Source organism: Phyllobates terribilis, unplaced genomic scaffold, assembly GCF_046119375.1.
Source record: "Phyllobates terribilis strain yellow unplaced genomic scaffold, ASM4611937v1 Scaffold_13__5_contigs__length_258822181, whole genome shotgun sequence".
Classification (NCBI taxonomy): domain Eukaryota; kingdom Metazoa; phylum Chordata; class Amphibia; order Anura; family Dendrobatidae; genus Phyllobates; species Phyllobates terribilis.
Genome location: NW_027362773.1, coordinates 105885395 through 105957483, shown reverse-complemented (window position 1 = coordinate 105957483; position 72089 = coordinate 105885395).

The following is a 72089-nucleotide window of genomic DNA, read 5'->3' as shown; positions in this document are numbered from 1 at the left end:
TTGATGGACACCCCACGCAAACACGGCTACAGCGCCAACAAGGAGGAGGTGAAGTAATGTTTTGGGCTGGAATCATGGGTAGTGTTGAGCCACCCCCGTAGTGTTCGAGTTCGGTTCGGTTCGTCGAACACCCGTGTGTTCGCCGAACTGTTCGTCGAACTGTTCGTCGAACACCTTTGAACACCGTTAAAACCAATGGCAGGCAAACAAAAACACATAGAAACACATAGAAAACACCTTCAAAGGTGTCCAAAAGCTGACAAACTGCTCAGAAGACATAACTAACACATGGAAAAGTGACAAGTACATATAGTCATGCGAAAATAAAAGAGGTGGAGGAGTAAAAGGAGGGGGAGACACAGATATAGGCATGTCATGCCCTTCTAAAATCCAAAAAGTGAGAAGCCGACACGGCCAGTCCGCTCCTGCCCGTGCCACCTCCGTGTCGCCGGGTTTGTGCCAGAGCCGTGGTGAACCCTGATGGCCAGCCCCCCTCTCCCAATACTGGTGCCTGTCCGCTGGTGGGTCGAGCGAGCCCCCCTGTGGTGGAGGCAGCTCTAAGCTTTTTAATTTAAATTGTCTCTCTAATTTGAATGAATACACTTTAAATCCATTTACAAGGATCTATTGGAGGGCAAGTCTCATGCCAGCAGCCGCGTAATTCCAGCTCCAGTAGCGTCCACTAAAGCTGCTGCAGTTAAAAAGCTTTTATAAGGATCGAGCTCGGCTGTCCACCGCAAGGCATCCTACTGCCAGTCCCAGCCCCTATGCCTTGGGGTGCCTCCTGATGCTCTTCACTGAGTATCCCGTGGTCCCGAAGCATTTCCTTTGAAAAAATGAAGTGTCCAAACTACAGGTGGTGTAGCTTGCTTAACAGCCGGGATAATCCGCTGACTAGCAGACCCTGCTACTAGGCACAAAGTATTTCCTGGGCTAGATGCAGTTAAAAATTTGTAATTAGATACTCTCGTTGGATGCTGAGAAAGCATTCCATAGAGTCTCCTGGCACGCCATATATGATTCTCTTAAAAAGCTTGGGGTAGGGGTCTAGGGGACCCTTTTATAGCCAAAATCACGGCCCTGTATCGCAATACGTCACCTAGGCTGAAGATAAATGGAACTGTAGCACCCTGAGGGCTCGGTTGCTACAGAGGTATTGCACCTCACCCAGAGGTGTGATATCTCACTCTCAGGTAAGGATGTAGTGTGGATCAGGACCCGACACCTGCATGCATTACACCACATTGCCGTGGGGCAGGGCGACCAATATGCCCCTGAGATGGGCACGACAGTCCCTGTCCCTGGCTGGAGTGGGGGGAGGGAACACTGAGGAAGGGGAACCCTGTAGTGCAGGAGCAGGGAGGAAGCAGTTCCTGGGTGCATTGAGAAGGGAGTATAAAAGGTGGGCACCATCTTAGTTCAGTGCAGAGAAGTCTGAGCAGAAGTGGCAGGGAGCAGGGGCTCTGCATGAGCTCTGCTCCGGAGGCGGGCCTAGTAACAGAGGCCCAGGCCTGGAAGAGGGAGAAGGAAGGAAGAGGAGCGGAGAAGGCTCCAGGAACGAGGAACGAAGGGATCTCAGGGGTGCGGACGGGCGAGTCGCCACCGCACACCAGAATCCACCTGCGTGGAGGGGTCAGGCCAAAGGGGGAGACCGGTCCCCGAAACTAGTGGAGGCAGGAAACGACCCTCAGCTAGAAACAGGAGGCTGTGACATTTTATGTGGCGCAGCCCCTCGCTACACCCGCTAGGAAGGTACCACATAGGGACAGGGAAACTGGCACCAAGTTTACCAAGAGGAGGCCCGAGGCAGCCGGACAGAAGGGTTGGTAAGAAAGGCCAGACAAAGGACACACAAAGGGGGTCCTGTGAAGCGCTCCAAAGTTATCTGGGAGTTGTCTGAGCCCCTCACCTGGTGAGCACAGTAAGACGTGGGCAGCCGTTACCTGCAGACGTGGTCTGGATAATAAGAACTGTGAGTAAAGGCCCTGGACTGCATCACTGACTCCGTGTCATTACTGCTGCTGCCCTGCACCATCACCCCCATCCTCCGCATACACTGCCCTGAGGCTATACTCCTCCCGTGGGGAGTTATGCTACGCTCTGCTGCACCCACAACACCAGCCTCAGCGGTCTGCCCTGGAGCGGCGGTTCACTCTGACCGCAATCCACGGGTGGCGTAGTCGGACATTTAAACATCAAAACCACATAAATAGTTCCACCACTGGTTTGACCGCCCTGAGCCACGGAACCGGGTTGCCGCCACGGAGACTACAACCACCAGCATCCACCAAAAAGGGTCCGGCTCCGGGTGTCCCAAGGCCCAGGGGGCGCGTCAGAACATTTTCATCACCTTTCACAATCACCAATGGGACAAGGCAGGGATGTTCTCTGTCCCCTCTCTTATACATCCTAGTGACGGAGCACCTGCTCTCATCAATTCGCCATAACCCCAATATTAGGTGGATTGAGGTGGGGGGCACCGAGTACAAGTGCTCTCTATTTGCTGATGATGTCCTAGTATATATCACTCAATCACATATATCCATCCATGCTGTTATGGCTGAAATAGATCACTTTGTTACATGGTCAAATTTTAAAATCAATGCAGCGAAGTCGGAGGCCCTCGATGTCTCCCTCCCCAAATCCATATAGGATTCCATCCAGTCCAACTTTCCCTTTGCCTGGCCCTCACAGGGTATCAAATACTTAGGAATTCCTATTCATAGAGACCTCTCCCATCTATGTTATCTTAATTTTGGGCCCTTTATTGAACAACTCCATACAGACCACGGTTGGCAAGTTAGAACTGTAAGATTCACTACGTGAACCACTGGTGTTTTGTGGAAAAGCACATGTACACTGTGTTCCAAATTATTATGCAAAAAGTGTTTAGGAGTGATAAGGGAAGAATTTGTTTGTTTGTCAGTTAAACTCATTGATGGTGATGTGTGTCAGGGCTCTTTATATCACTGTAAGCAATTGCAGACACCAGTGCTAATTAGTTTGGCAGGTGTGTCCAATGAAAGGCAAGACTACTTAAGAAGGCTCTCTCACATTATTCAGCAGCCTACATTTTCTGCCAAAATGGGAAAGAAAAAGGATGTGTCGGCTGCTGAGAAGCAACAAATTGTGGAGTGTTTAGGTCAAGGCATGACTACAATCAACATTGTGCGATGATCAGGATGAAGTGTCTTGGCAATCAAGAAGTATGTAGCTGATTCACAGTACACACGTGTGCGTGCTGATAAGGGCAAATTGAGGACTCTTTCCTACAGGCAATTACGTCAGGTTGAAAGAGCAGCGGCAAAAAAGCCTTGTCATAGCAGCAGACAAGTTTTTGAAGCTGCTTGTGCCTCCAACGTCCCCCGAACAACAAGATGCAGGGTCCTTCAGAGGTTTGCAGCTGTGCATACGCCATCCTGTCGACCTCCTCTATCCACTTCACACAAGCAGAAACGGCTCCAGTGGGCCAAACATTACATGAAGACTGATTTCAAAACTGTTTTGTTCACGGATGAGTGCCGTGCAGCGCTCGATGGTCCAGATGGATGGAGTGGAGGATGGCTGGTTGATGGACACCCCACGCAAACACGGCTACAGCGCCAACAAGGAGGAGGTGGAGTAATGTTTTGGGCTGGAATCATGGGGAGAGAGATTGTCGCCCCTTTAGGATCCCTGAAGGCGCTAAAGATGAACTCCATAATGTATGTGGATTTTCTCAAACAGCACTTCCTGCCATGGTTCAAGAAGAAGAACCGTGTATTTCACAGCAAGATCATTTTTCTGCATGATAATGCACCATCTCATGCTGCACATAAAACATCTGCATCTCTGGCTGATATGGGCATAAAAGGGGACAAACTTATGGTGTGACCCCCATGCTCCCCTGACCTCTACCCCATTCAGAACCTTTGGAGCATCATTAAAAGGAGTGTCTATGATGGCGGGAGGCAGTTCACATCTAAGCAACAGCTCTGGGAGGGTATTCTGTCCTCATGCAAAACAATTGAAGCAGAAACCATCCAAAACCTGACAAATTCAATGGACGAGAGAGTTCAGAAGCTCCTTTCGAACAAGGGGTCCTATGTGAAAATGTAACATCACCTAGAATAAAGTTTTGAGTTGAAAACTGTTTGATTTCAGTTTCTAACAACCTGCTAATGCTTATAATTTCAAAAATGACCATTTTTTTGGTCTTTATTAAAATGAAAAGGTTGATCGAAAAGTTTGGGGGATCTAAGAGTGTGGCAACCCAGTAGTCATGATTACTTCGAATTCTGACAATATGAGGGTCATGCTGCAGGTAGTGCAGCAAGAAGGCACTTATGTGTCTTGCGCATCTCGGAGCCCCAAAATTATTTTCCGGGCTAGATGCAGCTAAAAATTATTTTTAATTTTAAATCTGGTGGAGCTTATTATAGATGGCCTAATAGGATCAGTGCTGCACACTGCTACAAAGCCCAAATTATTTTCCAGTCAAGATACAGATAAACATGATTAGTAATTTGAAAGCTTAAAACGGTTGGTAGGGTGATTTTAAACAATCATCAAGCTTTTACTCTCCCCAGGATGACACAGGGGTAGAAAAGTCCTTTCGGATCCATGATTTGTTCATCTTTATGAACGTGAGTCTGTCTACATTATCAGTGGAGAGCCGCGCGCGCTTATCTGTCAGCACACCACCAGCAGCGCTGAACACACGTTCAGACAGAACGCTGGCTGCGGGGCATGACAAGATCTCCAAGGCGTAAGTGGCTAGCTCCGGCCATTTATCCAGATTGGAAGCCCAAAAAGAGCAAGGGTCCAGTGACACAGTCGTGGCTTCAATGTTTACTTGGAGATACTCCTGTACCATCGTCTCTAGGCGTTGACTATGTGTCAGACTTCTTGTCTCCTGTGGCCTTGCAAAGGATGGGCTAAAAAAGTGGTGAAATGATTCCGCAAAATTGATGTTACCAGCAGATACTGTGGTTCTGTTACGGTTTGAGTGCTGAACACTTGACGGTCCCACGGTTGGCAAGTTGGAACTGTGAGATTCACTACGTGCACCACTGGTATTTTGTGGAAAAGCACATGTAAGATTCTGCAACAGTCTCTGCTGATACTCCTGCATGCGTGCATCCCTTTCTATGGCAGGAATAATTTCTGCAAATTTACTTTTGTACCGGGGATCTAACAGTGTGGCAACCCAGTAGTCAGGATTATTTCTAATTCTCACAATTCGAGGGTCATGTTGCAGGTAGTGCAGCAAGAAGGCACTCATGTGTGTTGCGCATCCAGGAGCACCAAGTCCCTGTTGTGTTGGTGGCGAGGTAACAATCATGCTTCCTTCCTCTGTCCTCTCCCCCCAACCTCGCACAACAGAAATGTGATCAAGGTCTCCCTCATCTGATGAGTCTTCCATCAGTTCGTCCTCCACTTCTTCCTGGGCTCCTGCACCTTCCTCACTAGTTTGGCTGCTACCATGCGCCCTGGTAAAACCATCTCCCCCACCCTCACATGCCTGCCGCCTTGGTGCTGCCGACCGTCTGGACCTTGCAGATGTTAGCCCTTCCGCATACAACTCCTCCTCCTCTACTTCCTCCACCTCCTCTTGTGCCACCACCTGACTCTGAATTCTGTTTAACATGTGCTCCAGCATGTAAATCACCGGAATAGTCATGCTGATAACGGCATCGTCAGCACTAAACATCTTCGTCGCCATTTCAAAACTGTGCAGAAGGGTGCATAGGTCCCTGATCTGAGACCACTCCTCCAGCGTGATTTGCCCCACCTCTGAATCTCGTTGGCCCAGGCTATACGTCAGAACGTATTGCACCAGGGCTTGTCGGTGCTGCCACAGTCGCTGCAACATGTGCAGAGTTGAATTCCACCGGGTAGGCACATCGTATTTTAGCCGGTGAAGTGGCAGGCCCAACGACTTCTGTAGAGATGTAAGTCGCTGAGCTGCGGGATGCGAACGGCGGAAGTGAGCACACAGCGACCGTGCCCTCTGCAGAAGGCCATCTAGTCTGGGATAGTGGGCTAAAAATTGCTGGACAACCAGGTTCAACACGTGAGCCATACAAGGCACGTGTGTGACATTGCCCCGGCAAAGGGCCGCACCCAGGTTTGCAGCATTGTCGCACACGGCCTTCCCTGGTTTCAGGTCCAGTGGAGACAACCATTCATGAAATTGGTTCTCCAGAGCTGACCACAACTCCTCAGCTGTGTGACTCACATTTCCCAGACATTTCAAAGTAAAAACCGCCTGATGACGTTGAGCCCTACTGCCAGCATAGTAAGGAGGTGTGCAGGATCCCTTCTGCGCAGTTAGAAAGCTTTAGGCATGACCAGACAGGCTTTGGGTGCAGGTGGAAGACCGAGAGGAGGTTGAGGAGGCAGAAGCAGTGGAGGAACTTTGACATAAAGAGGATTGACGCACAACTCGTGGGGACGGCAAGACTTGGACAGCAGCCCCGTGTCCTGCTGTCACCATAGTTACCCAGTGCCCAGTCAGCGACATGTAACGCCCCTGTCCATGCCTACTCGTCCAAGTGTCTGTGGTGAAGTGCACCCTGTCACACACAGAGTTTCTCAAAGAAGCGGTGATGTTGTGTGCGACATGCTGGTGGAGCGCAGGCACACCTTTCTTTGAGAAGTAGTGCCGACTGGGCATCTGGTACTGGGGCACTGCGACGGACATAAGGTCTCGAAAATCCTCTGTGTCCACCAGGCGGAAAGGCAGCATTTCTGTAGCCAAGAGCTTGCAGATGGTGAAATTCAACCTCTTAGCTTTCTCATGGCTAGGAGGAAATGGTCTTTTACTTGTCCACATCTGAGGGACCGAGGGCTGGCTATTGTGCTTAGACGGGGTTGATAAGGGTGTCCCTGGCAAACTGCCGGTCTGTGAGGAAGATGCAGGCGGACATGTTAGGTTGCCTTGATCCAAAGGTGGTGCTATCGATGTCGGACAGCGCTCAACACCAGCTGGTGTTACCACCTCCAAAGAAAATGATGACCTGCCAATCACGCTGGCTGTTGCGGGTAAAGAGGTGGCAGGTCTGCGCCCCAAAACAGGTGTGACTGCTGTCCCCCCAGTCACAGAGGATTAAGAGGCCGCGGATGCACAAGATATGGCAGACGGTGGTTGGCCCGGCCGGCTAGGCCGCATTGTAGCACACTGAGCTTCCCACTGCAACTTATGCTTCATGTCCATGTGCCGGTTCATGCATGAAGTACTCAAACTATGTATTTTTTGGCCTCTACTTAGCTTTTGCTGACAAATGTTACAGATAACACGAGTTGGGTCATCTTTATCGATCTGAAAAAATGCCCAGGCTATGCAAGGCTTAGCATCCATGCGACCTGAAGAGCCACCACGACTTGTGGTGAGAGGCAGAGTTGTGTTTGAGGATGCAGTTGTTGACGTGCTTCCAGTACTACGTCTCTGTCCAGGAAGGCGCAACCTGACCTCGTCGTCACTAGCATCTTCCTCCACCTCCTCTGCTGACCTCATCTCTTGGCTGACTGTGGGTTGACAGTAAGTGGGATCTCCAACCTCATCATCATCACCCTGTGCGTTATCACACCCGTCGTCCTCAGAGCCAACCTGTTCCTGCCCTGACAAAAAACTAAAGTTGTCGCTCCAATCAGGTATTTGAGTCTCATCATCGTCTTCCTCATTGTCTCCACCAACAGGAGTTACAGTTTGGGAATGAGGGTCTACATTATGGTCAGAACCTTCTGCGTCTGGTCCTGGATCCGACTCATAAAGATTCTGGGCATCAGTGCAGATCATTTCCTCGTCTGGATTCACAGAAGCGCTGGAGTCGACCTCTGATTCCCAGGCTATAGTATGAGTAAACAGCTCTGCAGACTCAACCATCTGTTCTACCTCATACTCAGACGGGCAGCTGGAGATTTGGGAGCTGTGAGGAAGCAAGTGCGATTGGGGTGACACCTTTGAGGACTGGAGTATTTGTGATGTTGAAGTTGATGTGGAGGAGAGCCCACTTAAAGGAGCACTTGATATCCGTTGAAGCACCTGCTGTTTTTGTGCCTCATCTGGAATTTGTAGCGATTGGCGTGGCCGTAAGAAAGGGATCTTATCACATTGTCCGCTAAAAGAAGTAGACATTTTAGTTTAGCTGGAAGATGGTCTTTCTTCTGCAGATGTTACTGTTGCTTTAACACCTACCCCACGGACACAACCTTTTTTCCCCTTCCCAACACGCCTATTCCCCTTTCCACCAGCAGCAGGCCTTTTTCCACTCATTTTGGTGGTTAACTAATTCACAACTCTGGAGTTGTTTGCACAAAAAAACAATGGATGGGAACCGAGCAGAGCTGAGTGGCCAAACTGTGGTATTAGGCCAAAACTATTGGCTGGGTTAGATGCAGAAAAAAATTATATTCAATTTGCAACCTGATGGAGGTCAGTATAGATGGACTAATAGAACAAGTCCCACACACAGCTAGAAGCCCAAATATTTTTTCAGAGTTAGATGCAGAAAAAAATTGTATTCAGTTTGCAACCTGATGGAGGTCAGTATAGATGGACTAATAGAACAAGTCCTACACACAGCTAGAAGCCCAAATATTTTTTCAGAGGTAGATGCAGAAAAAAAATATATTCAGTTTGCAACCTGATGGAGGTCAGTTTAGATGGACTAATAGAGAAAGTCCCACACACTGCTAGAAGGCCAAATATTTTTTCAGAGCTAGATGCAGACAAAAAATTATTTTTAATTTGCAACCTGATGGAGGTCAGTATAGATGGACTAATAGAGAAAGTCCCACACACTGCTAGAAGGCCAAATATTTTTTCAGAGCTAGATGCAGAAAAAAATTATATTCAGTTTGCAACCTGATGGAGGTCAGTATAGATGGACTAATAGAACAAGTCCCACACACAGCTAGAAGACCAAATATTTTTTCAGAGGTAGATGCAGATAAAAATTATTTTTAATTTGCAGCCTGATGGAGGTCAGTATAGATGGACTAAAAGAGAAAGTCCCACACACTGCTAGAAGGCCAAATATTTTTTTAGAGCTAGATGCAGACAAAAAATTATTTTGAATTTGCAACCTGATGGAGGTCAGTATAGATGGACTAATAGAGAAAGTCCCACACACTGCTAGAAGGCCAAATATTTTTTCAGAGCTAGATGCAGAAAAAAATTATATTCAGTTTGCAACCTGATGGAGGTCAGTATAGATGGACTAATAGAACAAGTCCCACACACAGCTAGAAGCCCAAATATTTTTTCAGAGGTAGATGCAGAAAAAAATTATATTCAGTTTGCAACCTGATGGAGGTCAGTATAGATGGATTAATAGAACAAGTCCCGCACACAGCTAGAAGCCCAAATATTTTTTCAGAGGTAGATGCAGAAAAAAAATATATTCAGTTTGCAACCTGATGGAGGTCAGTATAGATGGACTAATAGAGAAAGTCCCACACACTGCTAGAAGGCCAAATATTTTTTCAGAGCTAGATGCAGACAAAAAATTATTTTTAATTTTCAACCTGGTGGAGGTCAGTATAGATGGACTAATAGAGAAAGTCCCACACACTGCTAGAAGGCCAAATATTTTTTCAGAGTTAGATGCAGAAAAAAATTATATTCAGTTTGCAACCTGATGGAGGTCAGTATAGATGGACTAATAGAACAAGTCCCACACACTGCTAGAAGCCCAAATATTTTTTCAGAGCTAGATGCAGAAAAAAATTATATTCAATTTGCAACCTGATGGAGGTCAGTATAGATGGACTAATAGAATGATGCTATGCCCAAAAGATTTTACTTCACTAGGTGCAGTAAAAAAATTGGTATTCTATACACAGGTGGTATATCTTGCAACACAGATAGGCTACTCCACTGACTAACACACTCTGCAATAGGCCAAAAAGGATTAGCTTTGCTAGATTCAGCCAAATGCTGTGAAAAAAATTTGCACAGCACTGGCACAGACCTGCCTGGCAAAAACTGATAGGAACTGATGTAACCTAGTCCTGAAAAGGACTGCAATTACAATTAGTCTTTACTCCCACAATCTATCTATTTAAGAGCACAGACCTGCCTGATAAAAGTCGTAGGAAATGCTGTAACCTAGTCCTTAAAAGGACTGCAATCACAACTATTCCCTACTCCCAAGCTATCTGTAGATTTGTGCGAAAATTGGCTTGAACTTAACAAGGTATAGCGCACACAGCAACAGCGGTGCCGTCTAACACGCAGCTGCAGCAGTGAGAAAATGGTGGCGACGGGGAAAATGGCTTGGTCTTATAGGGCAAGGACATGTGACATACACTGCCAATGACACATGCCCTTGCTTGTGTGAAAAAAAGCACTTCGCTCCGTGTGTGCCCTGCTGATAGGCTGACAGATTGCACCTCCCCACTGTAAATGCGGGAAAGAGAAAAAAAAATGGAGATCTTCATTATTCCTGCAGAGATCCATCCCCTGCCCCTCCCCCCACCCCGCTGTACACTCAAACTGCGTATTAACATTAATTTTCATCATTACTGAGAAAAAATCCAGTTATGATTTTGGTGCACGAACAGTTATCGAACATAACCTCGAACAGCCGAATTTATCTCAAATCGTTCGTGTTCGCCGACCGGCTCGAACACCGCCCAAAACAGCTCGAATTTGAGATTGGCGAACAGTTAGAGTCGAACAACGCTCATCTCTACATATCACCTGCAGACCACCAAATTGAGCCATATAAGTACCCCCTCCAGAATCATTACTATTATACCCTCAGTGACAACATCCCTGATTGTACAATATGTTTCCCATGAAACTACATCTTTGTCTTTGTACATAGCACCATTGCTTGAATGCAATTGGCAGGACATGATATATAGTAGATTTTTACAGAGCATAAAAATGCTTGGCACTTGCACTTTATACTTTGGGCATCAAACCGCTATAATAATGTTGGGATCTGTAGTACCCTTAATCATATTTTAGAACATTTTTTGCACTAGCACTTTACCATCAGGGAATGGGTGCAATAGAAATGGATACTTGCATGGGTTTTAGTATTTAATTATCATCAACCTAACCCATGAGGAAACCTACAATTATGATATAAGTCTGCAAGCGATAGTTGAACTCTTGATTAGAGATGAGCGGTGTTCGACTAGAACTGTTCGCCAATCTCAAATTCGACCTGTTTTGGGCGGTGTTCGAGTTGTTCGACGAACCCGAACGATTTGCAAAAAATTCGGCTGTTCGAGGTTATGTTCGATAACTGTTCGTGCACCAAAAGCGTGTCCTGCATGTCTGGCGCTATTTAGAGCACCAATCATGCAGGGATTGTCTGCCACTCACTGTAATGCCACAGCCATGGTGGTTGTGGCATTACAGTGATTGCCCAAATCGATGGGAACAGTGCCAACAGTGAAACATGAAAAGCCGGCAATTCATCAGCTGCATACACCGGTACCCGACAATTTAGAACCGAAAGAATAGAGCTTCACACATAGATTAGATAGATAGAAACATGTCAGTCACACATATAAGAAGCACAGTGACAGTGTTGCTTACTGTACTTGTCATTTAGTGTAAAGGATTTATCAAAAAAAATAATAGTGTTTTCATGCACCGTCTCTTTAAAAAAGCCGGCCGGCAATTCAGCATCTGTACCAGACAATTTATAACAGACAGAATAGAGCTTCACACATAGATTAGATAGATAAAAACATGTCAGTCACATATATAAGAAGCACAGTGACAGTGTTGATTACTGTACTTGTCATTTAGTGTAAAGGATTTATTAAAAAAAATAATAGTGTTTTCATGCACCGTCTCTTTAAAAAAGCCAGCCGGCAATTCAGCATCTGTACCCAACAATTTAGAATAGAAGGAATAGAGAATCACACATAGATTAGGTAGATAGAAACATGTCAGTCACATATATATGAAGTACAGTGACAGTGTTGATTACTGTACTTGTCATTTAGTGTAAAGGATTTATTAAAAAAAATAATAGTGTTTTCATGCACCGTCTCTTTAAAAAAGCCAGCCGGCAATTCAGCATCTGTACCCAACAATTTAGAATAGAAGGAATAGAGAATCACACATAGATTAGGTAGATAGAAACATGTCAGTCACATATATATGAAGTACAGTGACAGTGTTGCTTACTGTACTTGTCATTTAGTGTAAAGGATTTATTAAAAAAAATAATAGTGTTTTCATGCACCGTCTCTTTAAAAAAGCCGGCCGGCAATTCAGCATCTGTACCCGACAATTTAGAATAGAAGGAATAGAGCATCACACATAGATTAGATAGATAGAAACATGTCAGTCACATATATATGAAGTACAGTGACAGTGTTGATTACTGTACTTGTCATTTAGTGTTAAAATAAAGGATTTATTTTAAAAAAAATTGGCGTGGGGATCCCCATAATTTTAGGCTCTAGCGGAGGTTAACCAGACGGCTGGGGCAGATGTTTGAAGCCTGGGAAGGGGGTAATACCCACGGAGCTTCCCAGGCTACTAATATCAGCCCCCAGCGGAATACCTAGCCTTTACTAGCTATTAAAATGGGGGACCCCCCAAAAAAATGACGTGGGGTCCCCCCTATTTTAATAGCTAGCAAAGGCTAGGCAGACAGCTGGGGGCTGATATTAATAGCACAGGAAGGGAGCCATGAATATTGGCCCCCTCCCAGGCTAGAAACACTAGCCGTCAGCCGCCCCAGAAATGGCGCATCCTTAGGATGCGCCAATTCTGGCACTTAGCCTCGCTCTTCCACGCTGCCCTGTAGCGGTGGCAGTGGGGTAATAGGGTTGGGGTTGATGTCAGCTTATAATGCCAGCTGACATCAAGCCCAGGTTAGTAATGGAGAGGCGTCTATAAGACACCCCCATTACTAACCCCATAGTCAAAGTTAAAAGAAAACACAAACACCCAGAATAAAGTCCTTTAATTGAAATAAAGACACAATTCTTTATTGTTCTAAATTAAACCATACTTACCATCACGCCCATTCCAGCTGAAGCCAACGATCTCCTGCAATAAAAGAAAAATAATAAAGCAACCTCATCCTTACCTTTCCATGGTTCCCAGGACAGCTTCAGCTCTGCTACATCGAGATAACAGGCTGGACCGCAGTAGAACGCTGCCATCCAGCCTGTCATCCCGCAGACACTGAGAAGCGCAGGCATGCTTGCGCTCCTCAGTGTCTCGCTGTGACGGCATAAAGATGAGACGAGTTCATGTCCAATGAACTCGGCGCACCTCATGCACGTCACTGACAGCGTGGGAGAATTCTCCTGCACTCAGCACTTCAGCGTGAGAATTCTCCCACGCTGTCAGTGACGTACATGAGGTCAGCTGAGTTCATTGGACATGAATGAGCTCACCTCATGCACGTCACTGACAGCGTGGGAGAATTCTCACGCTGTAGCGCTGAGTGCAGGAGAATTTTCCCACGCTGTCAGTGACGTGCATGAGGTGAGCTGAGATCATTGGACATGAATGAGCTCACCTCATGCACGTCACTGACAGCGTGGGAAAATTCTCCTGCACTCAGCGCTTCAGCGTGAGAATTTTCCCACGCTGTCAGTGACGTGCATGAGGTGAGCTCATTCATGTCCAATGAACTCAGCTGACCTCATGTACGTCACTGACAGCGTGGGAGAATTTTCACGCTGAAGTGCTGAGTGCAGGAGAATTCTCCCACGCTGTCAGTGACGTGCATGAGGTGCGCCGAGTTCATTGGACATGAACTTGTCTCATCTTTATGCCGTCACAGCGAGACACTGAGGAGCGCAAGCATGCCTGCACTTCTCAGTGTCCGCGGGATGACAGGCTGGATGGCAGCTTTCTGCTGCGGTCCAGCCTGTCATCTCGATGTAGCAGAGCTGAAGCTGTCGTGGGAACCATGGAAAGGTAAGGATGAGGTTGCTTAATTATTTTACTTTTATTGCAGAAGACATTGGCTTCAGCTGGAATGGGCGTGATGGTAAGTATGGTTTAATTTAGAACAATAAAGAATTGTGTGTTTATTTCAATTAAAGGACTTTATTCTGGGTGTTGTGTTTTTTTAAATACTTTACTAGAAATTCATGGTGGTCATGTCTAATATTGGCGTGACCCCATGAATTTCGGGCTTAGGGCCAGCTGATAATGCCAAGCTGGCCTTAACCCCTTTATTACCCAGTGAGCCACCGCACCAGGGCCCTGGATGAGTTGGGTACAGCGCCAGAAGATGGCGCTTCTATGAACGCGCCATTTTCTGGGGCGGCTGCGGACTGCAATTTGCAGCGGGTGGGGCCCAGAAAGCTTGGGCCTCCCTGCGCTGCGGATTCCAGCTCCCAGCTGCCTAGTTGTACCTGGCTGGGCACAAAAATAGGGCGAAGCCCCACGCATTTTTTTTTTTAATTATTTCATGAAATTCATGGAATAATTAAGAAAAAAAGGGCTTCCCTATATTGTTGTGTCCAACCAGGTACAAATAGGCAGCTGGTGGTTGGGGGCAGCCCGTCCCTGCCTGCTGTACCTGGCTGGACACAAATATAGTGCGAAGCCCCACGTCAATTTTTTTTTAATTATTTCATGAAATATTTTTTTAAAAAAGGGCTTCCCTATATTGTTGTGTCTGGCCAGGTACAAATAGGCAGCTGGTGGTTGGGGGCAGCCCGTTCCTGCCTGCTGTACCTGACTGGACACAAAGATAGGGCGAAGCCCCACGTCAATTTTTTTTAAATTATTTCAGGAAATTCATGAAATAATGAAAAAAAAATTGATGTGGGGCTTCGCCCTATATTTGTGTCCAGTCAGGTACAGCAGGCAGGAACGGGCTGCTCCCAACCACCAGCTGCCTATTTGTACCTAGCCGGACACAACAATATAGGGAAGCCCTTTTTTTCTTAATTATTCCATGAATTTAAAAAAAAAATACGTGGAGCTTCGCTCTATTTTTGTGTCCAGCCAGGTACAACTAGGCAGCTGGGGGCTGGAATCTGCAGCGCAGGGAGGCCCAAGCTTTCTGGGCCCCACCCGCTGCAAATTGCAGTCCGCAGCTGCCCCGGAAAATGGCGCGTTCATAGAAGCGCCATCTTCTGGCGCTGTACCCAACTCATCCAGGGCCCTGGTGCGGTGGCTCACTGGGTAATAAAGGGGTTAAGGCCAGCTTGGCATTATCAGCTGGCCCTAAGCCCGAAATTCATGGGGTCACGCCAATATTAGACATGACCACCATGAATTTCTAGTAAAGTATTTAAAAAAAACACAAACACCCAGAAAAAAGTCCTTTAATTGAAATAAACACACAATTCTTCATTGTTCTAAATTAAACCATACTTACCATCACGCCCATTCCAGCTGAAGCCAATGATCTCCTGCAATAAAAGTAAAATAATAAAGCAACATCATCCTTACCTTTCCATGGCTCCCACGACAGCTTCAGCTCTGCTACATCGAGATGACAGGCTGGACCGCAGCAGAACGCTGCCATCCAGCCTGTCATCCCGCAGACACTGAGAAGCGCAGGCATGCTTGCGCTACTCAGTGTCTGGCTGTGACGGCATCCAGATGAGCCGAGGTCATGTCCAATGAACTCGGCTCACCTCATGCACGTCACTGACAGCGTGGGAAAATTCTCACGCTGAAGCGCTGAGTGCAGGAGAATTTTCCCACGCTGTCAGTGACGTACATGAGGTGAGCTGAGTTCATTGTCGGCTCATCTGGATGCCGTCACAGTCAGACACTGAGGAGCGCAAGCATGCCTGCGCTTCTCAGTGTCTGCGGGATGACAGGCTGGATGGCAGCGTTCTGCAGGTCCAGCCTGTCATCTCGATGTAGCAGAGCTGAAGCTGTCCTGGGAACCATGGAAAGGTAAGGATGATGTTGCTTTATTATTTTTCTTTTATTGCAGGAGATCGTTGGCTTCAGCTGGAATGGGCGTGATGGTAAGTATGGTTTAATTTAGAACAATAAAGAATTGTGTCTTTATTTCAATTAAAGGACTTTATTCTGGGTGTTTGTGTTTTTTTTTTAACTTTGACTATGGGGTTAGTAATGGGGGTGTCTTATAGACACCTCTCCATTACTAACCTGGGCTTGATGTCAGCTGGCATTATAAGCTGACATCAACCCCAACCCTATTACCCCCTGCCACCGCACCAGGGCAGCGTGGAAGAGCGAGGCTAAGTGCCAGAATTGGCGCATCCTATGGATGCGCCATTTCTGGGGCGGCTGACGGCTGGTGTTTCTAGCCTGGGAGGGGGCCAATATTCATGGCTCCCTTCCTGGGCTATTAATATCAGCCCCCAGCTGTCTGCCTAGCCTTTGCTAGCTATTAAATTAGGGGGGACCCCACGTCATTTTTTTTGGGGGGGTCCTCCATTTTAATAGCTAGTAAAGGCTAGGTATTCAGCTGGGGGCTGATATTAGTAGCCTGGGAAGCTCCATGGGTATTACCCCCTTCCCAGGCTTCAAACATCTGCCCCAGCTGTCTGCTTAACCTCCGCTAGAGACTAAAATTACGGGGAACCCCACGCCAATTTTTTTTAATAATAAATCCTTTATTTTAATACTAAATGACAAGTACAGTAACCAACACTATCACTGTACTTATTATATATCTGACTGACATGTTTCTATCTATCTAATCTATGTGTGATGCTCTATTCTTTCTGTTATAAATTGTCGGGTACAGATGCTGAATTGCCGGCCGGCTTTTTTAAAGAGACAGTGCATGAAAACACTATTATTTTTTTTAATAAATCCTTTACACTAAATGACAAGTACAGTAAGCAACACTGTCACTGTACTTCGTATATATGTGGCTGACATGTTTCTATCTATCTAATCTATGTGTGATTCTCTATTCCTTCTATTCTAAATTGTCGGGTACAGATGCTGAATTGCCGGCCGGCTTTTTTAAAGAGACGGTGCATGAAAACACTATTATTTTTTTTAATAAATACTTTGCAGTAAATGACAAGTACAGTAAGCAACACTGTCACAGTACTTCATATATATGTGACTGACATGTTTCTATCTATCTAATCTATGTGTGAAGCTCTATTCTGTCTGTTATAAATTGTCGGGTACCGCTGCTGAATTGCCGGCCGGCTTTTTTAAAGAGACGGTGCACGAAAACACTATTATATTTTTTAATAAATCCTTTACACTAAATGACAAGTACAGTAAGCAACACTGTCACTGTACTTCATATATATGTGACTGACATGTTTCTATCTATCTAATCTATGTGTGATGCTCTATTCCTTCATGTCTAAATTGTCGGGTACCGGTGTATGCCGCTGCTGAATTGCCGGCCGGCTTTTTTAAAGAAATCGTCTTCTGAGCAGTTTGTGAGCTTTTGGACACCTTTGAAGGTGTTTTCTATGTGTTTCTATGTGTTTTTGTTTGCCTGCCATTGGTTTTAACAGTGTTCGACGGTGTTCTAAGGTGTTCGACGAACAGTTCGACGAACAGTTCCTCGAACATCCCGGTGTTCGACGAACCGAACCAAACCCGAACACTACGGGGGTGGCTCAACACTACTCTTGATATTGAAAGTAACCTGAATTTTACCCATTTTGTTTTAATTGGATTGAAATAAAGTTTGTTTATACCTTTAAAAAATTCTTGTAGATATCTTCCGAAAAAACTGGACTTATTTAGCTTTAGTTTTTTGTTGTGATAGTACTTTGACTTGAAAGTTGTGACTTATAATTGACCTTTTTTTAATATATCTATTGTCAATCCGTAAGACTATGGTGCTGATTCATTAAGACTGGTGTTGCACAAACAATTTTTTAGTTTTTCACAATTTTCACAAAAAATTTTCACATCATTTATAGTTTGCTAATTATATGTAAACCTTTTTTCTGCATTTCCTTATGATTATGGGAATATAAAATTTAGATTTTTATTTTACTACTTTAAGCAAAAAAGTTGAAAAAATTTAATTAGTTTCACTATAATTTGGGAATTCTAAATTTTTAAGAGCTTTAGTTTTTATTGCTATTTTTTTCCATTCATTCAGTTTTAACCTTTTATTTTATTTGTTCTGGAAGATGATGTGATATGACCAAAAAAAACAGCATTTCTGGTGTTTTATTATTTTTTTTTACTGTTTGCAATGCAGGTTCAATTACATTATTTGTTCTTTAATTTTTATTTCACAAATAGTATGAGATTACATTTTTTTTTATTGCACCTTGCAGTCAGGAAAAAAATATGGTGAGGGGAGATTCCTCTCTAACTATTTAGATGCAATGTGGTCATTTACGATCACAGCGGTTGCAGGTGGGTAACTTAAAGGGGCTGTCCGGTCTAAAACTATAAGTCTGCAGCCATAATAATAAAAATGACAAAAACCTAAAATCAAAAAAAGTAAAAGTTGTTTAATTATTAAGATGTTATCTACAAAGGGATCTAAAATTCCAGAAAAAAAAATATTTTTTTATTTCACCTTTTCCAATGATGATTCCCAATTTTTAACAGTTAAGCTAGACTAAAAAAATTAAAGCTAAAAAAATAACTAAATAATCTGATATTTTAGGAAGTTTTCAGTTGGAGTTAAAAATGAAATTACCAGTTGTTAAAACGCCAGACTTTCCAATTTAACTTTAAAACCTAATTCTCTACAAAACCATTCAACTGCTTTTAAAACCCTATTAAAACTTTTAAGATTAGGAACTAAAATGATTACGGGACTTTGTCCATGTATGAAATTGTTATTCTGTTCAATTTTCCTACCAAGAATAAAAAAACTATTAACGTTTTTAAAGTAAATTAAGAGGGGTTTTATTGCATATCAATAAAATACGGGCAAAGGGCAGTTCTGCATTACTGCACCTCTAATAACATTTTCAGATAAAACACTATTAAAGAGGTTGATTCTATATAATCTGAGAGCAGCATGATGCAAGGGCTGAGACTCTGATTCCAATATTGTCACTTTCTAGGTTGTATTGCTGTTTCAATATAATCAGTATTTTATCAGGAGGAGATTATCACTAGAGATGAGCGTTGTTCTACTCGAACTGTTCGCCAATCTCAAATTCGAGCTGTTTTGGGCGGTGTTCGAGCCGTTCGGCGAACACGAACAATTTGATAAAAATTCGGCTGTTCGAGGTTATGTTCGATAACTGTTCGTGCACCAAAATCATAACTGGATTTTTTCTCAGTAATGATGAAAATTAATGTTAATACGCAGTTTGAGTGTACAGCGGGGTGGGGGGAGGGGCAGGGGATGGATCTCTGCAGGAACAATGAAGATCTCCATTTTTTTTTCTCTTTCTCGCATTTGCAGTGGGGAGGTGCAATCTGTCAGCCTATCAGCAGCGCACACACGGAGCGAAGTGCTTTTTTTCACACAAGCAAGGGCATGTGTGATTGGCAGTGTATGTCACATGTCCTTGCCCTATAAGACCAAGCCATTTTCCCCGTCGCCACCATTTTCTCACTGCTGCAGCTGCGTGTTAGACGGCACCGCTGTTGCTGTGTGCGCTATACCTTGTTAATTTCAAGCCAATTTTCGCACAAATATACAGATAGCTTGGGAGTAGGGAATAGTTGTGATTGCAGTCCTTTTAAGGACTAGGTTACAGCATTTCCTACGACTTTTATCAGGGAGGTCTGTGCTCTTAAATAGATAGGTTGTGGGAGTAAAGACTAATTGTAATTGGAGTCCTTTTCAGGACTAGGTTACATCAGTTCCTATCAGTTTTTGCCAGGCAGGTCTGTGCCAGTGCTGTGCAAGTTTTTTTCACAGCATTTGGCTGAATCTAGCAAAGCTAATCCTTTTTGGCCTATTGCAGAGTGTGTTAGTCAGTGGAGTAGCCTATCTGTGCTGCAAGATATACCACCTGTGTATAGAATACCAATTTTTTTACTGCACCTAGTGAAGTAAAATCTTTTGGGCATAGCATCATTCTATTAGTCTATCTATACTGACCTCCATCAGGTTGCAAATTAAAACTAATTTTTATCTGCATCTACAGTACCTCTGAAAAAATATTTGGGCTTCTAGCTGTGTGTGGGATTTGTTGTATTAGTCCATCTATACTGACCTCCATCAGGTTGCAAACTGAATATATTTTTTTCTGCATCTACCTCTGAAAAAATATTTGGGCATCTAGCTGTGTGTGGGTCTTGTTCTATTAATCAATCTATACTGACCTCCATCAGGTTGCAAACTGAATATAATTTTTTTCTGCATCTAGCTCTGAAAAAATATTTGGCCTTCTAGCAGTGTGTCGGACTTTCTCTATTAGTCCATCTATACTGACCTCCATCAGGTTGCAAATTAAAAATAATTTGTATCTGCATCTACAGTACCTCTGAAAAAATATTTGGGCTTCTAGCTGTGTGTGGGACTTGTTGTATTAGTCCATCTATACTGACCACCATCAGGTTGCAAATTAAAAATAATTTTTACCTGCATCTACAGTACCTCTGAAAAAATATTTGGGCTTCTAGCTGTGTGTGGGACTTGTTGTATTAGTCCATCTATACTGACCTCCATCAGGTTGCAAACTGAATATATTTTTTTCTGCATCTACCTCTGAAAAAATATTTGGGCTTCTAGCTGTGTGTGGGACTTGTTGTATTAGTCCATCTATACTGACCTCCATCAGGTTGCAAATTAAAAATAATTTGTATCTGCATCTACAGTACCTCTGAAAAAATATTTGGGCTTCTAGCTGTGTGTGGGACTTGTTGTATTAGTCCATCTATACTGACCTCCATCAGGTTGCAAATTAAAAATAATTTTTATCTGCATCTACAGTACCTCTGAAAAAATATTTGGGCTTCTAGCTGTGTGTGGGACTTGTTGTATTAGTCCATCTATACTGACCTCCATCAGGTTGCAAACTGAATATATTTTTTTCTGCATCTACCTCTGAAAAAATATTGGGCTTCTAGCTGTGTGTGGGTCTTGTTCTATTAATCCATCTATACTGACCTCCATCAGGTTGCAAACTGAATATAATTTTTTTCTGCATCTAGCTCTGAAAAAATATTTGGCCTTCTAGCAGTGTGTGGGACTTTCTCTATTAGTCCATCTATACTGACCTCCATCAGGTTGCAAATTAAAAATAATTTTTATCTGCATCTACAGTACCTCTGAAAAAATATTTGGGCTTCTAGCTGTGTGTGGGACTTGTTGTATTAGTCCATCTATACTGACCTCCATCAGGTTGCAAATTAAAAATAATTTTTATCTGCATCTACAGTACCTCTGAAAAAATATTTGGGCTTCTAGCTGTGTGTGGGACTTGTTGTATTAGTCCATCTATACTGACCTCCATCAGGTTGCAAACTGAATATATTTTTTTTCTGCATCTACCTCTGAAAAAATATTTGGGCTTCTAGCTGTGTGTGGGACTTGTTGTATTAGTCCATCTATACTGACCTCCATCAGGTTGCAAATTAAAAATAATTTGTATCTGCATCTACAGTACCTCTGAAAAAATATTTGGGCTTCTAGCTGTGTGTGGGACTTGTTGTATTAGTCCATCTATACTGACCTCCATCAGGTTGCAAATTAAAAATAATTTTTATCTGCATCTACAGTACCTCTGAAAAAATATTTGGGCTTCTAGCTGTGTGTGGGACTTGTTGTATTAGTCCATCTATACTGACCTCCATCAGGTTGCAAACTGAATATATTTTTTTCTGCATCTACCTCTGAAAAAATATTGGGCTTCTAGCTGTGTGTGGGTCTTGTTCTATTAATCCATCTATACTGACCTCCATCAGGTTGCAAACTGAATATAATTTTTTTCTGCATCTAGCTCTGAAAAAATATTTGGCCTTCTAGCAGTGTGTCGGACTTTCTCTATTAGTCCATCTATACTGACCTCCATCAGGTTGCAAATTAAAAATAATTTGTATCTGCATCTACAGTACCTCTGAAAAAATATTTGGGCTTCTAGCTGTGTGTGGGACTTGTTGTATTAGTCCATCTATACTGACCTTCATCAGGTTGCAAATTAAAAATAATTTTTATCTGCATCTACAGTACCTCTGAAAAAATATTTGGGCTTCTAGCTGTGTGTGGGACTTGTTGTATTAGTCCATCTATACTGACCTCCATCAGGTTGCAAACTGAATATATTTTTTTCTGCATCTACCTCTGAAAAAATATTTGGGCTTCTAGCTGTGTGTGGGACTTGTTGTATTAGTCCATCTATACTGACCTCCATCAGGTTGCAAATTAAAAATAATTTGTATCTGCATCTACAGTACCTCTGAAAAAATATTTGGGCTTCTAGCTGTGTGTGGGACTTGTTGTATTAGTCCATCTATACTGACCTCCATCAGGTTGCAAATTAAAAATAATTTTTATCTGCATCTACAGTACCTCTGAAAAAATATTTGGGCTTCTAGCTGTGTGTGGGACTTGTTGTATTAGTCCATCTATACTGACCTCCATCAGGTTGCAAACTGAATATATTTTTTTCTGCATCTACCTCTGAAAAAATATTGGGCTTCTAGCTGTGTGTGGGTCTTGTTCTATTAATCCATCTATACTGACCTCCATCAGGTTGCAAAGTGAATATAATTTTTTTCTGCATCTAGCTCTGAAAAAATATTTGGCCTTCTAGCAGTGTGTCGGACTTTCTCTATTAGTCCATCTATACTGACCTCCATCAGGTTGCAAATTAAAAATAATTTTTATCTGCATCTACAGTACCTCTGAAAAAATATTTGGGCTTCTAGCTGTGTGTGGGACTTGTTGTATTAGTCCATCTATACTGACCTCCATCAGGTTGCAAATTAAAAATAATTTTTATCTGCATCTACAGTACCTCTGAAAAAATATTTGGGCTTCTAGCTGTGTGTGGGACTTGTTGTATTAGTCCATCTATACTGACCTCCATCAGGTTGCAAACTGAATATATTTTTTTCTGCATCTACCTCTGAAAAAATATTTGGGCTTCTAGCTGTGTGTGGGACTTGTTGTATTAGTCCATCTATACTGACCTCCATCAGGTTGCAAATTAAAAATAATTTGTATCTGCATCTACAGTGCCTCTGAAAAAATATTTGGGCTTCTAGCTGTGTGTGGGACTTGTTGTATTAGTCCATCTATACTGACCTCCATCAGGTTGCAAATTAAAAATAATTTTTATCTGCATCTACAGTACCTCTGAAAAAATATTTGGGCTTCTAGCTGTGTGTGGGACTTGTTGTATTAGTCCATCTATACTGACCTCCATCAGGTTGCAAACTGAATATATTTTTTTCTGCATCTACCTCTGAAATAATATTGGGCTTCTAGCTGTGTGTGGGTCTTGTTCTATTAATCCATCTATACTGACCTCCATCAGGTTGCAAACTGAATATATTTTTTTTCTGCATCTAGCTCTGAAAAAATATTTGGCCTTCTAGCAGTGTGTCGGACTTTCTCTATTAGTCCATCTATACTGACCTCCATCAGGTTGCAAATTAAAAATAATTTTTATCTGCATCTACAGTACCTCTGAAAAAATATTTGGGCTTCTAGCTGTGTGTGGGACTTGTTGTATTAGTCCATCTATACTGACCTCCATCAGGTTGCAAACTGCATATATTTTTTTCTGCATCTACCTCTGAAAAAATATTGGGCTTCTAGCTGTGTGTGGGTCTTGTTCTATTAATCCATCTATACTGACCTCCATCAGGTTGCAAACTGAATATAATTTTTTTCTGCATCTAGCTCTGAAAAAATATTTGGCCTTCTAGCAGTGTGTGGGACTTTCTCTATTAGTCCAACTATACTGACCTCCATCAGGTTGCAAATTAAAAATAATTTTTATCTGCATCTACAGTACCTCTGAAAAAAATATTTGGGCTTCTAGCTGTGTGTGGGACTTGTTGTATTAGTCCATCTATACTGACCTCCATCAGGTTGCAAATTAAAAATAATTTGTATCTGCATCTACAGTACCTCTGAAAAAAATATTTGGGCTTCTAGCTGTGTGTGGGACTTGTTGTATTAGTCCATCTATACTGACCTCCATCAGGTTGCAAACTGAATATATTTTTTTCTGCATCTACCTCTGAAAAAATATTGGGCTTCTAGCTGTGTGTGGGACTTGTTGTATTAGTCCATCTATACTGACCTCCATCAGGTTGCAAACTGAATATATTTTTTTCTGCATCTACCTCTGAAAAAATATTGGGCTTCTAGCTGTGTGTGGGTCTTGTTCTATTAATCCATCTATACAGACCTCCATCAGGTTGCAAACTGAATATAATTTTTTTCTGCACCTACCTCTGAAAAAATATTGGGCTTCTAGCTGTGTGTGGGTCTTGTTCTATTAATCCATCTATACTGACCTCCATCAGGTTGCAAACTGAATATATTTTTTCTGCATCTAACCCAGCCAATAGTTTTGGCCTAATACCACAGTTTGGCCACTCAGCTCTGCTCGGTTACCATCCATTGTTTTTTTGTGCAAACAACTCCAGAGTTGTGAATTAGTTAACCACCAAAATGAGTGGAAAAAGGCCTGCTGCTGGTGGAAAGGGGAATAGGCGTGTTGGGAAGGGGAAAAAAGGTTGTGTCCGTGGGGTAGGTGTTAAAGCAACAGTAACATCTGCAGAAGAAAGACCATCTTCCAGCCAAACTAAAATGTCTACTTCTTTTAGCGGACAATGTGATAAGATCCCTTTCTTACGGCCACGCCAATCGCTACAAATTCCAGATGAGGCACAAAAACAGCAGGTGCTTCAACGGATATCAAGTGCTCCTTTAAGTGGGCTCTCCTCCACATCAACTTCAACATCACAAATACTCCAGTCCTCAAAGGTGTCACCCAAATCGCACTTGCTTCCTCACAGCTCCCAAATCTCCAGCTGCCCGTCTGAGTATGAGGTAGAACAGATGGTTGAGTCTGCAGAGCTGTTTACTCATACTATAGCCTGGGAATCAGAGGTCGACTCCAGCGCTTCTGTGGATCCAGACGAGGAAATGATCTGCACTGATGCCCAGAATCTTTATGAGTCGGATCCAGGACCAGACGCAGAAGGTTCTGACCATAATGTAGACCCTCATTCCCAAACTGTAACTCCTGTTGGTGGAGACAATGAGGAAGACGATGATAAGACTCAAATACCTGATTGGAGCGACAACTTTAGTTTTTTGTCAGGGCAGGAACAGGTTGGCTCTGAGGACGACGGGTGTGATAACACACAGGGTGATGATGATGAGGTTGGAGATCCCACTTACTGTCAACCCACAGTCAGCCAAGAGATGAGGTCAGCAGAGGAGGTGGAGGAAGATGCTAGTGACGACGAGGTCAGGTTGCGCCTTCCTGGACAGAGACGTAGTACTGGAAGCACGTCAACAACTGCATCCTCAAACACAACTCTGCCTCTCACCACAAGTCGTGGTGGCTCTTCAGGTCGCATGGGTGCTAAGCCTTGCATAGCCTGGGCATTTTTTCAGATTGATAAAGATGACCCAACTCGTGTTATCTGTAACATTTGTCAGCAAAAGCTAAGTAGAGGCCAAAAAATACATAGTTTGAGTACTTCATGCATGAACCGGCACATGGACATGAAGCATAAGTTGCAGTGGGAAGCTCAGTGTGCTACAATGCGGCCTAGCCGGCCGGGCCAACCACCGTCTGCCATATCTTGTGCATCCGCGGCCTCTTCATCCTCTGTGACTGGGGGGACAGCAGTCACACCTGTTTTGGGGCGCAGACCTGCCACCTCTTTACCCGCAACAGCCAGCGTGATTGGCAGGTCATCATTTTCTTTGGAGGTGGTAACAGCAGCTGGTGTTGAGCGCTGTCCGACATCGATAGCACCACCTTTGGATCAAGGCAACCTAACATGTCCGCCTGCATCTTCCTCACAGACCGGCAGTTTGCCGGGGACACCCTTATCAACCCCGTCTAAGCACAATAGCCAGCCCTCGGTCCCTCAGATGTGGACAAGTAAAAGACCATTTCCTCCTAGCCATGAGAAAGCTAAGAGGTTGAATTTCACCATCTGCAAGCTCTTGGCTACAGAAATGCTGCCTTTCCGCCTGCTGGACACAGGATTTTCGAGACCTTATGTCTGTCGCAGTGCCCCAGTACCAGATGCCCAGTCGGCACTACTTCTCAAAGAAAGGTGTGCCTGCGCTCCACCAGCATGTCGCACACAACATCACCGCTTCTTTGAGAAACTCTGTGTGTGACAGGGTGCATTTCACCACAGACACTTGGACGAGTAGGCATGGACAGGGGCGTTACATGTCGCTGACTGGGCACTGGGTAACTATGGTGACAGCAGGACAAGGGGCTGCTGTCCAAGTCTTGCCGTCCCCACGAGTTGTGCGTCAATCCTCTTTATGTCAAAGTTCCTCCACTGCTTCTGCCTCCTCAACCTCCTCTCGGTCTTCCACCTGCACCCAAAGCCTGTCTGGTCATGCCACAAGCTTTCTAACTGCGCAGAAGGGATCCTGCACACCTCCTTACTATGCTGGCAGTAGGGCTCAACGTCATCAGGCGGTTTTTACATTGAAATGTCTGGGAAATGTGAGTCACACAGCTGAGGAGTTGTGGTCAGCTCTGGAGAACCAATTTCATGAATGGTTGTCTCCACTGGACCTGAAACCAGGGAAGGCCGTGTGCGACAATGCTGCAAACCTGGGTGCGGCCCTTCGCCGGGGCAATGTCACACACGTGCCTTGTATGGCTCACGTGTTGAACCTGGTTGTCCAGCAATTTTTAGCCCACTATCCCAGACTAGATGGCCTTCTGCAGAGGGCACGGTCGCTGTGTGCTCACTTCCGCCGTTCGCATCCCGCAGCTCAGCGACTTACATCTCTACAGAAGTCGTTGGGCCTGCCACTTCACCGGCTAAAATGCGATGTGCCTACCCGGTGGAATTCAACTCTGCACATGTTGCAGCGACTGTGGCAGCACCGACAAGCCCTGGTGCAATACGTTCTGACGTATAGCCTGGGCCAACGAGATTCAGAGGTGGGGCAAATCACGCTGGAGGAGTGGTCTCAGATCAGGGACCTATGCACCCTTCTGCACAGTTTTGAAATGGCGACGAAGATGTTTAGTGCTGACGATGCCATTATCAGCATGACTATTCTGGTGATTTACATGCTGGAGCACATGTTAAACAGAATTCGGAGTCAGGTGGTGGCACAAGAGGAGGTGGAGGAAGTAGAGGAGGAGGAGTTGTATGCGGAAGGGCTAACATCTGCAAGGTCCAGACGGTCGGCAGCACCAAGGCGGCAGGCATGTGAGGGTGGGGGAGATGGTTTTACCAGGGCGCATGGTAGCAGCCAAACTAGTGAGGAAGGTGCAGGAGCCCAGGAAGAAGTGGAGGACGAACTGATGGAAGACTCATCAGATGAGGGAGACCTTGATCACATTTCTGTTGTGCGAGGTTGGGGGGAGAGGACAGAGGAAGGAAGCATGATTGTTACCTCGCCACCAACACAACAGGGACTTGGTGCTCCTGGATGCGCAACACACATGAGTGCCTTCTTGCTGCACTACCTGCAACATGGCCCTCGAATTGTGAGAATTAGAAATAATCCTGACTACTGGGTTGCCACACTGTTAGATCCCCGGTACAAAAGTAAATTTGCAGAAATTATTCCTGCCATAGAAAGGGATGCACGCATGCAGGAGTATCAGCAGAGACTGTTGCAGAATCTTACATGTGCTTTTCCACAAAATACCAGTGGTGCACGTAGTGAATCTCACAGTTCCAACTTGCCAACCGTGGGACCGTCAAGTGTTCAGCACTCAAACCGTAACAGAACCACAGTATCTGGTGGTAACATCAATTTTGCGGAATCATTTCACCACTTTTTTAGCCCATCCTTTGCAAGGCCACAGGAGACAAGAAGTCTGACACATAGTCAACGCCTAGAGACGATGGTACAGGAGTATCTCCAAGTAAACATTGAAGCCACGACTGTGTCACTGGACCCTTGCTCTTTTTGGGCTTCCAATCTGGATAAATGGCCGGAGCTAGCCACTTACGCCTTGGAGATCTTGTCATGCCCCGCAGCCAGCGTTCTGTCTGAACGTGTGTTCAGCGCTGCTGGTGGTGTGCTGACAGATAAGCGCACGCGGCTCTCCACTGATAATGTAGACAGACTCACGTTCATAAAGATGAACAAATCATGGATCCGAAACGACTTTTCTACCCCTGTGTCATCCTGGGGAGAGTAAAAGCTTGATGATTGTTTAAAATCACCCTACCAACCGTGTTAAGCTTTCAAATTACTAATCATGTTTATCTGTATCTTGACTGGAAAATAATTTGGGCTTTGTAGCAGTGTGCAGCACTGATCCTATTAGGCCATCTATAATAAGCTCCACCAGATTTAAAATTAAAAATAATTTTTAGCTGCATCTAGCCCGGAAAATAATTTTGGGGCTCCGAAATGCGCAAGACACATAAGTGCCTTCTTGCTGCACTACCTGCAGCATGACCCTCATATTGTCAGAATTCGAAGTAATCATGACTACTGGGTTGCCACACTCTTAGATCCCCCAAACTTTTCGATCAACCTTTTCATTTTAATAAAGACCAAAAAAATGGTCATTTTTGAAATTATAAGCATTAGCAGGTTGTTAGAAACTGAAATCAAACAGTTTTCAACTCAAAACTTTATTCTAGGTGATGTTACATTTTCACATAGGACCACTTGTTCGAAAGGAGCTTCTGAACTCTCTCGTCCATTGAATTTGTCAGGTTTTGGATGGTTTCTGCTTCAATTGTTTTGCATGAGGACAGAATACCCTCCCAGAGCTGTTGCTTAGATGTGAACTGCCTCCCGCTATCATAGACACTCCTTTTAATGATGCTCCAAAGGTTCTGAATGGGGTAGAGGTCAGGGGAGCATGGGGGTCACACCATAAGTTTGTCCCCTTTTATGCCCATATCAGCCAGAGATGCAGATGTTTTATGTGCAGCATGAGATGGTGCATTATCATGCAGAAAAATGATCTTGCTGTGAAATACACGGTTCTTCTTCTTGAACCATGGCAGGAAGTGCTGTTTGAGAAAATCCACATACATTATGGAGTTCATCTTTAGCGCCTTCAGGGATCCTAAAGGGGCCGACAATCTCTCTCCCCATGATTCCAGCCCAAAACATTACTCCACCTCCTCCTTGTTGGCGCTGTAGCCGTGTTTGCGTGGGGTGTCCATCAACCAGCCATCCTCCACTCCATCCATCTGGACCATCGAGCGCTGCACAGCACTCATCCGTGAACAAAACAGTTTTGAAATCAGTCTTCATGTAATGTTTGGCCCACTGGAGCCGTTTCTGCTTGTGTGAAGTGGATAGAGGAGGTCGACAGGATGGCGTATGCACAGCTGCAAACCTCTGAAGGACCCTGCATCTTGTTGTTCGGGGGACGTTGGAGGCACAAGCAGCTTCAAAAACTTGTCTGCTGCTATGACAAGGCTTTTTTGCCGCTGCTCTTTCAACCTGACGTAATTGCCTGTAGGAAAGAGTCCTCAATTTGCCCTTATCAGCACGCACACGTGTGTACTGTGAATCAGCTACATACTTCTTGATTGCCAAGACACTTCATCCTGATCATCGCACAATGTTGATTGTAGTCATGCCTTGACCTAAACACTCCACAATTTGTTGCTTCTCAGCAGCCGACACATCCTTTTTCTTTCCCATTTTGGCAGAAAATGTAGGCTGCTGAATAATGTGAGAAAGCCTTCTTAAGTAGTCTTGCCTTTCATTGGACACACCTGCCAAACTAATTAGCACTGGTGTCTGCAATTGCTTACAGTGATATAAAGAGCCCTGACACACATCACCATCAATGAGTTTAACTGACAAACAAACAAATTCTTCCCTTATCACTCCTAAACACTTTTTGCATAATAATTTGGAACACAGTGTACATGTGCTTTTCCACAAAACACCAGTGGTTCACGTAGTGAATCTTACAGTTCTAACTTGCCAACCGTGGTCTGTATGGAGTTGTTCAATAAAGGGCCCAAAATTAAGATAACATAGATGGGAGAGGTCTCTATGAATAGGAATTCCTAAGTATTTGATACCCTGTGAGGGCCAGGCAAAGGGAAAGTTGGACTGGATGGAATCCTATATGGATTTGGGGAGGGAGACATTGAGGGCCTCCGACTTCGCTGCATTGATTTTAAAATTTGACCATGTAACAAAGTGATCTATTTCAGCCATAACAGCATGGATGGATATATGTGATTGAGTGATATATACTAGGACATCATCAGCAAATAGAGAGCACTTGTACTCGGTGCCCCCCACCTCAATCCACCTAATATTGGGGTTATGGCGAATTGATGAGAGCAGGTGCTCCGTCACTAGGATGTATAAGAGAGGGGACAGAGAACATCCCTGCCTTGTCCCATTGGTGATTGTGAAAGGTGATGAAAATGTTCTGACGCGCCCCCTGGGCCTTGGGACACCCGGAGCCGGACCCTTTTTGGTGGATGCTGGTGGTTGTAGTCTCCGTGGCGGCAACCCGGTTCCGTGGCTCAGGGCGGTCAAACCAGTGGCGGAACTATTTATGTGGTTTTGATGTTTAAATGTCCTACTACGCCACCCGTGGATTGCGGTCAGAGTGAACCGCCGCTCCAGGGCAGACCGCTGAGGCTGGTGTTGTGGGTGCAGCAGAGCGTAGCATAACTCCCCACGGGAGGAGTATAGCCTCAGGGCAGTGTATGCGGAGGATGGGGGTGATGGTGCAGGGCAGCAGCAGTAATGACACGGAGTCAGTGATGCAGTCCAGGGCCTTTACTCACAGTTCTTATTATCCAGACCACGTCTGCAGGTAACGGCTGCCCACGGCTGTCCACGTCGTACTGTGCTCACCAGGTGAGGGGCTCAGACAACTCCCAGATAACTTTGGAGCGCTTCACAGGACCCCCTTTGTGTGTCCTTTGTCTGGCCTTTCTTACCAACCCTTCTGTCCGGCTGCCTCGGGCCTCCTCTTGGTAAACTTGGCGCCAGTTTCCCTGACCCTATGTGGTGCCTTCCTAGCGGGTGTAGCGAGGGGCTGCGCCACATAAAATGTCACAGCCTCCTGTTTCTAGCTGAGGGTCGTTTCCTGCCTCCACTAGTTTCGGGGACCGGTCTCCCCCTTTGGCCTGACCCCTCCACGCAGGTGGATTCTGGCGTGCGGTGGCGACTCGCCCGTCCGCACCCCTGAGATCCCTTCGTTCCTCGTTCCTGGAGCCTTCTCCGCTCCTCTTCCTTCCTTCTCCCTCTTCCAGGCCTCTGTTACTAGGCCCGCCTCCGGAGCAGAGCTCATGCAGAGCCCCTGCTCCCTGCCACTTTTGCTCAGACTTCTCTGCACTGAACTAAGATGGTGCCCACCTTTTATACTCCCTTCTCAATGCACCCAGGAACTGCTTCCTCCCTGCTCCTGCACTACAGGGTTCCCCTTCCTCAGTGTTCCCTCCCCCCACTCCAGCCAGGGACAGGGACTGTCGTGCCCATCTCAGGGGCATATTGGTCGCCCTGCCCCACGGCAATGTGGTGTAATGCATGCAGGTGTCGGGTCCTGATCCACACTACATCCTTACCTGAGAGTGAGATATCACACCTCTGGGTGAGGTGCAATACCTCTGTAGCAACCGAGCCCTCAGGGTGCTACAGTTCCATTTATCTTCAGCCTAGGTGACGTATTGCGATACAGGGCCGTGATTTTGGCTATAAAAGGGTCCCCTAGACCCCTACCCCAAGCTTTTTAAGAGAATCATATATGGCGTGCCAGGAGACTCTATGGAATGCTTTCTCAGCATCCAACGAGAGTATCTAATTACAAATTTTTAACTGCATCTAGCCCAGGAAATACTTTGTGCCTAGTAGCAGGGTCTGCTAGTCAGCGGATTATCCCGGCTGTTAAGCAAGCTACACCACCTGTAGTTTGGACACTTCATTTTTTCAAAGGAAATGCTTCGGGACCACGGGATACTCAGTGAAGAGCATCAGGAGGCACCCCAAGGCATAGGGGCTGGGACTGGCAGTAGGATGCCTTGCGGTGGACAGCCGAGCTCGATCCTTATAAAAGCTTTTTAACTGCAGCAGCTTTAGTGGACGCTACTGGAGCTGGAATTACGCGGCTGCTGGCATGAGACTTGCCCTCCAATAGATCCTTGTAAATGGATTTAAAGTGTATTCATTCAAATTAGAGAGACAATTTAAATTAAAAAGCTTAGAGCTGCCTCCACCACAGGGGGGCTCGCTCGACCCACCAGCGGACAGGCACCAGTATTGGGAGAGGGGGGCTGGCCATCAGGGTTCACCGCGGCTCTGGCACAAACCCGGCGACACGGAGGTGGCACGGGCAGGAGCGGACTGGCCGTGTCGGCTTCTCACTTTTTGGATTTTAGAAGGGCATGACATGCCTATATCTGTGTCTCCCCCTCCTTTTACTCCTCCACCTCTTTTATTTTCGCATGACTATATGTACTTGTCACTTTTCCATGTGTTAGTTATGTCTTCTGAGCAGTTTGTCAGCTTTTGGACACCTTTGAAGGTGTTTTCTATGTGTTTCTATGTGTTTTTGTTTGCCTGCCATTGGTTTTACCGGTGTTCGAAGGTGTTCGACGAACAGTTCGACGAACAGTTCGGCGAACACACGGGTGTTCGACGAACCGAACCGAACTCGAACACTACGGGGGTGGCTCAACACTAATTATCACTACAGGACTAGGTGTCTCGTGCCTCCTGGTCCAACCACACCCCCATCACCGATTAGCAGCTTTCTGCCTATGCATAATGAACACAGAAAACTGGCACTTAGAGGTGTGGGTGTGGTTATACACAGAAAGCTGTCAATCAGTGGTGTGGGCGGGGTTATACTGGGCTCAGTATTCTGAGCTCTGCAAGATCTTCAGCAGAGAAAACTGATTCTATCACAACCGTAAACTAAATGATACGTCACTAGAATGGGGGTCTCTGTCCCTACATCATGTTGCTGTCATCTTACATAGCAAACACATGCTGACAGATTGCCTTAAACTGAGATTTTATTAACACACCTTATATGTGAATCTACAGCATTGTGCAAAAGTTTTAAGCAGGTGGGGGAGGGTAGGCTATGAAGTAAAAAGTGCTTTTAAAATAGAAGTGGAAATAGTTTATTTTCATCAATTAACACAATGCAAAGTAACTGAACAGAAGAGAAATCTATAAATCAAATATTTGTTATCAGCACAAGTCATCGTTAATCGAGTTTGCCTAGGATGCTCGGGTATGCACAGAGTATCGCGGGTGCGCGAGTTACAAATTCGAGTCCCCGCAGCTGCATGTTTCGCAGCTGTTAGACAGCCACAAAACATGCGGGGATTGCCTCTGTATGTCAGGAAATCCCTGTGTATGTCAGGTAATCCCTGTGTGTGTCAGGCAATCCCTGTGTATGTCAAGCAATCCCTGTGTATGTCAGGCAATCCCTGTGTATGTCAGGCAATCACTGTGTATGTCAGGCAATTCCTGTGTATGTCAGGCAATCCATGTGTATGTCAGGCAATCCCCACATGTTTTGTGAAAACTTGAGGAACGAGCACTTGTGCTCATCCCTAGTGACCGCCCTTTGCCTTCAAAGCATCAATAATTGGTATGTCTGCACACAGTTTTTGAAGGCACCCAACAGGGAGGTTGTTCCAAACATGTTGGAGAACTAACCTTCAAAAAAGGTGTGAACAGAGTCTTGCTAGTAAGCCTGTATGCTGCGCTGTCCTTGGTGCTGATATCCTGTAGAAGCTTCATCTACAGTTTTTTTCCACTTGTTCTATACATTTTTGTAATACTTTCAGAACCAGAATTAGTTACACAATGATCCCATCAGGCTTTAACGCTGACGTTTTCAGAACAGCGCTCTATACAATGTGATACAGAAGCCATCATCTCCCCCGACCAGCTGTTCCGCCATTCTTCTGTGAGATCCATTTTTCCTATAGCCGGAATAAATAGATTTCCATTTTAAACCTAAAATCTTTCACACATGAAGTCATTAACATAAGAGGCTTACACAATGCAGATTATAGTATTTAGCTCATGCTTTACAGTATATTAGCATCTTTAATTATCTCCCAATTTGGCGTTGAATAAATATTTTGATTATTCATGTCATTTGCAATGGAGTTTTAATTAGTTTTGATGAGAACATGCAGAATAATATTTCATTAGGATTAATGGATAAATGGGAACAATCACAAAGTGAACTCGGATATCTTATATATGGTGACACCAATTTGATCATTCACTCTTTAGAAGGCCCATCTATTTTATTCCGTTATCTATCATTTTCACTGGTGCCGAATATCGTGCATAGACTTAAAGTGCTAAGACTGCAAAATTGTAGCAGCCTAATAGCATTAAGGAGGAAAGAATTCTTGAGCTTTTCTTGTTGCAGAGATTTAGCATGAAAGGTGATAGAAGTAAATCAGCAAAGAAGATCAGAAGATGGTATCAGGGGCAAGTAAAAAGATGAAGGATAACCACAGTGACCCAAATTTATTAGTTTACACTGGACTTTGACTTTTAAATTGCCCTACGTGATACGGTGATTTTCCATTTTTTTTTTTTTTTCGTTTTTTCTTCTCAATGTAGCCATATGAGGGCCTGTTTTTTGCTGGACGAGTTGTCCTTTTGAATGTCACCATTCATTCTACCACATAATGTAATGTAAAACGGGAAAAAAATCCAAATGCATTGAAATTGCAAAAAATGTGCAATTCCACAATGTTTTTTCGGGTTTTTTATTTACCATGTTCACTATATTGTAAAACTGACCTGGCAATATGATTCTCCAGGTCAGTACAAGTACGCTGATACCAAACATGTATAGTATTTTATTTAAATGGTGAAAAAAAATTCAGAAAAAATTATGAAATAAAAATTAAATTTTGCTTTTGTCGCCATTTTCCGAGACCCTTAAATGTTTTTATTTTTCGGGATATGGGGCTGTGTGAGGGCTTAAGTTTTGCACCCTATGTTGATGTTTTTACTGATACCATTTAGGGGTAGATACGATGTTTTGATCCCCTTTTATTGCATTTTGCATGTTATTGTGTGTTGTGGCTGCCAAAAAAATTTAATTTTGGCATTTTGATTTTTTTTCTCGTTACTCCAGATTATTTTACTTTATATTTTGATAGATTTGACTTTTATGAACTCAGCGATACCAAATCTGTATATATTTTTTTAATTGTTTCATTTTAAATGGGGCAAAAGAGGGGTGATGTGGGTTTTTTTATTCATATTTATAAACTTTTTCCCCCCACTATTTACTGTATTAGTTAGTCTCCTTAGGGGACTGGAAGCTGTGATCATCTGATCACTTGTACCTTACATAGCAGATATTCAGCTTTGCTATGTATAGAGAAAATAATGGTCTCCTATGAAAGCAAGTTACAGGCTGGCTTTCACAGGAGCTTTGTAATGACAAGTATAGGGGTCTTCAGCCGACCCCCGGCTGTCATGGAAACCCATCAGAGCCCCACACGGTCACGTCACGAGCACGCTGATGGGAGCATGGAACAACGTGCTCCCTCTGCCAGCACATGTGACTGACAGCAGGCTTTAACAGGTTAACAGCTACCGGCAGAGCTCAGCTCCATCTGCGGCTGTTAAAGGCACATGATGACTTACTAAATCAGTCATCATTTGCCAGGAAAGACGCGGGCTCAGCATTAGAGCCTGCGTCAAAGGCAGGGACTTGAAATATGACGTACGTGTACGTCATGTGTCATGAAGGGGTTAAAAGTTGCATAAAAACTATACCAAAAATGCCGAAAAATTAATTTTTAATCTAACTGGTGTTACGGGGTGTGGTCAACCTGTAATTACACTTTTTAAGCTCGCTTACTCAAACTAAAAGAGTAAATTCTTATATTAATGTCCCCTGTTATTTTCAAACTCTGTGCCTTTACATAGTTAAAGGGGTTGTACATTACTTTATAGCTGATGCTTAATGTCACCCTTTCTGGAAGATAAGCCTACAGCTCTTCAGGGGATGACTTTGTGGAATGGAGGAGTAAGGCGGAATTGCCAGATAAGTATGGGTTTTTCTTTTACAATAATTCCAAAAAAACTTGGGACGTTGTGCAAAATGTACAGAAAATAAGAATACAATGATTTGGAAATCTCTTACAAACATAGTTTATTCACAGCAGAGCATAAAACACAGATCAGAAGATGAACGATGGACATTTTTACATTTCATTTGAAAAATTAAAATTTTAAAATTTATACCGGCAACACATCTCAAAGTTAGGACAGGTTTAACAAAAGGTTGGAAAAGTAAGTGGTACTAATGAAAAACAGCCTGAAGGTCAATTTCCAATTAAGTCACATGACTATATAAAAAAACATGATAGAGAGGCAGAGTCTCTCAGAAGAAAATATGGTCAGAGGTTCACCGATCTATAAACATCTTTGTCTAAAAAATTGTAGAACAGTTTCAGAAAAATGTTCCTAATTGTAAAACTGCAAATACTTTTTATATCCCACCATCTACAGTATATAATATTAAAAGATTCAAATTCTGGAGAGATTCATGTGCACAAGGGACAAGGCTAATGGTCAATATTGGATGCTCGTGATCTCTGGGCCCTCAGGCGGCACTGCATTAAAAACAGGCATGATTCAGTCATGCAAATCATTGGGTTCAGGAATACTCTCAGAAATCATTATGAACACAGTTCACCATGCAATCCACAAATGGAGGTTAAAGCTCTATCAATCAAAGAAGAAGCCATAGATCAAACAAAATCCAGACACACTGCCGTCTTCTCTGGACCAAAGCTCATTTACAATGTTCTAATGGACAGAGGCAAAATGGAAAACTGTTCTGTAGTCCAAAGAATCAAAAGAAGAGAAGCTTTATCTCTCCAGTCCCTGGAGCATAATAAGGGACATTCAATTTGTGGAGAGTAAATTCGCTACAAATTGAATTTCCAAGTAAAATTTACGCGATTTGGTATATTCAAATCTCATCAGATCTACTCATCTCTAATGGATGGAGTAAGAGGCCCTCCATGCCAAACAGGATTGGTCTCTTAAATTCAGTAGCTCGGATTCTTCTCTCTCCAACATCTTTGGTCCGGGGAGAGTCGGGAGGCCCCCATACAAATTAGACTATTATCCTGCCGATATTGGTGGGTTTGTGATGCACTTTTTTCTAAAGTTTATGGGGGCTTCTCTAGTGCACAAAGTAGAACTGATAAGATGGGCAATATAAAAGACAGTAACGTGAACATGGCCATAATCCATTCTTGATACATGGGATGAATAACTAACCATTAATCACCCGACATATTTTGTTAAAAATCAATATCACAGGATTCAAAACAAACCAAATGTAAAAAAGTAAAAAAGGACCTTAGATTATACAAGAAAATACACAGCAGATCAATACTTGGGTGCACTAAGTGACTTCGTAGTTCAGGTTCCCTGGTGAGGAAATTGTGCACTGTTCAGATGTAATGACCTTCTACACACCTATACAGCATTAACAAGCCAGTGTAATATCAATAGTCGTGTGACCTATTAATTTGGATATACTACCTATACAAAAAGGGTCTCAGTCCTGCTAGGCCCTTATTTACATTTGCATCATTTGACATATGGTAAGATTTTAATACTAGAGGTTAGGACTGTCCCAAATATGGTCACCTTGACATAGTGGGATGGGTTTTATGTTTTTTGAACAAAATTATGTTAACTAAGTACCCTATGTTATTTTCATGATCTATTGCTATTTATTTACTGCAGAGTATTTGCTCATTTTGTTTTTATCTTAGGTTTTGTCAATAGTCGTGTGACCTATTAATTTTAATATACTACCTATGCAAAAAAAGTTTACACAAGCAAAACATATTATATATCATACATTTTATTTACTAAAAAAATATGTAACACCTGCACATGGAACTGTCAGAGCAGCTACTGGTATACTGGGACTTACAGACACTAATCGTTTTTTCCCTGAGCTGCAGTGGACTACAATTCCCATGGACCCTTGTTTCAGTCAGATGACACAGCCTGGAAGGATAGGAGGGAGGAGGGACTTGGGGGAGGGAGCTGGAGAGAAAGTGAAAGTAAAACTTGAGAGGAAAAGGAGTGTGGCAGCTTGTTGTTGTGAAAGACGGAGCGCTGTGGACTTGTATCCCTCTACGCTGCGGAGCGTTGCCGTCCCCTCTGATATACCCGCGCTGCTGGAGAGAGCGCGGCCCTGTCACCCGGTGAAGCAAGTGACATCAAGGACTCGGAGAGTTCTGCCGGCACTCCCACCGTATAAAGGCCTGAATCCTGCCGCCCCCAGCTGGGGTCCAGGGAAACATACAACTGGTTGAGACGCACCGTGAGTGCCCTTTTGAGACTTGTGGTTCTACCAGCGCCAGTTACAGTGAGTACACTACGCCCCAGACTTTTTACGTTAATGTTCATCTAAGTGCACCAACGGTTATAAATTTGCGCGCCAACATCCGCGGCAACTGGGCCCCAACGTTTGGACTGAGTTAATACAAGAAAAGGGAAACCCTGCTACGTTATATTTGCAGGGTCGGAGAAGAATTAGATTGTGATGTGTATATGATTTTTATAGAGCACCGTTACTTGTATTGTATGTTATTTCTTTAAATCCACCTCATTTCTGCTGCATAGCAATAAACCTGTTAAACCGTTTTACTCCTGTCCCGGATGAGTGTGTACTGAGCTGTGGCAGGGGCTTCCCGAATCAGCCCCTGGCAGAAGATACCAGTCCTTCTGCAGTCCCAGTGAGAGCTCCAATCAAGATTCGGGTGGAGGCACTGCGCCCTAGAGAGGTGAGACCCCCCCCATAACACCCAGCGTACCGTGGTAGCCCAAAAGGGGTGTTACAAATAGATAAAACACACAAAATGGAGGCAAAAGAACATTACTTCATTGGTACGGAAACCATTCCCAGAGTCACCACCACATATTTTATAATAAAAATATCACTGAAATCTAGGACATTTCATTACTGATAAAGTGCAGGAATCTCTCCAAACTTAATTACTACCAGCGATTTACCTGATAGGCGTTCTAGTGAGAATTAATGCTTTAGGGAGGATGGGAAGGAATAACATGCATCCTATAAATTGACTTATTGCCATAAATGTGTTCTTGTGGCACACAAGTTGGCAACAAAGTACTCGTCCTTATGTTCCCTCACTATTCTAGCTACTTTTTTTATTTTACTACTTCCTGTATGATTGTTTGAAAATCCCAGTGCATGCTGGGATACTCAAACGAGCTGTCATCAGGGGGCAGAAGGTTTGGTCTCTGCCACAGCCTGTTCACCCACTCTGAAATGAAGCATCATGAGTGACCTCTGTTTTAGGGACTTGTCTTGTCACTGTGCAGTATTCTCAGTGCACAGTGACAGTGCGCTCCCTCGCCGGCTCTGGTGAGAAGTGACAAGTGGGCAAGAGAGCATGGTCAGTGCACATTGTAAGGAGAGAATGAGCGAACAGTGACCAGCGCCACCCCCAAGTGAAGTAACTAATTCCTCTTTGTTTCAGGGTGGGGGTAGAAGCTTCGGCAGTGACCGCAGCCTCTGCCCTCTGCTAACAACTCATTTGAGTACGCCAGGACACACTGGGATTCTCAAACAAAGCATCATCACACAGGAAGTAGTAAAAAAAATAAAAATAAAGCAGTTAGTGTAGTGAGGGAGCGATGGGGGCTTTATAAGTATAGCGTATTAGAAAAAGATTAGATTGACATTAAATAAATAAAAATTTAAGATTAAAATACATTTTAGTTTTGGATCATTCCTTTAACAGCTCATTTACATATTAAGAAAGACGTAAATTTCTCTGGAATAGAACATCGGACCGCAGATATCAAGGTATAATTTTATTCAACTTCCTATGACCTGCGTGCCCATATAGACGGCTTAGAAGGATAGATCCTACTGACAGATGCCCTAAGTTTTCATTGACTTCTTGTTAGATTGTGATGAGCAAGTGGTCCTTTCATTTTTTGGGGGCAATATATAAATAATTAATAACTTAGAGAAGCCCTCCTCCCATCAAAGTTTTTATCCTCTTAATATATTGCAGTCATTATATTATATAACACCGTGTACTTACAATTGCTCATTTTGCCTTTCTACCCAAATAATTCTTCTTTTCTCTGCTCTATGTAGAAATAGGAAATATGTTATCCCTGCAATTATCATTCCCCTCTTCAACTCCTGACCCAGCTGCACCCTCCTCCCCCTGCCAGGGATTTTTTTCAGTGACTCATGACTCATGCAGTGAAAATTGACCTCCTGTTTCTACATAGAGCTTAGAAGGGTTCATCTAGTCAATTATTAATCACGTAATGTCATAGACCTAATGGAAAAGAGAACAATTACTGGGTAGAAAGTCAAAATGAGCAATTGTAAGTACACAGTGCAGTATAATATGATTGCAATATATTAAAAGGATAAAAACTTTGAAGGGAGGAGTGCTTCTTTAATATGAAGGTGACTAATATAAGATGACTCTAGAAGGTGGTCACCTTATCATGAAGGAGTCGTAACATATCCACAATTGGAGTGCTGGTTACAGTCCATATTCAAGGCTTTATATTGACCCTCTATTCTGGTATTTTTAATAGCTATTGCCATTTTCCATTCTGCTTCCCAGTTTTCCTAGTTCTATATTTACTCACCATACACAATATTCCATCGATGCACATTCCATCGATTAACACATTCTGCTAAAAATCAATATCGTAAGTTTCAGTGGAAGTCGAAAAAAAAAATTGACACTTTGAAAAAAGAGGAGCTAAAAGGTTTTAGAAGATGTAAAAAAAATGTTTGTCAGGTCAATACTTGGGTGCTTTGTTGGTGAATGTCACAAGGCTGCACTTAGTGACATCGCGGCTCAGGTCCCCCCGGTGAAGGAAATGTGATCTGTTCAGACGAAATTAATTTCTATTAAAAATTTACTGTCGCAGAATTGAACTTGAAAGTCTTACACCTTCTCTACATTGTAGAGAAGTCATTAAGACAGTCGGGATATATGGGGTTACAAGGCTGAAGACTTTTATCTCATTTTGATGATGATGATATGGATTTCAATTGCACTATGCATAATCATTTTATGGTTAAGAGTTTAAAAAGAAGACTTGCTCTTTTTTTTTTTTGACAGGAGATTAGGCTTTCAAATCAATAAGCGATAGCTCATTTTAGATGTAACGAAGTCATATTTTATGCGGGCGGTTAACTTTATGGCCTTGTAATGGATTTGGCAATGGAAGCATAGGGCCATCAAAATGAAACAAAATTGAAATGGTACCAAATTTAGATGGACAAGAGAAAATGTGCAGTAATATTATGTGCAAATTAGAGAGGAAATCTTTACTGAATATCCACGGGATGGGTGATAAAAATTTGGGGAGGAAATGGGGGATTAGAGATGTGTAGGAATTTGCAACAGAACCTCTACCCTAAAAATAATGTGATTATTTCACTTGCATTTTTGCTTGTGTAAAAGGTCACAAATGTGCCAGCTTATAAAATATTAACCTAGTGGGTGCAGGGCGTACCTACTGTATATTCCCCTTGAACAGTTGAGTAGTTGACCTAAATGAAAGCCTCATGCGCTTGGTAATCCCTTAAGCAGTGGTGAACTTATTGGTGGTGAATATTATTGGTGCAACCTTTGCAGGCGCACGGGGGCCCTAGAGGTATGGGGGGCCATATCCAGCTCCAAAGCAGGTGGAATTGTACATTCTGATCAATTGGACTGGAGAGGGGCCATGCACTGTTCTTGCATTCGTGGCCCTCTTGTGTATGCGACCGCCATTGCCACTAAGGTTGCATCTCTACTGGACTCAAAGTACAAGATTGTTTGTTTAAATTTTTTTTAAATCTCTATTTTATTAATCAAAACTTTTTTTTTCTGACAACTAAGCAATATAGTGGCCTTTTTTGTGAGGTGAGATTTATATATATTTTTTTTTAATTAGAAATATTTGAATGGCTTCAAGGCAAATCAAATTCTCCTTGAACTTTGCAAAAAAAATAAATCAGATTTTCTAGAATTTTTTTGCATTTCAATTCACGTGAATCCAGCAAAGTGGCATCTTAAAAAACCTGGAATGGGTTAAAAAAATAAAAAAAAAATACTTACCCAGCCATTTTCTTGGTTCCGATCACTGGTGTGGTCTTCACTAGGCCATCTTTGGCATCTCCTGAACTGACCAGGTAGCATGACCTTGAAGATGGCCCAGTGGGTACTGCACAACTTACTGGACTAAAGTAGACGACTGGACAGGAGCAGTGCTGCACAAGTAAGGACCTTGATAGAAATAAACTGCTATGGAAATGGTACTTTGAGTAAGACAAGTGTAATCCAGCAGCATAGATGACTATACACAGCATTACTGAGCGGTGTAGATATGAATCCAGCTATAGATGAGGTAAAACTTGTTAAAAGGCTCAGCATGAGCTGTCTCCCTCTTCTTGTTAACTCACTCTGCTCCTCACTGCTCCCCTCGTCTGATCCTCGAACACAGAGACATTCCTGCTCTTCATTCTTTAGCACACAGAGAAGTATCAGCAGCATGGGTAATATTATACGGCAGTACTGAGCAGTGTAGATGTGAATCCAGCTCTGGGTAAACTAAGACTTGCTAAAAAGCTTAACACAATCTTTATCTGCCTCTGCTTGTTTTCCTAATCTGCCCCTCACTCTTCCTTTTGCCTGCCCTCATGGTGTGTAATCTGACACCTCACTGTTCTTGCAGTCCAATTTTATCTTGAGCAAGACAGAATAGAGCTATTTTTAGGCTGTGTGCCCACGTTGCGGACCTGAAGCATATTTTTTACGCTTCTCCCTGGCGGGAAAATCGCATGCGGATATTACATGCGGTTTTCCCGCCAGGTAGAAGCGTTTGTGAGGCGTCTTTGCATGCATTTCCGCATGCGGGTTATCAAGCACTTCTCCAAGCATCACTTGGAAAAGTGCTTGACAACTTGTTCAGAATGGTAAAAAATAAAAAAATAAACTTTATACTCACCTTCTGATGCATTCTCTGCCCCGTCCGGAGGCTTGAGCGGCTCACGCTGTTGTGTGCAGGACCTGCGGTGACGTCATTGAGTCATGTGGTGGGTCACATGACTCAATGACGTGGCAGGTCCTTCAGACAACAGCGCGACGGAGGGAAAACATCAGAAGATAAGTATAAACTTTATTTTATTCTTTTTTTTACAGGTTCTTTTGTACCCAGGTCTGGATGAGAGTCTCCTCTCATCCAGACTTGGGTACCATCCGCACATTGATTCCGCTGCGCTTCCGCAAAATTAATGAACATGCTGCGGATTTTTGACCGCAGCATATACGCTGCGGAAAAATCCGCAGCATGGGCATTGACATTGCGGAATGCCATTGGGGACCATGGGGTGCGGATATACATGCGTTTTTCAAGCGTTTACGCTGCGGAAATTCCGCAGCATATACGCTTGAAAAACGCTACGTGGGCACACAGTCTTAGTGTGAGTTTAAGAGGGAAGGGGGGAGAGTAAGTAGTGTCTCATGTTCAGAAAGAAGCAGAATTTTCCAATAAGATATATTATAGTTTCTTATATTTGTTTGCACCATCGATTTGTGCAATTTTTGCTGCAAGTACAATTCTTGTATGAAAATATCGGACACATTATTTTTTTTTTATTAGAGAAGCTAGTCCTTTATTTTATCAATCTATCTGTGAATTTATGAATGATTACCAACCCTGGTAAAAGTGACTGAGCAATTAAGGTGCAGGACAAGGAAATATAGCAAAGGGTTCTTTACAGTTAGAGTAGTAATGCAACATAATGCAGCAAGAAGTACTAATGGCAGATGTTACATCAGAATTTAGACTCGTAAATAAGCTTTGATGTATAATTGAGCTGAGAATGATTAAACTTGATGTAGAATTGTTATTTTTTACCTTAAATCACTCTTTATTTTGGTCAGATAAGTTCACTTCGCCACAGGTATAAAAAGAGGATCTAGGTATGTGTGTCCAATGGAACTGGACGCATTGGGAGAGAATCGGGAAGCATCAAATGAGACAAAACAAATGCGTAACTGCATTTTCTAAGCAAATTAATATTTTTAATATTACAAAAAAATGTAATTGTGACAGATACAAAGATGTTCACTGATTTACTATAGGAGACTGATGTTTTCTGACGGCAACAATAACCTGTCAGGGTTTGACTTTTCAGATATTGACGGAGTGGATAAATCTGAAGGAGAATCATTTCCTCCGGGGCCTAATTAGTCACCCTTCACGACTGACGATCTGGGGATGAAATGGGCCGTAGCATTAGATGTTCAAAACTCAAGAACAAGGACCATTATCTTACTGATTGCCAAAGAGATTTGGAATAAGGTTACATTACAAAAATGAGCAAAAATCACAATTCTGTAATCAGCGCTTTTGTTATTATTGTCCTATTATGGCTTCTCAACATAGAGTTAAATGGATACCCAGCAACATACCAGGAAGCCGCTTCAAGTCTCTTATGCCTTTGCAAACGTAAATAACCTATATAGAAATTGATTATTCTACACAGAAATAGATGTAGTAAAAGTACCTGCTCTAAATGTTTATAGCAATTTAATATACAATTCATAGTCACAATTAAAAAACGTCTCTACTAAGTCACACCATATACATGTATCCTGCTAAAATTCATCACACTTGGAGTATAATCTATTACATATCCTATAATAACATAAAAGAACATAAAAAGCATCAAAATAGAAAGAACAAAACATAAAACGTATCAAAATTAGAACAAGTGAATACTGATGAGCGAGCACTAAAATGCTCGGGTGCTCGATGCCGGGTCGAGCACATTGGAATACTCAGGTGCTCGACCCGAGCAACGAGCCCAAAGTAAGTCTATGGGAAACTTGAGCATTTTTCAGGCGGCTCCCCACAGCGGTCTGCAGAGGGCCTAAAAATTGCCCAAATCGATGGGTACAGTGTTCAAATGACATGGGAACAGCATGGGGAAGACCCCTGGAAGCATTTCTGACTCCCAGGTCACTGCTGTCAACAACGTTGTCAGAGGTATTATGCCATTATGGACTCACAATAAAACATACCAAAAAAAAACAAAAATGGATTTTTCTGGGAAATATGTTAAGGAACATCCTTTCCAGGGTAATGACTTGTATATAAGGCAAAATAAATATACAAAAGCAAAAATGCGCCTCCACACCTTGGGCTATGTTCACATGTAGTGTTTTTGATGCGTTTTTGCACTTTTGCAATGCTTTCAACCAAGTGTATTCACTAGTAAATGTCATTTTAACATTTTACAACCTTATCTGGCCATGTGGTGTGTGACACATCATCAGACACATCCTGTTTCATTTATGATGGAGGGACTCTGAAAGTCACAAAGCCTATTTTTATAGGGCCATCAGGTGGGCCTTACTATTCTTAAAGGGACAGCAGTTGGCCCTCGCTATTGTTAGGGAGCCATCAGCCGGCTATGCTTTGTTGTTCCCATTATTAACGAGTGGGTCTCCTATACTGTTATTGCGTAGGCAGTGACTGCAAAGGCTGCCAAAAATTTGGAGGCACTCCAATGCCCCTTGCAAGAGTTGTAGAGGTCAGAGAGCCTCCTAAAAACAATGTTCTCATTATTAGGAAGTGGGTCTCCCATAGTGTTTGCCTATGCAGTGAAGCAACAGCTGACAAAAATTTGGAGGCACTCCAATGCCCCTTGGAAGAGACGTAGAGGGTCTCATGAAAAAATGTTTCCATTATTAGGAAGTGGGTCTCCCATAGTGTTTGCATATGCAGTGAATGCAAAAGCTGCCAAAAATTTGGAGGAACTCCAATGCCCCTTGCAAGAGACATAGAGGTCGGAGAGCCTCCTAAAAGCAATGTTCCCATTGTTAGAAAGTGGGTCTCCCATAGTGTTTGCCTATGCAGTGAAGTAATGGCTGCCCAAAATTTGGAGGCATTCCAATGCCCCTTGGAAGAAACGTAGAGGGCCTCATGAAAAATGTTCCCATTATTAGGAAGTCGGTCTCCCATAGTGTTTGCCTATGCATTGAATGCAAAAGCTGCCAAAAATTTGGAGGAACTCCAATGTCTCTTGCAAGACACGTAGAGGAGGTAATATGGTAGATATGGCGGTGAATGATATGGTGATGGAGGATGAGGAGAAGGAGGAGGACAAGAGCAAATAGACAAAATCAGGAAGCGTATACCCATGTGTAGGTGTGAAGAAGTGCATGGGAATAGACCTCTCAAAAAAAGACACTGGATTTGAGTTTATGTTACGCTGTTATCATTCGGTGGTGTTGAGAAGTCTGGCCCAATCCAGCCTTTGTTCATTTTTATAAGAGTCAGCCTGTCAGCATTTTCAGTTGACAGGCAGATCCGCTACCCAGTTATAATTCCACCAGCAGCACTAAAAACCCGCTCTGACAAAACGCTAGCGGCAAGGCACGCTAGGACCTCCAAGGCATAGGGAGACAGTTCATTCCATGTGTCCAGCTTGGATATCCAATAATTATAAGGCACAGAGGAATCACGGAGGACATTGGTACGGTCGGGAAGGTATTCCCTCACCATCTTCCCAAACTTTGCATCTTCCTCAGGGCCTGTAAGATGGGAGGGTCTGAGAAAACTGTCTGAGAACTTTGACAGTGTTCCTCTGCCTCTGCTGGATTGAAGTTGTGTCTCTCTCGCCTGTACTCCTTGGTTGTCCAACGTACTGTGACTTCTGCCGCCAGCGTTTTCAGATGGGAATTTTTTTAATAGTTCACCAACATGGGCCTTCTGGTACTGCCCCATTTTAGTAGACCTGTCCACCTTGAGAATAAGAGATAGAAACTTCTCCTTGTAGCGTGGGTCTAGAAGTGTCACCAACCAGTAATGACTGTCACCCAAAATTTGGAGAACGCGAGGGTCACGGGAGAGGCAGTGTAAAATAAACTCAGCCATGCGAGCCAGACTGCTAACAGGCAAGACTTCCATGTTCTCACCAACAGGATGACTGACCATGCTCTCCTCCTCCTCCTGTTCCTCCTCCCTGTCCTCAGGCCATCCACGCTGACCAGACGGTACGACAGTTGTGCAGATAGTACCGTCTATAGCACATGAAACTAGCTCCTCCTCCTCCTCTTCCTCATTGTCACCCAATCCACATTGGGCTGTGTGTAATCACCCTTTATGGTTCCTTGCTCCATCTCATCGTGCTCCCTGCCCACAAGCACTTGTCAACGTGTCCGTGGTTAGGTGGACTTTCCCAGTAACTGCGTTGTTGAGGGAATGGCTAATGTTGTGAGACACGTTCTCGTGTAATGCGGGGACGGAACACCGGGAGAAATAGTGGTTGCTGGGGACAGAGTACAGAGGGATGGCCGCAGCCATCAGGTTGCAGAAAGCTTCCGTCTCCACAATCCTAAAAGGCAACATTTCGAGTGCAAGTAGTCGCGAAATGTGTGAATTTAGAGTGTCCAAGTCTGGGATCAATTGTCTCCGGGCACTCAGCATAGTGGGAGGAAGAAGGATCAGGGTGAGTAATATGCAGTCCAGACTCACGGCTGCTGAGACTTGACAGTGTGGAAGACAGGGTGGTGGTGGTGGTGGCTAAGTGACTGGAAGCATCATCTTCTATCCAACCAATAACCTTTTCACACTGCTCTGTGTTCAATAGTGGTGTTTTGTGGTCCCCTATTAATTGGGACAGGGAGGTCGAGTGAGAAGTTATGGGTGTTTGTTGTGGCACAATTTCAGCTTGCCAACGGCCTCAGCCTCAGCCTCGTCCTCTGCATGCACCATTATCACCATCATGTCCCTTTCCCCGTCCCTTGCCATGCGCCTTGTCCATTTTAAATGGAGGACAATATTTTCCATGTTCACTACAAATGGCTGGATTTGAACCAAAGTGATATGTGAAACGTGTGATGGAAAACCACAGTTTTAAATAGCTGGCCAGTAGGTAACTACACCGCGTGCAGAATTATTAGGCAAATGCGTAATCACTTTGATACTTTTTATACATGTTGTCCTACTCCAAGCTGCATAGGCTTGAGAGCCAACTACCAATTAAGTAAATCTGGTGATGTGCATCTCTGTTATGAGGAGGGGTGTTGACTAATGACATCAACACTCTATATAAGGTGTGCTTAATTATTAGGCAACTTCCTTTCCTTTGGCAAAATGGGTCAGAAGAGAGATTTGACGGGTTCTGAAAAGTCCAAAATTGTGAAATGTCTTGCAGAGGGATTCCGCAGTCTTGAAATTTCCAAACTTTTGAAGCGTGATCACCCAACAATCAAGCGTTTCATGGCAAATAGCCAACAGGGTCGCAAGAAGCGTGTTGGCGAAAAAAGTCACAAAATAACTGTCCATGAACTGAGGAAAATCAAGCGTGAAGCTGCCAAGATGCCATTCGCCACGAGTTTTGCCATATTTCAGAGCTGCAACGTTACTGGAGTATCAAAAAGCACAAGGTGTGCGATACTCAGGGACATGGCCAAGGTAAGGAAGGCTGTAAAACGACCACCTTTGAACAAGAAACATAAGATAAAACGTCAAGAATGGGTCAAGAAATATCTTAAGACTGATTTTTCAAAGGTTTTATGGACTGATGAAATGAGCGTGACTCTTGATGGGCCAGATGAATGGGCCAGAGGCTGGATCAATAAAGGGCAGAGAGCTCCACTCCGACTCAGACGCCAGCAAGGTGGAGGTGGGGTACTGGTATGGGCTGGTATCATCAAAGATGAACTTGTGGGACCTTTTCGGGTTGAGGATGGAGTGAAGCTCAACTCCCAGACCTACTGCCAGTTTCTGGAAGACAACTTCTTCAAGCAGTGGTACAGGAAGAAGTCGGTATCGTTCAAGAAAAACATGATTTTCATGCAGGACAATGCTCCATCACATGCATCCAACTACTCCACAGCGTGGCTGGCCAGTAAAGGTCTAAAAGAAGAAAAAATAATGTCATGGCCCCCTTGTTCACCTGATCTGAACCCCATAGAGAACCTGTGGTCCATCATAAAATGTGAGATCTACAGGGAGGGAAAACAGTACACCTCTCGGAACAGTGTCTGGGAGACTATGGTGACTGCTGCACGCAATGTTGATCGAAAACAGATCAAGCAGCTGACAGAATCTATGGATGGAAGGCTGTTGAGTGTCATCATAAAGAAAGGTGGCTATATTGATCACTAATTTTTTTGGTTTTTGTTTTTGCATGTCAGAAATGTTTATTTCTAAATGTTGTGCACTGATATTGGTTTACCTGGTGAAAATAAACAAGTGAGATGGGATTATATTTGGTTTTTATTAAGTTGCCTAATAATTCTGCACAGTAATAGTTACCTGCACAAACAGATATCCTCCTAAGATTGCCAAATCTAAAAAAAAACCACTCCAGCTTCCAAAAATATTAAGCTTGGATATTTATGAGTCTTTTCCGTTGATTGAGAACATAGTTGTTGATCAATAATAAAAATAATTCTCTAAAATACAACTTGTTTAATAATTCTGCACACAGTGTATTTTTAACAGCAACCTCATGTCAATAGGTTCATTGACACACTGCAACAAAATTTCAATGGAGGCCAGAAATGGCAGAATTTTCAGCGCACTTATATTTGATCCATGTGACGGACAAACCACAGTTTTAAATAGATGGATTTTTAGCGCTGTAATATTGAAAGGACCTGGCTGTATTCTGCAGTGCCAACAAGCAAATGAAGCAGAAAAACGGTGTTCTCCAGATCGCTTTTTAAGCAAATAATCAGGATTAAGATCCAAAAAAAATTATTCCTTGCCCCTGATACCTGGGGCTATTTCTAGAAATATCTGTAAAAGCACCAGCAGCAGACAGAGCTGGAATGGACCCTCTTGCTATACGCACTGCAGTCTACCACATACAATGCCTGCCTGCATAGCACTGATATCTATGCAGCTGGATTAGTCCTCAGAAGGACTGTTAGTTGAGATGGATATGTGAATAATATATGGTGGTATACCTACACTAACTAAGAAACAAGCAAACCTCTCCCTAGCTCAGCAGCACCTCTCCCTACTCTACCTGATTCCGGAGTGACTGTGACGAGCATGGCGGCGCCCGATCTTATATACACCTGATGATGCTGTGCGGCCAGGCAATCACTGTAATGCCACAATCAACATGGCTGCGGCATTACAGTGTGTGGCAGACAATCCCTGTATGTTCATTGGCGCTCTAAAGAGTGCCAAACATGCAAGGAGGGGACCCGAGCTCCCACCGAGCAGCCCCGGAAATACTCGGTGAGCGCCGAGCATCTCGAGTAGTGAGATGCTCAGGCGAGCACCGAGCAGTAGCAAGCATGCTCGCTCATCACTACAAGTGAATGTTTATTAAATACTGGCAAAGTATTGTAGTTCCTAAATAATCCAAGTTTAGAGAATAGGACGTCTCGGGAAACTACAGGGCTTTTTTGGTATTCAAATGAAAGGGTCAATAATCTAGCAATAATAAAGATGTGATCCAATTAGCCAAATAAAAGGTAGGAGGCGCTGGTAGGCTGGTCACTGATTAGCAGCGAATCAAGGGACACAAACCACAATGTGTCAATGGGATAGTACCAATACAAATATGGGTATAATTCGCGCTTGGGTATTGGGTAAAGGGAAATTGGGGAGATACCAACGTGGGGGCGTAACTAAGGACTAGTCGTAGATTGGATAAAATTAATTAAGCTTTATTTGGAATAAATAGATAAAAGGTGTTTAAAACCAGTTAAAAGTTGATAAAGTCTCTGACCAGAGGCCAGTATATCTAGAGAATAGGAGTAACATATTATATTTTGATAGAAGATGGTCCTTAGTGTGGTCCAGAGGTGTAAAAACCTGTGGAAAAAGGGTAAGGGGGGTTAGTATAGTGGGATTATTGGATAAGGTCAAGATGAGATAGATGGTGACCAATGTACCTGTAGTAGGGTCCTTGTTCTTATTGGTGAATAAGTATCAGGGACTATGGTCTGTTAGGTAGGTGCTCTTATTCCATGGTGGGAGAATCTACAGGGCAAAATGATAGGTATGAAGGATTAATTAAAGTAGAGAGATGCTGCAAAGTAAATAAATTCTCTGTACCTACTGTAATCCGGGCGGATATTAGTTTCGGGTAAGAAGAGGTCCAGGGGCCTAGGCTTCCTGAAAACCTGGTGTCCTAGGTTATCACTTTAGTCTACCTGCAGTGCGAAGGTAGAGGGTGGGTAGAAAACGATCTTTGCCCTGGTGGGGGCTATAAATAAGTAGTGGATATTTACCTGATGATGCAGGTGTGTTCCAATAGGTGACCTGTAGCAGTCCAGGGAAGTCCAGTGGGTCTAATACAGTGGTGACCCTGTACGTCCTGGTGGTGTGATAATTGTACCTGTGGTGAGGTAAGTCACATGGGTCAGGTGAGGCAGGATGTCAACCAACCAAGGTATGAGAATCCTACTAGGTATACCTTGTCTGGGGAGTTTGTAGCACGGTGGTTCCCCTAGGTCCTAGAGCCGGTCAGTGCCAGATAGGAGAAATATTGGTAGGGGTAGCCTTAGCGTATAGATAGGCCTGGTTCTAGGAGAGAAGCGGCCGGTTAGTCAAATGGAGGGTAAAGCTGTGCAAAGTTGACGGAGCGGTCGCAGCGTCCAGTTACTCACAGTTGGGGAGGTCTACGTGGATCTGAGTCAGACAGTCGTCCCAGGGACGGAGGCGTCCTGTCGGCAGGTACCGTGACTGTATCCGGAGCGAGAGCAGGGTCGTACAGGGTCACCACTGTATTAGACCCACCGGACTTCCCTGGACTGCTACAGGTCACCTATTGGAACACACCTGCATCATCAGGTAAATATCCACTACTTATTTATAGCCCCCACCAGGGCAAAGATCGTTTTCTACCCACCCTCTACCTTCGCACTGCAGGTAGACTAAAGTGATAACCTAGGACACCTGGTTTTCAGGAAGCCTAGGCCCCTGGACCTCTTCTTACCCGAAACTAATATCCGCCCGGATTACAGTAGGTACAGAGAATTTATTTACTTTGCAGCATCTCTCTACTTTAATTAATCCTTCATACCTATCATTTTGCCCTGTAGATTCTCCCACCATGGAATAAGAGCACCTACCTAACAGACCATAGTCCCTGATACTTATTCACCAATAAGAACAAGGACCCTACTACAGGTACATTGGTCACCATCTATCTCATCTTGACCTTATCCAATAATCCCACTATACTAACCCCCCTTACCCTTTTTCCACAGGTTTTTACACCTCTGGACCACACTAAGGACCATCTTCTATCAAAATATAATACGTTACTCCTATTCTCTAGATATACTGGCCTCTGGTCAGAGACTTTATCAACTTTTAACTGGTTTTAAACACCTTTTATCTATTTATTCCAAATAAAGCTTAATTAATTTTATCTAATCTACGACTAGTCCTTAGTTACGCCCCCACGTTGGTATCTCCCCAATTTCCCTTTACCCACTACCCAAGCGCGAATTATACCCCTATTTGTATTAATAATAAAGATGTAATAAAGTTTTATAGTCCTATGGTGGTAAGTAGAGATGAGCGAATTGGTTTGAGGTGATTCAAATCTACTTTGAAATTTCACCCAAAAAATATAAATTCACCAGCTTAAATTTTTATTTTGGAATTCAATTTGCTGAAATCAAACAAATTGGTCTCTTTCTGGATGCAGAGTTTCAGTCTGTAATCTTTATTCCCTTATTCATTTTTACCCCCCAATATGCAGTTTGCAGCCGGATCTAAGTTTCAGAATCTTTTTCTTGTGGGAGTGTTTCTCCCAGAAATATAGGCTGAATTTGAGGTCTCTTTGTATCCACTAGCTTATGTTTCGGCACAGCTTCTATTCTGCACTTATTTCTTATTCATGTGTTTTTCTTCCCTAAGAAATTTTCTCACCTCTCTATGCTGTGAAAACTGTATAGAAGCCCATCCCTGCTGTGTATCCTTAAAAACTTATTCACACGATCGTATTTTTAGTCCAAGTGCTGTCCGTGAAAAAAACTGATCGCACTCGGACTAATATTATTCAATCACACATTGCAGATGAACATTTTTTTTTCACCAACCGAATGTGTGTGAAAAAAAATCACATGATACATGATTTAACTCTGTAAATTGGATGAGACATACCCATTCAGGTCTATGGGTGCGCAAAAGAATCAATGCCACAGTATAGCATCCGATTTTTATGGATACATTGCAATTCTGGAACATAGGAAACTGTAAATGGTCTTATAAATGATTAATAGCTGCTGTAAAAAAAAACTGATTGTACACGGATGAAAAGTGAGAAAAAAAATTGTTCCACTTTTGTCGATGAAACTTTGAGCGATTTTGTTTTATATGGTCGTGTGAACCTGTAACACTGAAAGAAGGGAGTGGTAAACAGAGAAAGCTGTGAGAACTGTAATGAAGCCCATAGAGAAAGTTGCATTAACTTTGCATTTAGGAAGCAAATAAACAGAAAAAAAAATGTACAAAAATCTGTGTTAAGAAGCTTAGCCGTTGATAGAGGTGGCGAAGGCTGTGACTGAAGACCGGACTGAAACTGTTAGGACTGGTTTGTAGACAATGAAGTCTGGGCAGATGAGTAGAATTTTTATTTATTTATTTATTTTAACTCCAGCTGTTCATCACTTTGCTCAATTTGTGCATATCTAATAAACTTTTTCAGAATTTTTGTGCAATTTGAGGCAAAATCAATTTGCATCCTTCAAGACTGTGGCTGATGACAATCTCTATTAGATGACTATCTCTATTAAGGATTAACCTAAAGCAACTGTATCAGATTCTGTGTACATTTGCTGTGTAGTTTTTGTTATAAATGTGAACTATTATGCAATGCCGGATCTGTCGCACAATGGACACCACAGTCGATCATGGTGTCCATCGTTTTGATGGACTGAATATTGTTGCAAGCTGAACTGGTTTTCCCCATTCTTGGTAGCTTCTTGAGATGTGCAGGTGGCTACCAGAAAATGGGGAGACTTTTCAAAGTTCCAGAAAAGTTGACAAATCTCCTGAGCACTGAGAGAGTCTTCAGAAAGCTCTTGGAAACAGCAATTCCAGAAGAAGACCTGGAATCCAAATACATATTGGGAGGTTGTGAAGGAGGTTTTAAGGCGTGTGGATGATGCATGGAAGAAAAAAGTTGAGGGAGGGAATACTTTTCTGTATCTTCCTGGAAATGCATCCCTAAACATTATAACAAGTATGGTCTTTTCATCAAATGTGGTAACCCACAAAGGAGCCTTCTGAAGGAACCTATGCTGCTGTCTTTCATGTGTAATATTCTTTCCCGGTATAGATCCAGGAAATTTATATTTGTAAAGGTTACCACAAGTTAATCATTCCGCATGTATTGCAGGTAGAGTTTCCTCAAGGGTATTCATTCTTCACACTGGCAGTGGTGATGTTATGAAACTGTTGTATTATCAGTAACGTCAGGCTCTTACAACATCTGAATTGTTCTGTCTGTACTATATATATCTACACATGGTATTATATATCTTGTCATGTCACCCATGAAGAGTCTGAAGACACAATTTTTTGAATACGGAAAATGATGCTTGCTATATCTTGTGTTATTAGGGGATGGGGGGGCAGTCATCAAAGCTAACGCAAAGGAAAGGCCATTGCTGTAGAAAAAAAATACCTTTTTGTTTTTCAGCTAAAATAAAATCAGCAGCCTGAAAAATAACTCCACTTTTATCTTTGCACACAATCCTAAAATCTCCAAAAATGTTAATTTGCATATTCTCTTGAATTTGTCCAAGATATTTGACTTTTATCAATGTTAATCAATGTGAATCAAATTTTTCTAATTCTAGGGAAGTGTTTCCTAAACTCCAGTTCTCACAGCCCCCAAAAGATCAGGATTTCCTCAGTATTGAACAGGTGATGAAATTATCATCAAAACCTCAAACTGTGCAATACTAAGGAAATCCTGAAAACATGAACTGTTGGGGGGCGTGAGGACTGGAGTTTGGGAAACATTGTTCTAGGGTCTTTGTAGACCTCAGGGCATAGCAAAAAGTAGGTTAAAAAAAATAAAGCTTCCAACGTGGTCCTCACTTCTAGTCCTGTCTTCCTGGTCAGCACTGGAGGTGTCGCAAACTGCATAGGGCTTGTGAAGATGACCAAGACCTGCTGTGACTAAAGACCGGACTAAAACTTTGAGGGCCAGGAAGGGATGGTGACTAGGCCTCACGTGAAGTAACGATGTGCACCAGCCCATGACATGATGTTGAGAAGCCTAGACATTGCTGGAAGGGATAAAGACTTGTGAAGAAGACTGAAGACTTGCTGTGACTGAAGACTGGACAGGTTCTGTTAAGACTGGTTTTGAAAGAATGATGGCTGAGAAGAGGAGTATAATTTGTTTTAGCCCCAGCCATCAGCCACTTTGCTGAATTTGTGCAAATCTAATTTAAAAAATTAAACCTGCTAAACTCTGAATTTTTGTAAAATTTAGCCAAATTCAAATTGCTCATAATTTCTAGTTTATGACAGTATGTCCACTTATTTCTTTGTAGTTCATTGTTTCTTAGAACATTTTTTATTTCGTTAGTTTATTTTTTCCTTCTGAGCAGAAAAAAAGTTTTAATGCAATTTAAAGGATTAAGTTCATAAGTTATAAAAGCAGCTCTACATTTCCGTAGACACCGAGAGGCTGCTGAACTGCAGACATGCATGGATATGCATTAATATAAATGTACAGTCTCAGGGAAGAAAGCAAAGATCACTTACCATATAAACACTTACTATTAAGAGCCTTTAAATGTACATTGCTAAGTGTAGCACCCCGAGGACTCGGCTGCTACAGGGGTATTACACCTCGAACCAGAGGTGTGGTATTCCACTCCCGGGTAAGGATGGAGTGTGGGACTGAGCTCAGATAGCTGCATGCACTACACTCATCCCATTTCCGGGGGACAGAACTACGGTACTCCCACCAGTTAGATGTGCAGGTACGACAGCGTCTGTCCCTGGCTGGAGTGGGAGGGGGGGAGGAACATCCCAGTAGTGTAGGGGCAGATAGGGGAGGGACTCTGGGCATAGAAGTAGGAGCCCATTGGGTGCTAGTCACCTGGGCTCACACATAGAGGGAGTATATAAGGTGGGCACCATCTTAGGACAGGGTTGAGTCCAGGTCTGTTCAGAGAGGAGCTCAGCCAGAGAGAGCTGACAGGGAGCTGTGGCTCCGGCTGGGCCCAGCTCCAGGGCCAGGCCTGTAGTGGAGAGGAGGAGGAAGAAAGGCCCAGAGACGCAGGACAAGAGGGAACCCTGAGATCCCACAAGTGGACGGGTGAAGGGTTGGCAGAAAAGGGTACCGGATCCCAAGCTGGCAGAGGCAAGATATCCTTAACCAGGAACCGGAGGTCGTGGTCAAGCTTTGGCACGACCCTCACCACACTCACCAGGAAGGCATACCACGAATAGGGTCAGGAAAGCCAGAGAAGGTTTTACCACCAAGAGGCCCGAGGGAGCCGAACAAAGGTGGGTCCCACTCCCTGGTGGGAACGGCCAGTAGGAAGGAAGAGAGGGGAGCTCAGGACCACGCTCTGGAACTGCCTGGGGGTTGGCCGAGTCCCACACCTGGTGGACGCAGCACGACTCGGGTGGTCACTCAAGGCCGGAGTGACCGGGGCGACACCTGTGAGTAAAAACCCTGAAACTGCATCACATGTCTCTGAGCTTTCTTGCTGCACCATCGCTACCACCATCATCTACACTTGCTGCCCTGAGGCCGTACCCCTCCCGTTGGGGGTTATACCATCTACGCTGCACAACCATATCACCGGCCTCAGCGGACTGTCCTGCAGCAGCGGCCCTAAAGTTGCATTCAACGGGTGGCGTAGTCGTACAACACCCTACTATTCAAGACACTGCCGCTCAGCTTGACTCCCTGGGCACGGACCGGGTCACCGCCACGAGACTACTACCCCCATCTGATCCGGATCCGGGTAAGCTCCCCCGTGCGCGCGATGCCGCGCGACGCAGCAGGCCCAGGGGCGCGTCACTAAGCATATTGCAAAATGTCACTAAATGGAACCTTTTATCAGATGTGAAATCTTGCAGCATTTCTAATTTTCAAGTATTTAGCCCTCGCTCCACTTTGAACTTTTGTGTTGTTACCCGACAATCATGAATTCTCCCTATTGTATATGTGTTCTGTTGAACTTGCTGCTCATGAAATTTATAAAATTGAAATTTATTGTATGAAATTTAAATTTTCTAGGTTTGTCAGCTTTTTTTTTTTAATTCTTAGTTAATCCATTTGCCATGAATTGCAATAGTGCAAACTCTTTAATTGCCATGATAATACATGTGTAACACTCTGAGGTTTCCCAAGACTGTATCCAACCCCTTTCAAACTTTAATACAAACACAGCCATAGCAATGTCAGTGACCTCACCATAGATATGGAGGGTAACCTGATAGTAACCAACAGCCCATATAATAACATAGTGGATTAAAAAAACTGTCCAAAAATTATCCCTTAGTCATTTGCGATAAGCACAATTTTTGAGGTAGACATTCAGTTATAATTTTCTTTAGTATCTTCATTAAACAATTATTCCCTCCTTCAAAAAAGTATTACACAAGAAATGCAAAAGCTAACTAGCAAATATTTTTTTACACTAATTTTAGACTGTTTTTTCTATAAAACATATATGCAGCGGTTCAATGGGCGTCACTGGTCTTGATCCGGCGCCTCCTCTCTTCTTGCAATCGCCATCCTCCTTCCCTGCTTTCTGTGGATGATGCATCCTGCATCATCCACACAGTGTCCTCCATCGTGCTCCTGTGCAGGCGCACTTCCCTCTGTCTCTCTGACACATTTTTCGTTTTTCCCTATCATATGCTAACTTATTTTTAGGATGGTGGGAAGGAGACGATGGTTTATCGATCACAGGCCTATCTTCAACATGCTTTTCGTTGGTATAGGTTTATTGATGATATCCTGCTGCTGTGGACCAGGTCTGTGGAGGAATGCCACACCTTTATCAGATAATTAAATAACAATCCTTGGAATATTGTACTCACATCAAAGATGTCTGCAACATCAATTGAATTTCTCGATCTGGTGATCCAGGCTGAAGGGTCACATATTACCATCACTCTGTTCCATAAACCTACTGCCACAAATGCCCTATTACACTTTTCAAACTTTCACCCTTCCCATCTTAAGAATGGAATACATAAGAACAAATTCTTACGAATTAGAAGAAATTGAAGCACTTTGGATGAGTTCAAAGCGCAAGCTAAATATCTTACAGAGCGATTTAAAAAGAGGGGGTATCCATGGAAGACCATTTAAAAGGCATTTCAATTTGTGAAGGATAGTAATCGACAAGATTTATTCAAGAAACACTCTAAAGAGAAATTAAGGCCTGTCAGTATCATTACAACCTTTAATAACCAATGGAAAGATATCTATAGGATCCTGACTCATAATTAGCAGACTTTATTGAGTGAACCCAAATTAACACCAGTCCTCTCTCAAGCTTCTAGTTTGGTGGCTAGAAGGGTCAAAATCTCAAAGACAGTCTAATCTATAGTCACTTTAGAGACTGACTCACAACTTGAATAGAGGCAGAAAAATAGTGGGAACTTGTGGAAATTGTAATATCTGTCCTTGCTTCACCCTTGCATCGTCAAAGGTGAAGCAAGGATGAAACACGCGTTGGGGTTTATCTGACCACATTACACTTATCCTATCTGTAGCATCACATGATGTAAGTGCAATTCTATTACTGAATAGACATTGTCCTCATAAGAAGTCCAGGGATATACCTTTTGGATGTGTTGGGATATCTGAATTATGTACCTATCGTTTAGTACCTCTATGCACTGTGTAACGTAGTGGTCTATTTAGGTTTTTCTGCTTTTTTGTACATATTAGACTATTTATTAAATGATATATCTAAAAAAATATATACCTTTTATAAGACTTTATGTCACTGGTTTATTGTTAGTATTGTGATTTTTATTTTTGTACGAAAGTTTTGCACAAATTTTGTAATTTTAGCAGAACATGAGACTTTTTTCCCCTAAAAGATGCAGATAAGGTTAAATGGATGAACCTCGTGCCTCGTTTTTAAGAATTGGTGAAATGAGTAATGAATACAAGACAAAGAAAAGAGACTTGTTGATTACATATGATTGAAACCATGGTAGGGTACAATTAGAAGCAGACGAGGCAAGGGCGGAACTAACGCCCGTGCAGCCGGTTCATTGAACGGGGGCCCCGTGGGAGAGGGGGCCCCTCCAGCAGGGCCGCCATCAGGGCATGACTGCCCTGACTCCAGTATGGGGCCCGGCCGGTAGGGGCCCCCTCGGAGCCCCGTTGGGGGCCCCCCTCTTGTGCGTCACTCTCCTCATGGGGCCCCCGGCCCCATGCTAAGCGCCGGGTGCGGGACATCTCAGCGCTGCGCTGCGCTCCTGCAGCAGCGCCTTCATGATTCCCCTGACTTCCGGTCATGTGACGGCGCCGTCACATGGCCGGAAGTCAGGAGAACCTGGTGTCAGCGATATGGACGAGCGCCAGGATTCTGCAGGGATCGCATGGGGGTAAGTATAACAAGTTTTATTTTTTTTTAAATACAATTAACTAGGAGTGGGGGGAATGGGAGATGCACATGGGGGGGGGGATGAGAGAGGTGCACATGTGGTGGAGGGGGATGAGAGAGGTGCACATGTGGTGGAGGGGGATGAGAGAGGTGCACATGTGGGGGGGGGGTGAGAGAGGTGCACATGTGGGGGAGGGGGATGAGAGAGGTGCACATGTGGGGGAGGGGGATGAGAGAGGTGCACATGTGGTGGAGGGGGATGAGAGAGGTGCACATGTGGTGGAGGGGGATGAGAGAGGTGCACATGTGGTGGAGGGGGATGAGAGAGGTGCACATGTGGTGGAGGGGGATGAGAGAGGTGCACATGGGGGGATGAGAGAGGGGCACATGTGGGGGAGGGGGATGAGAGATATGCACATGGGGGGGTGAGAGATGTGCACATGGGGGGTGATGAGAGCTGCACATGTGGGGGGATGAGAGATGCACATGTGGGGGGGATGAGAGAGGTGCACATGTGGGGGAGGGGGATGAGAGAGGTGCACATGTGGGGGAGGGGGATGAGAGAGGTGCACATGTGGTGTAGGGGGATGAGAGAGGTGCACTTGTGGTGGAGGGGGATGAGAGAGGTGCACATGTGGTGGAGGGGGATGAGAGAGGTGCACATGTGGGGGAGGGGGATGAGAGAGGTGCACATGTGGGGGAGGGGGATGAGAGAGGTGCACATGGGAGTGATGAGAGAGGGGCACATGTGGGGGAGGGGGATGAGAGATGTGCACATGGGGGGGTGGTGAGAGATGTGCACATGGGGGGTGGTGAGAGCTGCACATGGGGGGGATGTGAGCTGCACATGTGGGGGGGATGAGAGAGCTGCACATGTGGTGGGGGGGGTGAGAGAGCTGCACATGTGGTGGAGGGGGATGAGAGAGGTGCACATGTGGTGGAGGGGGATGAGAGAGGTGCACATGTGGTGGAGGGGGATGAGAGAGGTGCACATGTGGTGGAGGGGGATGAGAGAGGTGCACATGTGGTGGAGGGGGATGAGAGAGGTGCACATGTGGTGGAGGGGGATGAGAGAGGTGCACATGTGGGGAAGGGGGATGAGAGAGGTGCACATATGGGGAGGGGGATGAGAGATATGCACATGGGGTGGTGAGAGATGCACATGTCGGGGGATGAGAGATGCACATGTGGGGGAATGAGAGATGCACATGTGGGGGGGATGAGAGAGGTGCACATGTGGGGGAGGGGGATGAGAGAGGTGCACATGTGGGGGAGGGGGATGAGAGAGGTGCACATGTGGGGGAGGGGGATGAGAGAGGGGCACATGTGGGGGAGGGGGATGAGAGATGTGCACATGGGGGGGTGGTGAGAGATGTGCACATGGGGGGTGGTGAGAGCTGCACATGGGGGGGATGAGAGCTGCACATGGGGGAATTGGGAGAAAATGAGCTGCACATGGGGGAATTGGCAGTAGGGGGATAATGAGCTGCACATAATGAATGTGGGGTGGGGGAGAGTAAATGATAAATGATGATGGGGTGGGGAGAGCACGGACATGATATAATGAATTGGGGCAGGGGGTGCATGTAAATAATGAATGCGGGGAGCAGGAAGTATAGAGTAGGGGGCGTTGCGGATGCAGGAGTGTAACTGGTAACAAATTGGCGGAAAGAGTAGAGGTTCTAATTAAATTATATATTAAGTGCCTATTTACAGTTAATGGGGGCACCGTGGTGGATTACAATTTATATTTGGAATGGTAGGTTGCATAATAACTAACCATATATTGATGGTGGATGCACGTCTGTATTCAGCTGCGTAATGTAAAAGTTGGGGAATGTGCTCTAGATAACTGTGTTATTTTATGCAGGGACGAGTCCTGGCTGGAAGACGTGATGGCAGTCTGTGCTGGATGAAGGAGAAAAGCGTAGCTGAAGGACTTCACCTAGAGATGTCACCAGTGAGTCAGTGTATTACATGTACACTTACACTATATACTATGTACCGGGCTCCTGTGTATAATGTCACTGGTGATCACTGTATTACCTGTACACTATATACAGAGCTCCTGTGTATAATGTCACTGGTGATCACTGTATTACCTGTACACTGACACTATATACAGAGCTCCTGTGTATAATGTCACTGGTGATTACTAGATTACCTGGACACTTACATTATACATACCATGTATAGAGCTCCCGTGTATAATGACACTTATGGTAATATTAGTAATGTGGTGGTAATATGTGGTCTGGTCATGGTGTGGCAGTTTTTCTCCCTTCTATGCGGTATTATTTGGTCACTATGTTGTGGTAATATGTGGTCTGGTCATGGTGTGGCGGTATTCCCTGTATGTGGTATTATTGGTCATTTAAAAAAAAAAATGTATATGACACATTCCCTTAAAGAAAACTAAATAAAAATATATCTAAAAAGAGTATTGGATATTTTAAGAAAATTTTAATAGGTTAGAGTAGGGCCCGGCCAGAAGAGTCTACCTTATCGTGGTGGCGGCTTTAAAAATCTTTTGGCCAAAACAAAAGCTGATGGCTATGTATGTGGCGCCGTCACATGGCCGAACGTCAGGAGAACCTGGTGGCAGCGACGTGGATTCTGCAGGGATCGCATGGGGGTAAGTATAACAAGTTTTATTTTTTTTAAATACAATTAATTAACTAGGAGTGGGGGGAATCAGAGATGCACGGGGGGGGATGAGAGATGCACGGGGGGGATGAGGGATGCACATGGGGGGGATGAGAGATGCACATGGGGGGGATGAGAGATGCACATGGGGGGGATGAGAGATGCACATGGGGGGGATGAGAGATGCACATGGGGGGGTGAGAGATGCACATGGGGGGATGAGAGATGCACATGGGGGGGTGAGAGATGCACATGGGGGGGATGAGAGATGCACATGGGGGATGAGAGATGCACATGGGGGGGATGAGAGATGCACATGGGGGGGTGAGAGATGCACATGGGGGGATGAGAGATGCACATGGGGGGGATGAGAGATGCACATGGGGGGGTGAGAGATGCACATGGGGGGGATGAGAGATGCACATCGGGGGATGAGAGATGCACATGGGGGGGATGAGAGATGCACATGGGGGGGATGAGAGATGCACATGGGGGGGATGAGAGATGCACGGGGGGATGAGAGATGCACGGGGGGGTGAGCTGCACATGGGGGGATGAGAGCTGCACATGGGGGGGTTATGTTTACATAACTTTGTTGCCTTATGAAGGGCAGGGGGGGGCCCCCAAAAATTTCTTGCACAGGGGCCCACTACAGTCTGTGTCCGCCCCTGAGACGAGGCCATGGTGTACGCCTTTGGTTGGATTCATGGCTTGCTACTCCACCTGCAAAACTTTGCAAGTGTTAAAAGATGTGAACTAGACAATCTGAGAACAGTAACAGTAGTTATGCCAGCGGTATCTTCATCAACATAGAAGAACAGCCTTTATTGTATGAGCAGTGATACCGTGAAATTCTCTGCCTGAGAAGTTGTCATGGTGAATTTATTGAAAGGCTTTTTATGTTTCTGGTAGCTACTAGCTACTGTTAACATTAGAGCAGTGTTTGTTCACTCTTTTACATAGTATAATCGTAGTGTGACCTTTAAAAAATCATCTTACAAGGACATACAGTATAATAATGTAAATAGTGAAATGGAAACTGCAATCTAAGTGTAATTGGATATAAAATTGGCTATTTTCTCCTGGTACATAAATCACCTTTCTGTTAATCTCGTTGTTATGAAAACAATATCAACTGATAAGTAAATCAAGTGTACATACACCTCGAGAAAGCCATATTTATAATTTTTAGATAAGCAACTATAAGAAAGTCGCATGTGCATAACTATCTCCTGATGAAGACAATGGCGTCATAAATTCCCTCCACAAAGAACGGTGATCAATGTTGTAAAAGGCAAGCAAATCATACCTATGCCCATTGACCTACCGCTAATAGCAGCAGATCACAAGGTCACTATGGGCCAAACAGCACCACACATCCACCATTGTCAGGCATCTCGATTTCAATGGTATCTGCATCCTCAAAATGCAGATATAGTTGAGTACAATGGTGGAAGAAGGAGCCATTGGCTCCCTGCTTCTTCATTCAGCCAATATATCTGCATCACAGAGATGTAGGTGTAACAATTGACATCATTAGAGGCACCTTCTGGTCGTAGCCTCAATTCACACACAGTACAGACTAGGCATCAAGAGAACAGGACTATGTGTCAGTCAGTAATTCTGGGGTGCACTGTGGGAAATCATACCATGTATTGTGGCAGCATTGTACTGTGTGGCTGGCTGTGGGGGCATCCTACTGTGTGGTGGCTGTGGGGGCATCCTACGGTATTGTGGCTGTGGGGGCATTATAATTTGTGTCAAATGGCTGTTAGAGCATCATACTGTATAATTATGAACTGTGTGAGTGTCATGTGAAAGGGTCACTATTTGAGCATTATATGTAGGGGGGTCATTGTAGGGCATCATACTGAATAAGGGGGACTGTGGTGCCATTGTATTAAAGGTGAGATACTGTGTGGGGGTTACGGTTGGAACATCGAACTGTGGGGGAATAATATTGTGGAAGGAGATACTGTGGGGGCTCACTGTAGAGAACTTATAATGTGTGTCGGGGAACTGTGGGGGCATAAAACTTTAGAAGCACTGTGGTATTATACTGTGCATGTGGGAAATTCACAGGAGAAGTATCATATTGGGTATGAGGGACTTCCAAAATAAAAATAATATAAATACAAAAAAAATAAATCAAAATAAAAAAATGTATAATACTCATCTCCTCTATCACCTGTACCACCGCTCCGGCGATCTGCTGTCTGGTCGTCTGCGCATCTTCTTTTTTCATTTTCCCCATTACGCACATCTTCAGAAGTGTAGATGAAATGAAACAGGCCAAACAAGATGTGCATGACCAGAAAAGTGAAAAGATGAGAGGAAAACCAGATGGAAGACTTCTGAGGTGGCGGGACAGGTAAGCAATGAGGTGGAATTTATTTTTTTCCATCCTACATTTATTATGTTCCTACCTTTATTATACTTTGGTTAACCACAATTTTGCTGAACTGTAAAGGGCCATCAAAAGGTTAAAAAAATGCTTATACTTATCTTACCCACCTCTCCATCTCCTCCACTTTGCACCATCCCCTGTCTGGTATTCAGAACGTTTTTAATACTGTTGAATGCTGAATCCCCAGGTGGCCCTTGTCAGAGATGAAAGCAGCATTGATAACCTGATAACTGAATACTTGTAGAAAAGATGGTTACTGTTGCAGTAGCACTTGTAGTGTGAACAATAATTTGCAGTGTAACTGAAGAGTTTATGCTGACAGCAGTCAATGGGTTAATCAACAAACAAATTAAGAGGCAGCAGTGATGAACAGGTCAACTGAATACTTGCTTGTAAAGAAGAAGACCTACTGTTACAGCAGTGTTTGCAGCATGAACAGCACCAGAGAAGAGTTCAATATGCTTACAGCAGACAAAGGATTAACTGCAGGTTTCGAGATAAGAAGTAAATTTAGATAGTTGATAAACAGTTTAGAGTATGCTGAAGATATGATTGCTAGGTGAGAGAAGAGGATAGTGAAACAAACTCCATAACACAGTAGCTTGATACAAAGCTTACTGAATACTCAGACTGCTCTCTGAGTCAACCATAAAAGACTTTGGGTGATGTGGCAGGAGTTACCCAGGCTACTTGAGAAATCAGCCACAGCCAAGGGAGGTGGCCATAGGAAATGGGAACAGGGTCCTGCACTGAATCTTGGACAAGTAGCATATTTTGGACTTAAAATATTTGCAATTGGGTTTTATTAAAAAACTTTGCATTGTTTGACTTTTACAGGCTTTTTTTTCACTACAGATTGTTTGCTACAGAATGATGGGGATCTATCTTTTTCTGAATTCTGTGCTGATTTATGATCCTAGACCACAAAGTTGAGCTAAACCTCAATGTGGTCATAAACTAAATAAGAGGAGCTCAACAAAATACAGATAAGTGTTATAGGTTCTCTATCAGAACAAGGGAGTTAATGTGTCAAAATTAATTGAACCGACTTTTAAATAGTCTTGTGGAAGTTTCGGCAAGGCGATCCAAACTAGCTTTCCAACCTCTCCATTGAGCTGTATATTGCAATATAATAAGGAAATGCCTAAGGAGGCCCACAGCTATCTCTCAGCTCATCAGTCTTCAAAAATGTAAGTGGCGTCTGTCTTGGAGCTTTCAGGTAAGTTAGCAAATTATCCACATAGCTCTGAACTATCCACTTCTAAATTCCTAGTCAGGGAATCAATCTCCGCAATTATCTTCTTTTTTCGGGAGGTCAAGACAGGGATTGGTGTAATTTTTGGTGCAAAATATTGAACTCGAGGGTTTAGAGAGAAAATATAATTTCATTTTTTTTGTTATATGCCCTACTGAGTATACTATTGCTTTCATGGTAATTTTTGCTTAAAGATTTTCCTTGCATCCCCATGTAGCCTCAAGTTTCATCTGATAAATTCCTTAATGATTCCTTGACATAATAACGCTATAAGAACAATCTTCCCCTCCGTATCTCCACTTATCATTACAGTATCCTGATTGACAACGGTGTTTTCAGGAATTCTATCCACGTTTTTACATTTCTATTTTTTTTTCTTTTAAATCTATTTATGAAGCCTTTTAAAATCCAAAAAGTATCTTATCATAGAAGGTTTGTAGAAATGTCTTCTACTCGCAGTTAGATAAAAGGAATAGTATGGTTTTAGATCTTTGGGATTTGGTTCTGTAGCCACAATATTGGTTATTTCTTTTACGTCTTTGTTTTAGCTTATTTGAATAAATTTGTCTTTTTTTTTCAACCCTACAAACTGTTGTTACCATGCTATGGTTAATAATACTGGATCCAAAGACCCATGCTAAAATAACCAAGAAATTATTATTAATCAGTCTCCCGAAAAGCAATATAAACCAATAATCGACTATTCAAAGAGATACTAGAAAAATAATGCTATATAAAAAACTATATGCAAAAATAATTTTATTAATCACAATTATAAGCACACAAAAATTTGAAGAAAAAAAATTAAAAACACCCAGATGAAACCCGAAAAAAAGGAAAGGGTGTGTGTGTCAATAGGATATCATAACATGGCAAGAGAAAATAAAAAAGAAATCAGTAATAAATCAATAAAACAAGGAGGGTTTTAAAGTGCTTGAACTAAATCAATCAGACCCACCAAAATAGTCAAAGGGCCATAAACATGATTATATTATAGTTAATGTAAAAATCATCACTTCATATAAAGACCTTTCAATGAAACTATGACCAGACTGGATAATAAGATATACAATTAATATACAAAAAATAGGACCTCTACCAGAGCTTCAAAATAAATTGCAATACCCACCGACACTAGCCATCATTAAAGTGCAATATGAATGACCACTCTGCACAGTACACCGACGTGCGTTTCGCATATTAGCTTCGTCAGGGGGTCTACGCAAATTTTTGTGTTTATAATTAATTGTAATTAATATCATTAATATTGCATATAGTTTTTTCTATAGAATTATTTTTTCTAGTATTTCTTTGAGTCGATTATTGGTTTACACTATGTTACGGTTATCAGCAAATATGAACTAAACCCTCATAATCATCAAATCAAATAATTAGCTAAACCCATTATCATTTCCCAACTTGTCAGTTCTTGCACCTTTTGACACTATTGCATGTGATATGTTTCTGGATCATGACTGTTTATTTTTCTATTATACATTGCATTTAATGTTGTGTAAAGTTTCATATATGATGTACAAGATGCCAAGGACCATGTAAATCTATAGGCTTTTACGTGAGGTTGCTGAAAAGAACATTCATGAAAGCATAGACGAGGTGACCTTGCCTCAGGGGAGTTCTTGAGATACATTTATAAAGACATCTTTGTACTGCAAGGAAATACACTGTGCAGCTTATGTAGCAAATGTTTCCTTATGAATGTCGTTAGCAATGCTGAATTTGAAGCAGTGAGAGGTGAAGCATACGTATAGTAATACTGATCTGATGGCCTCAATGAAATTCATTTTATTCACATGGTTTTAATAGAAATATTTAACCAGAATGGCTTCTCTTTGACCATTATGGATATGGGAATCTTATGGGAATCCTAGATGATCCGACAGTTCAGTTGACATGATGTGAAATTATCTTGCATCACTTACCGTCCATGATGCCTTATGTTGTATGGATTAAAAGCACTGAAGCAATCTCAAACTTGTGCCCAAGTTTGATGTCATGGGGGCCAAAGATTATTCATTCAACTCCAGGGAAATTCACATATGTTTAAGTTTTTATTTTAAATTATTAGTATTCTATTTTTATATTTCAGTTATACTCAATCCAAGTTCACATTTTGCTTTGGCCACACATTTGTGACTCCATAGGTAGTTCCATTTTAATCCCTGAAAAATGAGATTTGGATGTGTCCCGGAAGGAGCTAAGAGAGTTAGTGATGAGCGAGCACTAAAATGCTCAGGTACTCGTTGCTCAGGTCGAGCAAATTGGAATACTCGGGTGCTCGACCCGAGCAACGAGCCAAATTTAAGTCTAAGGAAAACTCAAGCATTTTTCAGGCGGCTCCCTCCGGAGGTCTGCAGAGGGCCTAAAAATTGCCCAAATCGATGGGAACAGTGCTCAAATGACATGGGAACAGCATGGGGAAGACCCCTGGAAACATCTCTGACTCCCAGGTCACTGCTGTCAGCAACGTGGTCAGATTATTACGCCACTTTTACGGACTCACAATAAAACATACAAAAACGAAACCAAAATGGATTTTCCTGGGAAATATGTTAAGGAATATCCTTTCCAGGGTAATGACTTGTATATAAGGCAAAATAAATAACCAAAAACAAAAATACTCCTCCACAACTTGGGCTATGTTCACATGTAGCGTTTTTGATGCGTTTTTGCACTTTTGCATTGCTTTCAACCAAGACAAATGCATTCACCAGGAAATGTAATTTTAACATTTTACAACCTTATCTGGCCATGTGCTGTGTGACACATGCATACAGTGCTGAAAAGACATGGGAATAGCATGGGGAAAACCTCTGGAAGCATCTCTGACTCCCAGGTCACTGCCTAAAAGTGTGCCCATCATAAGTGATCCTTGGCGCATGCAAAGATGCCTCCCGCCATGCACCTGTCGTTGCAGACTTGCAACAATCACCGTCCACGTCCTTGTCCCACTGCAGCGTTCAGTTGTTCCTACCCCATTCCTTGGAATGCAAGCGCAAGTATGCAGGCAGCCACCCACCCACAGGCTGCAATACTATGCTGCCAAATTTTTGACAGCTGCTTGCACTTGAAAAATGGCCATTTAGGCTCATGGAGGCGGAAGCTTTTCACAACCTCATGCCGGCGGCGGCCGGATGTCCATACTCGGTCCCCAGCCGCCACTATATTTCCCGGTATCGCCTCCGCCTTCCACAAGCACGGGTCCCACAACATTACCTGTGCCCTCCCCAGTGCACTTACTGGGAAGGACCGCCAAACCACAAACACGTGGACAGGTGAATGTGGCCAGGGACGATACAGAGCCAGTCCATAACTTTTTTTGCTAAAAGTTGTATTTAGCTCGGTGAAAGGACTGGCATAGAGGGAAACCGCATCTACCCTGCGTGTCATTTCTCCCAGGAAGTCCTGTAATTGAGCTTGTTGCAGAAGCAACGGCAGCCCGTCCAAGATCAACTCGCACTTGTCGGTGGTGCTTTGACACACACACATATTTCTTTGCGCATTTAACTTCTTGAATACACAGTTGGACAATGGCCTGATCTGTAATGCGTTTTGAGAAATAACATGCATAAGCATGGCCTATCCACATTAAAAAAGCAGCCATAGAGTGTCTGGGAACCTTCCCCACACTTTTCTTAGCCAGGGCTGCTTTTCGGCAGGGTTGGACAGGTCCACCAGAGAACCGGAGACTCCTTCAGCGGGCCCTGGCTTCTCCTTCAGGAGAGTTCATAGTGCCGAGGTGAGGCTATGATGATGATAGAGGCCACCATCTGCTTAGTTTTCTGTTACTTGGAATGCAAGTGCAAGTATGCAGCCAGCCACCCACCCACCCACAGGCCGCAACACTAAACTGCCAGGTTTCTGGGCAGCTCTTTGCACTTGAAATATGGACTTTTAAGCTCATGAAGGCGGAAGCTTTTCACAACCTCATGCCGGCGGCGGCCGGGTGTCCATACTCGGTCCCCAGCTGCCACTATATTTCCTGGTATCGCCTCCGCCTTCCACAAGCACGGGTCCCACAACATTACCCGTGCCCTCCCCAGTGCACTTACTGGGAAGGACTGCCTAACCACAAACACGTGGACAGGTGAATGTGGCCAGGGACGGTACGGAGCCAGTCCACAACTTTTTTTGCTGAGAGTTGTATTTAGCTCGGTGAAAGGACTGGCATAGAGGGAAACCGTATCTACCCTGCGTGTCATTTCTCCCAGGAAGTCCTCTAAATCTGCTTGCACTTGAAATGTGGCCTGAACATTACTGCTGGTACTTTTCTGTGGGAATTTGCTTGCCTCCTACCAGCCTGGAATATTTCCAGCAAACTATGGTACGACGCCATGGTATTAGCACTGCCCCCAGTACCAATAGGGAAGCCATCCCCAATTTCCTTCTCAGGAATTGTATTTGGTAGACTGAGTGGCTGCCCAAATACATTTTCTCAAAAAGGAGCTGAAGATAGAGTGGCAGTAGGTGCAAGTTTCTCCAGCCTGTTAGATATTAGAGGGTGAACGGCAGCACATTGGATCAGTGGCTAGCACTGAAGCCTTGCAGCACTGGGATCCTAGGTTCAAATCCCAGCAAGGACAACATCTGCAAGGACTTTGTATGTTCTCCCCGTGTTTGCGTGTGTTTCCTTTTCAGTAAAAAAAACAGCCATAGAGTGTCCCGTAACTGCTTCTACGCAGGGTTGACGGTCCCACCAGAGAATCCTCTGCTGTGCCTTGGCTTCTACCTCAGGAGAGTTCATGATAGCGCTAACTTTGCAGCTGCTATGGGGCTCTTGAGTGGGTGAGAAAGGTTAGCCCTCAGATTCAAATCCTCTGGTGGGCACAATGTTTTTCAATCTGAAACAGCTTCTCAGTGGGAGTTGTATTTCACCACAGCCATATTCTTTAGCTCAGTGAAAGGACTGGCATAGAGGGAAACCGTATCTACCCCGGCTGTCATTTCTCCATCACCAGGTTCCGCCCATTGTCACACACGACCATGCCTGGCTGTATGTTCAGCGGTGAGAGCCACAGATCAGGCTGCTGTGTTACAGCATTCAACACAAATGCAAAGGCAACCAGCACTGCAGCGACTCAGTCCTTGTGTAGAGACTCCAGAAGCTCGACCTCATCAGCTGGAGCAATCAGTCTTACCATCGGGTGCAACTCCCTCCAGAAACAAAGTAAGCCACAATTCATACGTGAAGAAAGCGAGGTGGCACACCGATGTAATAAAATCTTCCTTTATTCCATTTCCATTAAAAATGCAGGAAAGCGGCACTTTTTACGGACGACGGCCGTTTCGCTTGTCTATCACGCTTCTACGGGTCCAGCTTTCAACGACTCTGCAGCACTGGGCGGTTTGTCAATTAAGCATTAAGCATGTTATCTTCAGCATAGCCTTTTGCCGCTTGGCCAAGGCAGTGCTGCAGTGCTGTCAGCTTGTGACTGATGTGATCATTTCGGAGATGGAGGAGGAGGTGCATGAGCTGAACAATATGATTACATTGAGGTTAAATTGGTGATGCCGTTTTTTATACTAAAGAAAGATCCTATTGTTTTGTTTTTTTTATGTTATTTTTTAAGACAAATGCATTCACTGGGAAATGTCATTTTAACATTTTACAACCTTATCTGGCAATGTGGTGTGTGACACAACATCAGACACATCCTTTTTTATTTATGATGGAGGGACTCTGAAAGTCATAAAGCCTATTTTTATAGGGACATCAGACGGCCCTTACTATTCTTAAAAGGCCAGCAGTCGGCCCTAGCTATTGTTAGAGAGCCATCAGCCGGCTATGCTTTGTTGTTCCCATTATTAACAAGTGGGTCTCCTATACTGTTATTGCATATCCAGTGACTGCAAGGGCTGCCAAAAATTTGGATGCAACCCAATACCCCTTTAAAGAGACATAGAGGAGGGTCTCAGTAAAAAAAATGTTCCCATTATAAGGGAGCGGGTCTCCTATAGTGGTAATGCCCATACTGTGACTACAAGGGCTGCCAAAATTTGGGAAAAACCCCATTAAGAATTTAAAGACACATAGAGCAGGGCCACAGTAACAAGGTATGACATGTTCCCATTAGAAAGGAGAGGGTCTGTTATACTGTTATAGGGTATGCAGTGAGTCCAACGGCTGACCAATTTTAGGAAAAACCCCACTAAGAATTTAAAGACCCACGGAGCAGGGCCACAGTAAC